Below are 72,089 nucleotides of genomic sequence, written 5' to 3' on the forward strand. Positions count from 1 at the left end.
ACTGGCACACACGTTTGCTTACGCTCGAATATCTCTTGAACGGAGCGATGGTGTGTAAGTACCTTGGGGAGCAAATTATAGTTACGTCTCAACTTAATGCGCATTTAATTAAATAAAAATAATAAAAAATGTTCCAAAAACGTGGTGGGTGGCAGCCTGCACTTAGGTAGGCACCTAACCTACTTACCGCCCGACGCGTCGGGGTCATGGGTTAAAAATGGGTCCTCTTACTTCTTCGACTTTCATCATCACCATTATATTATACTCTGCACTGGGGTTACTTGAAGTGTTTTGGCTTTCCTTAATAAAGGCTGTTACAATAAGAAACATTAAAAAATATTTGTCTACCCGATAGTTTCGTTGTCTATTTTCAAACAACTAGCGCTATCTATGACGTTTGCATAAAAGTTGTTCAGACGGTGAGCGACATCTAGTGCACGGCTTTGAAATTATTTTCCGTACCAAAATAACGTTCCATTCCGGTTACAAGATGTTTATGAAAATGCACACAAAATCATGTCATTGGTATATTTGTGCAAACATGCGTGAAAAATTGGGCTTATTCCACTATTCCCCATTGACAATCCCCGTGAACGGGGATTAGTGAACTTTTTGTTAGGGTTTTCGCGTATGAGAAATCCGCCAGATGGCAATACGTAGACGCGAGGTCCAAATGCTGCATGATTGGTTATTTTTGATATGACATTGACAGATACAGACACGTCCCGCCATCTAGCGGATCTTTCATACGCGAAAACTCTCATTAATGTTAAAAACAAAATCCTAATATAACGGTGAATAGTGAACAAAAAGTTCACTAATCCCCGTTGACGGGGATTGTCGTTGTAGTGGAATAAGCCAAAAATTGTATAAGCTTTCTGTAGCGTAGCGATACGTATTGATGAACTACACTGAACTGTCCCACCAAACTCATTTACAGAGAGGCGCCACCATTGTTCAACTATAAAGTTTCCAACATGGCAAAAATCGGAACCAGCGATCCGGTATTGACGGTGGCGCCCCCTGTCAATGTCACTGGATGGGACGGTTCGTTGTAGTTGAACAATAAAAGAAAATGCGTCTTGTTTTTAAAATTTATTCTCATTACGCAAACATGCAACATTACAATACTCTTGGTATCATAAAATAATCCATATAAATAAATACGCCTAGCACTAAACCTCAGGTTTCAAGAAACATTTACATATACGTTTTATCTTTATACATACATCACGGGTAACATTACTAGATCTCGTTGGATATCACTTGCCCTTGCGCTAATACTCAATAAAAATATGTTTAATTTCGTTAATAGCTTGCTTGTGAAGCGCTGGTTTACTCCACGTGGCTGAAAAAAGAAAAATTCAAAATTAGGTACAATTTTAGTAATAAAAACATTTTTAAGTAATTTAATTACTAAACTTCGCCAGAAGGAGAGTTATTTCTAATCATATAACAAGATGCAATAAATAAATATGGATAAGTATCGCAAAGTACTTGTATTGGTCGTGCAAAGAGAGTTGAGGCCATAAACACAAGCAAAGATTAGCATCAATGTATACGCTGTCTGCGCTGACGTCTTGCGTAGTCGCACTGACATTTGCTTTCTGTTTCGTTTGCAGAATATTTAGTAAGAGCGAGCTACTATATTTTATATTTCGAAGGCCTCTCCCTCTAGGATTTCGACAACGACCGGTCCTACGTAGCCCGTATCCAGGTGCTTCCCACGACCTTACAGCTAGAAGCAAGTAAAGTGTATGGAACTATTTCCATCGTTGCAACTCCTGTGTAGCCAGGATCCACAGCTTGACCCCCAACCAGTGAAGGTCAAGTTTGTCCCGGGGGAAGTTAAACTGTATTGGATCTGCTATGAAATTGGAGAGAGAAGGAGGAAGAACACAGGAGTTCGAAGTTAAGGGTCGACTTAAGGGACCTATCATGGGACCTGCCAATAATATTTTTCGCGAAATCACTAAAAGCAAGGGGCTGGAAGACGTAGCGTGGGCAGGCCTCCTACTAGGTGGACCGACGATCTGGTACAGGTCGCGGGAAGAGCCTGGATGCGGGCAGCGCAGGACCGTTCATTGTGGAAAACCTTGGGGGAGGCCTTTGTCCAGCCGTGGACGTCATTTGGCTGAAACGAACGAACGAACTAAAAGCAAGGCAGGGGTAACGGGACTATTCCCACCTCTCGTTCCCACCACTGCAACTCCTGTGTAGCCAGGATCTACAGCTTGACCGCCACAAAAACCCAACCAATGAAGGTCAAGTTTGTCCCGGGGGAAAGTTAAACTGTCATTGGACCCGCAACGAAATTAATCAGAAGAACATAGGAGGAGTTCGAAATTAAGGTTCGACTTCCCTCCATTGCAAAGCGGATGACAGATGACAAACAAAGGTTTAAAACCTTTAAGAAAAAGATTATGCACCACGGACAATAAATTAAATTAAGGGGGCNAGGAGTTCGAAATTAAGGTTCGACTTCCCTCCATTGCAAAGCGGATGACAGGTGACAAACAAAGGTTTAAAACCTTTAAGAAAAAGATTATGCACCACGGACAATAAATTAAATTAAGGGGGCCTATCTTATGAGCAATTAGCAACTACCTGCCAATAATATTTTTCACAAAATCGCTTAAAAGCACGGAAATTTTTCCTTGTCGCGACAAGATCGGTGTAATAAATTGCGGAAACAGATGTATGTTGTATTGAATTAAGCATTATATCACGTTCATGTTTCCAAAGATCACACTCCCACAAGATATGATGGGCAGACTGCTCATGACTGACATCATCAGTGGAACACTCGCAAAAAGGAGACGGAACTAGTTTGAATTCGTGAAGGCAGGGGTACTGACATGACACGCATAGTGTTGGTGAAGCCGGAGCCCTGCCGCCAGCCGGTGACGACGACGACGGAGTCGCCGGTGTTGATGAACCCGCGCGCGCGACCGAACTTTAGCCCGTACTGTACGCGGTTGTCCACGTCCTTCAGCCAGTCGCCCGCCGCAGACTCTGTGGGACAAATATTGGTTGATTAGAAACTGTTTAAAACTAACCCGCCGGGACTTTGCACGGGTGCTAAGTATACATATAAAACTTCCTCGTGAATCATTCTATCTATTAAAAAAACCGCATCAAAATCTGCTTCGTAGTTTTCAAGATCTAAGCATACATAACCGCCTCTGTGGTCTAGTGGTAAGACCACCTGCTTCAGATGCAGAGGTCCCGAGTTGGTGGTAGGGCTTGTTCTAAGTCCGCCTGGGCCTGGGACCGCGACAGACTTAGGTAAAATGGTGGTAGCTAGACCACCATTTTACCTAAGTCTGTCGCCATAACAACAATGTTAACAGAATTGTTGTGTTCCGGCAGTTAGAGGTAAGATATCTAGTTCCTCCGTGGTTGAGGATTCCGGGTAAAGCTCGCTTCCACCTTCGGCCTGATCATCACTTACCATCAGGTGAGATACAGGCCAAGAGCTTCCTCGTTGTGGATAAAAAAAACAAAATTAAATCCGCCCGATGTGTTCATTATATTGCAGAAATATCGTGAAGTAACAAACATGACTCTGATTAACAACTGAACTGAAGACTGTCGGAAAAAGCTAGTTTTTTTTACAGATTACCCTAAATTACTAGGGATGAATGGGAAAGGGAATGACATGAGACAGTTTTTTTTCATCCTGGTACACAATAGGCAGTAAGAGGTTTGCAACATTTGCAGCTTAGGGTTCGGTGGGCGTTTGTTTGTCTTTGTATATCTCCTGAACAAAACGCTGGATCATGCCCATTTTTGGCATCGATATAGCTAGAAGTCTGGGGAGAGACATGAGACTAGTTTCCTCTCTCACCTTGGTAGACAATAGGCAGCACGCCACGGTACAGATGCGCCTGGCGCGCGGTCTGGTCGTGACGCGTGACGGCGATGATGGAGCATGGTATATCTCCTGAACGGAGAAACGGATCGAACTGGTTCTTCGTACAGATGACCCTAGAAGCCTTGGGAATAACACAGGCAAATGTCTCACCCTGGTACACAATAGGCAGCACGCCGCGGTACAGATGCGCCTGGCGCGCGGTCTGGTCTTGGCGCGTGACGGCGATGACTTTTGTGCGTTTCTTTGTTTTTGAATAAATCCTGAACGAAACGCCGGATTGAGTTGATTTTTGGCAAGGATGTACCTTAAAACGTATGAAGTGACATGATTATCTTACCCTGGTAGACAATAGGCAGCACGCCGCGGTACAGATGCGTCTGGCGCGCGGTCTGGTCGTGGCGCGTGGCGGCGATGACTTAAGTGTGTTTGTTTTTGAATATCTCCTGAACCAATCGCTGGATTGAGTTGATTTTTGGCAAGGATGTACCTTAAAATAGGTTTTAAGGTACATCCTTGCCAAAAGTGAAGTGACATAATTATCTTACCCTGGTACACAATAGGCAGCACGCCACGGTACAGATGCGCCTGGCGCGCGGTCTGGTCGTGGCGCGTGACGGCGATGATGGGGCAGCGTGGGCGGTACTTCGAGAGCAGATGGGCGGAGCGGCCCGAGGTCGTGATGACGACGAAAGATGAAGATAATGTTTGTTTGTCCTGGAATATCTCCTGAAGGGAGCGACAGATCAAGCTGGTTCTTCGTACAGATGTCCCTAGAAGCCTTGGGAATAACACAAGCAAGTATCCAATCTCACTTTGGTACATGATAGGCAGCACGCCGCGATATAGGTGGACGTGGCTGGTGACGTCGATGACTTTTGTGTGTTTGTTTTTGAATATCTCCTGAACGAAGCGCTGGATCGTGCCCATTTTTGGCATCGATATAGCTAGAAGTCTGGGGAAAGACATAAGACTAGTTTCCACTCTCACCTTGGTAGACAATAGGCAGCACGCCGCGGTACAGATGCGCCTGGCGCGCGGTCTGGTCGTGGCGCGTGACGGCGATGATGGGGCAGCGTGGGCGGTACTTCGAGAGCAGATGGGCGGAGCGGCCCGAGGTCGTGATGACGACGAAAGATGAAGATAATGTTTGTTTGTCCTGGAATATCTCCCGAAGGGAGCGACAGATCAAGCTGGTTCTTCGTACAGATGACCCTAGAAGCCTTGGGAATAACACAAGCAAGTATCCAGTCTCAACTTGGTACACGATAAGTAGCACGCCGCGATATAAGTGCACATGGCGGGAGACATCGATGACTTTTGTGTGTTTGTTTTTGAATATCTCCTGAACGAAACGCCGGATTGAGTTGATTTTTGGCAAGGATGTTCCTTATAAGCTAGAAAATGACATGATTATCTTACCCTGGTACACAATATACAGCACGCCATAGTACAAATGCGGCTGGCGCGCGGTGGTGATGACGAAGAAAGATGAAGATAATGTTTCTTTGTTCTTGAATATCTCCTGAACGGAGCGACGGGTCGGGCTGATTCTTCGAACAGATGACCCTAAAAGCCCGAGAAGTAACATTGAACAGTTTTCACCCTCACCCTGGTATACAATAGGCAGCACGCCACGGTACAGATGCGCCTGGCGCGCGGTCTGGTCGTGGCGCGTGACGGCGATGATGGGGCAGCGTGGGCGGTACTTGGACAGCAGATGGGCGGAGCGGCCCGAGGTCGTGATGACGACGATAGAATGAACAACGAAGTAATATGAAAATAATGTTTGTTTGTCCTTGAATATCTCCTGAAGGGAGCGACGGATCGAGCTGGTTCTTCGTACAGATGTCCTTAAAAGCCTTGGGAATAACACAAGCAAGTATCCAGTCTCACTTTGGTACATGATGTGCGGCGTTCTGCCTCGCCGCGATATAAGTGCACGTGGCGGGTGACGTCGATGACTTTTGTGTGTTTGTTTTTGAATATCTCCTGAACAAAACGCTGGATCATGCCCATTTTTGGCATCGATATAGCTAGAAGTCTGGGGAGAGACATGAGACTAGTTTCCACTCTCACCTTGATAGACAATAGGCAGCACGAAGCGGTACAGATGCGCCTGTCGCGCGGTCTGGTCTTGGCGCGTGACGTCGATGACTTTTGTGTGTTTCTTTGTTTTTGAATATCTCCTGAACGAAACGCCGGATTGAGTTGATTTTTGGCAAGGATGTAGCTTAAAACCCAGGAAATGACATGCTTATCTTAACCTGGTACACAATATACAGCACGCCATAGTACAAATGCGCCTGGTGCGCGGTGGTGATGACGAAGAAAGATGAACATAATGTTTCTTTGTTCTTGAATATCTCCTGAACGGAGCGACGGGTCGGGCTGATTCTTCGAACAGATGACCTTAAAAGCCTAAGAAGTAACATAGAACCTTACCCTGGTAGACAATAGGCAGCACGCCACGGTACAGATGCGCTTGACGCGCGGTCTGGTCGTGGCGCGTGACGGCGATGATGGGGCAGCGTGGGCGGTACTTGGACAGCAGATGGGCGGAGCGGCCCGAGGTCGTGATGACGATGATAGAATGAACAACGAAGTAATATGAAAATAATGTTTGTTTGTCCTTGAATATCTCCTGAAGGGAGCGACGGACCGAGCTGGTTCTTCGTACAGATGACCCTAGAAGCCTTGGGAATAACACAAGCAAGTATCCAGTCTCACCTTGGTACACGATAAGTAGCACGCCGCGATATAAGTGGACGTGGCGGGTGACGTCGATGACTTTTGTGTGTTTGTTTTTGAATATCTCCTGAACAAAACGCTGGATCGTACCCATTTTTGGCATCAATATAGCTAGAAGCCTGGGGAAAGACGTAAGACTAGTTTCCACTCTCACCTTGGTAGACAATAGGCAGCACGCCACGGTACAGATGCGCCTGGCGCGCGGTCTGGTCGTGTCGCGTGACGGCGATGATGGAGCATGGTATATCTCCTGAACGGAGAAACGGATCGAGCTGGTTCTTCGTACAGATGACCCTAGAAGCCTTGGGAATAACACAGGCAAATGTCTCACCCTGGTACACGATAGGCAGCACGCCACGGTACAGATGCGCCTGGCGCGCGGTCTGGTCTTGGCGCGTGACGTCGATGACTTTTGTGTGTTTCTTTGTTTTTGAATATCTCCTGAACGAACCGCCGGATTGAGTTGATTTTTGGCAAGGATGTAGCTTAAAACCTATGAAGTGACATGATTATCGTACCCTGGTACACAATATACAGCACGCCATAGTACAAATGCGCCTGGCGCGCGGTGGTGATGACGAAGAAAGATGAAGATAATGTTTCTTTGTTCTTGAATATCTCCTTAACGGAGCGACGGGTCGGGCTGATTCTTCGAACAGATGACCCTAAAAGCCCGAGAAGTAACATAGAACAGTTTTCACCCTCACCCTGGTAGACAATAGGCAGTACCCCGCGGTACAGATGCGCTTGACGCGCGGTCTGGTCGTGGCGCGTGACGACGATGATGGAGCATGGTATATCTCCTGAACGGAGAAACGAATCGAGCTGGTTCTTCGTACAGATGACCCTAGAAGCCTTGGGAATAACACAGGCAAATGTCTCACCCTGGTACACGATAGGCAGCACGCCACGGTACAGATGCGCCTGGCGCGCGGTCTGGTCTTGGCGCGTGACGTCGATGACTTTTGTGTGTTTCTTTGTTTTTGAATATCTCCTGAACGAAACGCCGGATTGAGTTGATTTTTGGCAAGGATGTAGCTTAAAACCTATGAAGTGACATGATTATCGTACCCTGGTATACAATAGGCAGCACGCCACGGTACAGATGCGCCTGGCGCGCGGTCTGGTCGTGGCGCGTGACGGCGATGATGGGGCAGCGTGGGCGGTACTTCGAGAGCAGATGGGCGGAGCGGCCCGAGGTGGTGAATAACGAAGAAAGATGGAGATAATGTTTGTTTGTCCTTGATTATCTCCTGAACGAAACGCTGGATCGTGCAAATTTTTGGCATCGATATAGCTAGAAGCCTAGGGAAAGACATGAGACTAGTTTCCACTCTCACCCTGGTATACAATAGGCAGCACGCCGCGGTACAGATGCGCCTGGCGCGCGGTCTGGTCGTGACGCGTGACGGCGATGATGGGGCATGGTATATCTCCTGAACGGAGAAACGGATCGAGCTGGTTCTTCGTACAGATGTCCCTAAAAGCCTGAGAAGTAACATAGAACAGTTTTCACCCTCACCCTGGTAGACAATAGGCAGTACCCCGCGGTACAGATGCGCTTGGCGCGCGGTCTGGTCGTGGCGCGTGACGGCGATGATGGGGCAGCGCGGGCGGTACTTGGACAGCAGATGGGCGGAGCGGCCCGAGGTCGTGATGACGACGATGGCGGATGCCAAGCAAATGTTGGATGCTGAGACTGCCGCGATGGCAACTGAGTGGTCCTGCTTGATGGGCGGCTTCACCTGGAATTGGAAGATTTTGGTGATGGTCACTGATAACAGATGCGTATTGGACACGGACAAAATGGAATGTCTATTTCTCAAACAAATAAATATGAATACTCGTAAAACTAACACTGAATGGCCTATGTATAAGTTCCAAAATACTGAACTGTCCTATCCATGACATTGACAGCAGGGCGCCACCGTCAATACCGGATCGCTGGTTCCGATTTTTGCCATGTTGGAAGCCATATAGTTGAACGATGGTAGCGCCCCCCTGTCATTGAGTTTGGTGGGACAGTTCAGCGTGGGTCATCTATATGCAGTTGTTTACAAGGCAGGTATTTGACAGCAATCACACTGATGTTAAGTGAGATGTAGTCTAGGATGGTGCACTCTGACCTTGAAGATATTTAAGTAAACCTATTATTAAACCTAATATTTGACCCTAAAGTAAAATTGTTCGTATCATATTTATTAGGTACGCCTATAAACTCACATACACGTTAAGGATACGATAGATCATTTGCTAGAAGTTAAAACAGGGGCACCATCTTGTCGCCACTGTCGACTTAAAAAATGATATTTCCTTTCACTCGCCAGTGGTGCCACCTAGCAAGAACAAACACCTGCACTTACCTCATTAACAAGGTCTACGAACAGCTGCTTATGCCAGATAGCAGCCTCGGCCTCTTTGCAGATATTGGCCATGGTCAGCACACATTCCAATGGATAGTCTCCCTTGGGCGTCTCTCCGGAGAGCATGACGCAATCAGCTCCGTCCAAGATGGCATTCGCTATGTCTGAGACGGCTAAATTTCTCTAAATGTTTGTCCTTGAATACCTCCTGAACGGAAGCGCAGATTGAGCTGGTTTTTTCGTACAGATAACTAAAAAATACGGTTAATTTACTTACCTCATTAACAAGGTCGACGAACAGCTGCTTATGCCAGATAGCAGCCTCGGCCTCCTTGCAGATATTGGCCATGGTCAGCACACATTCCAACGGGTAGTCTCCCTTGGCCGTTTCTCCGGAGAGCATGACGCAATCAGCTCCGTCCAAGATGGCATTCGCTACGTCTAAGGCAGCTAGATCTCTCTAAATGTTTGTCCTTGAATACCTCCTGAACGGAACGACGGATTGCGCTGGTTTTTCGTACAGATAACCACAAAATACGGTTGATTTACTTACCTCATTAACAAGGTCAACAAACAGCTGCTTATGCCAGATAGCAGCCTCGGCCTCCTTGCAGATATTGGCCATGGTCAGCACACATTCCAATGGATAGTCTCCCTTGGCCGTTTCTCCGGAGAGCATGACGCAGTCGGCTCCGTCCAAGATGGCGTTGGCTACGTCAGAGGTTTCGGCGCGAGTGGGGCGGGGCTTCTTAACCATAGACTCGAGCATTTGAGTGGCACAGATTACTGGTTTGCCGACCTGGGGACATATTTTTTTAATAAATAAGTGTTTGAATGGTCAATTCGACCAGGGTTTTCATTTATTAATAGACTGTTTAGCAGATTATCAATTCTATTTTTAATGCACCCTTGCTTGTTACTATGCCGTGAATAACTTTAATTTCAATTGTTTGTGTAGGTGAAAATATAAAATTATTTTTTACTTATTTTTTGCTCTTTTTCCTAGCTTTTGGGATGAATTCAAGGATTTTATTAAGCTAATATCTTGTGTAACACATGAAAAAAATATTTTTCCAAAAAAAAAATAGTACAGTCATGATTAGAATAAATAAGAAATTGATATGTTAATTATAAATTAAAACGCTAAAATTTCTATTATCTATACAGTACAATACCCTCAAACTATGTTAATTACATCGTTTGCCCAAGTCATAAATATGTAAGTGCTTAGAAGACGGGTTCCCGATGCAAATAAGTGGATAAAGAGCATGAAATGTTTAATAATATGAAGTGTAGTGAGGGTACAATAGCTGAATGCTATATCTGGCACTACTCGAATAGGTTTCACAATTCTGCACTAGATTGGACGGCATTAAAAACCGAAATTCGTAGTTTTTAAGGTTATGCGTCCAGATAACTATGCAAATTTATATGAATATAGTGTATCTATCGTAATATATTGTTTATACTTACGCTATTGCAGCGGGAGATCATGGTCTTCTGGGCCAAGAACACCTTTTCTGGCGGGATCTCGATACCCAGGTCACCTCGGGCGACCATAATACCGTCAGATTCCTGTGAATAAAACATTCTTAGATCAAATAAATAAAAATAAAAATAAAAAAGCCTTTTATTTCCTACAAATTAACTTTACAATTACTTTAGGTTTCTTAGTATATTAAGATACGACTAATTTTATTTAATTTAATAACTAAGTATTCATTAACCGTTGGTTTAGCTAACATTATTTGGTTATGAAGAAAGATCAAATACGATTTTATAAAAAAAAACATGTTATAAGGAATTCAAAAGAGTTTTTATTTATTAGCTTTTAACCTTAATGCCTTGGTATAGTGTTCAAAATATAATGATTAAATTCAGCCACAATAGGGGTTTACAAAGCAGCTAGAGACGAGCTTCTGATCGAAGGAAAAACTATCTTAATAATTGCGCAATAAGAAAAATTAATCTATGTTTCGTGGGTCAATAGAATCATTGTTATCAGATTAAAATAGATGTAACTAGAACTATTTGGCAATCCGGACTGTTTGTGCTATGAAGGCAGGAAACGGTAGCAAATGAAGATTGGCCTCATCCGTTCAAAGATTAGAAAATTGCACGCGACTTTTGACTTGACATATCCAGAAAATGGCGCACTATTTTGGCAAGCAAGAGAAGTATTTTTATTTTGATAAAATCTTCAGTTGTCAGAAATCTAAATTCAACATTTTGCTATAGGTTTTTTAATTAGTTAGGCTAATTTAGAATCCGAGACTAAATACATATTGTACAAAAGAAGTTATTTCCCACCACTCTGCCAGGATCTAACAGTTAAGCCTTCAATGAGACCCAACCAATGAAGGTTGAGTAGACCAACATTGTGATTGATATAGGATATCACGAGTTCGAAATACCTTGACCTTACAACTTTGTCCTTTAAAGGTTTCCACAGACCAAACGCAGGTCAGAAGTAGTACGGGTCAGTTGCAGCGCGGCTGAGGCACACTGAAAGCAGCGCAGTTTCAAAGCAATGAGGGTTTTCGCGAATGAAAAATCCGCCAGATGGCAATACGTAGACGCGAGGTCCAAATGCTGCATGATTGGTTATTTTTGACATGACATTGACAGATATGTCAAAATCCACCAATCACGCAGCAGTCAGACCCCACATCCACGTCCCGCCATCTAGCGGATCTTTCATTCGCGAAAACCCACATTGCAACGCGGGCGGTTGTCAAAAATTTCAATATTCGAAAACCGCTTTCAACGCGCTGCTAACGCCCTGCCTCCGGTGTGTCATGCTAATACGGCCGCCTTAGTAATACAACAGCGCCGGCCCGCGTTCAAATTTGGTGTGACACACTTCAAAGAGTTTCTTGTATTACAACTTGCGCGGGCCCGCATTCAAACTGCGCTGCTACTGCCCCGCGTTTGGTCTGCCCAAGCCTTAAGGATCCGTCCAACTACTGACATGAATAAAGTCGTGTAAACGTCACACTTACCGCAATAATCTCGTCCAGGTTGACCATGCCCTGGTGGTTCTCGATCTTGGAGATGATCTTGATGTTCTTTCCCTTGTCGCCAAGGATGCCGCGGATTTCTTGCAGCGCCGCGCCGTTGCGGATGAACGAAGCAAAGATCATGTCCACCTGTAAACGTATGCTGGTCAGTATTTTGTTGATTTAATGATCATTTACAACAGTGCAATAGGGTTTTATTTTTCAAAATCTTTATTTATTTGGGGACTTTTGCATTTGCCCAATCGACCCCCATAAACTTAATTAAAATAAATAATAAGGGATTTCACCACGACCAGCGGTACAAGGGCTAGTTACTACGGCCTATCGATGAGTATTTGTGCTTTGTACCACCTGGCGAGTAAGTTCCTTGTCACTTCTTAGTGGTAAGATAAAATAAAAAATATAGACAGTAGTGCCAACTGATGAGCGCTGAAGCGGCAGAAAAAAGCCAGTGTGCATCAAATACGCACCATTGAAGCCAGATAGAATAGTAATATAATAGAACTATCGCAATGGTATCAGGTTGACGCCACTATCGAGTAAGATGATCCTCTCATCAAAATACAATACAGATGCATTTTCATGTGCACCTGGATAATTATGTGTACTTCCAGTGTAGCACTAGACATCACTTTGTTCAATAATCTTGCACGCCAATACAGTACTTGACAACATCAGTCGCACAAACAACGTGACGTTATGCATTTTTGATGACGTAGGTGTCTGGTAATTCCTAACTAAACCTGGTTGGCTAGAAGCCCAAACTGTCTTGTTGATAACGGAAGCTTCATACGAAGTCTTCAATATGAATGGTCAAGCCACGATGTTATGTGTGTACAGTCAACCGAACAGCATCTCAGACTTCACATTTTTGTTGCAATATCACCCTTATTACAACCATATAAGGCCTGGTTCAGATGATGGAGCGCTCTACGCGTATAGCATATCGCTTCATGTGTACTCTGAGAATAAAATACATGTTGTAAACGTGCGTTACCAAAACGCGCTTTGAGTTCCCATCATCTGAACGTGGCCTAAGACGCCACAGTATGCTTAACATGTTGTGACGTCTGTTCATAAATTAGTGAACAACTCAGCGCGTATGATTCAGTTGTCAAACCGTTATTGTTTACCGCTGTTACGCAACAATTATATTTGGACGACCCACAAGGTCATTGAATTCGCCAACTTTACCGTCTGGTCGCACCCAGAAGTAACGTCATGCCTGTGTCAATTGCCATTTGTGATACAGATACATTCAGTAGCACCACTTTCACAAATTAGGTCCGGATTCAACAAAGGTGAAGCGGGGCGGAGAAACGTTCTGATTAACCAATCAGATTTCATTAATATTGAATGAAATCAAAACATTTCTTTTTTTATTCATAACGAGGAAGCTCTTGGCCTGTATCTCACATGATGGTAAGTGATGATCAGGCCGAAGGTGGAAGCGAGCTTCACCCGGAATCCTCAACCACGGAGGAACTGGCTATCTTACCTCTAACTGTCGGAACACAACAATGCTGTTAACATTGTTGTTATGGCGACAGACTTAGGTAAGATGGTGGTAGCTAGCCAGGCGGACTTAGAACAAGCCCCAATACCAACCAAACCAAATAGAAAAATCTGCCCCCACTGGGAATCGAACCCGGGACCTCTGCGTCTGAAGCAGGTGGTCTTACCATTAGATCACAGAGGCGGTTATTAGTATTTCTCCGCTCCGACTTGGTGGTTTGGCCTTAATTTTTGAGGTATTTGCAGCAAAGAGAATGCTGATGAGGAAACGAAAGAGAGGGTGATACGAGATGAAAGAGAGGGATGGTAACGGTTGAGGAACTTCCTCATTATAAGTGGAGGACGACTCTTCATCAATCTTGATGATCATCGTTGAACAGAAATATTTTTTCCAACATTAAAAAAAATCACGAACTTGATTGACCTCTTTCTATACCATTATTGAATAGGAACAACAAAACAGCGGGCATTGCTGCTATTTAACGTGAATGTCGGAACAAAATATTTATCATCTCAGTACCGAATGAAGCCCACTGAGTTCAACTCCACTACCGAACCCACAGCGATAAAGTTGATTATTATTTTGGTGATCAAATTGTCACTTTATTATTTGCGAGATAAAGATTGTTATATAATAATCGCGATAACAAATGCACGAGTTTCCGTGACGCATGGCAGTGAACATCACACCACAATAATGTGCATCTGGCTGACATAGTAATGTAGGTATATCTTCATGTTTACGGTGTGATTTTCGCCTAGCTTAAGAGATTTGCAGGATAAGCCTATAAGACGATAAAGAAAACAACATGGTACTTGTACACATTGAATCATGCGTTATCAAATGATAAATGTAGGGGTTTGGCGACTAAATATCATTTTTTTTATTATTTGCCTAAAACTGATCTGATTTATTTGGGATGTTGGGAATTATTGAGGTAAGTTACTGGGAATAGGACATGTCTCTTCGCGTCCAAATGACGGATCGCCTTTCATAAGCAGTAGAATAGGAGTCACCTCTTCACACACTTTTCTGTCACAGGCACTTTTGTTTTAGTATATCCGTATGATGAATAGTTCGCTCCACTACCTCGGAAACTTGTTCAGTTATGATGGCTGTAGTAAATAATAAATTACACCAAGAAAGGATAATAAATACTCACGCCCTGTTCAACACCAAAGAGTAAATCTGACTTGTCCTTTTCAGAGACGGCTGGCAGGTCCACAGGCAGACCAGGGAGGTTCACGCCCTTCCTTGAGCCCAGCATACCTTTGGAAAGAAATATTTGCTTTAAGTATAGACTTATAGAACTCCCATGGTTAATAATGCCTTCTACATACCTGAATTCCACATTTACCTATGTTTTACAAATGAGTTGATTTGATACATCATCTCCATAAACTATTTTCTAATAAAACAGACATAAACATCGTTTCAGCTAAAAAACGTTTACTATTGGACAAAGGATATCCTCCCCTAGGGTTTCCACAAATACTTGTTCTGCGCTGACCGCATTCAAGTGTCTCCCGCGACCTGTAATGAGTGGGAGGGAGGCTTCCTGCCTACACTTCATTTTCTGGTCCGTGGTAAATTGAGAATGTTACTAGGTATGCAAAATCACTTGAAACCTATGTTACAGTTAAGCTTTTACATTTACAAATACATTAGTTTTTATTTCATTCAAAAATACCCAGTAGTTATGATTTTATAGGCATTCAAAGTTCGCTTAAATATTGAGTCCCGCGCGTCCGCTCACTAGAAAACGGATATAAACATACTTAAATAATTTTTTTTTTGTAAATACAAACTTATTATACATATTAACACCCAGATCCATCACAGAAATTAAAATTGAACCAAACCCAAACTTGATGCGATTGTGTCGTTTTATTGCGAATTACCTTCCAGCTCCATCATTAGACCCCGATTACTATATAGAATTAAAATACTCATCAATACAAAACGAACGAGCCCAAACTCGATGCATTTAAGTCGTTTTATTATAGAGTTCCTATGGCCACCTTCCAGCTCCATCATCAGATCAGCTCCATGTCATCATAATATTGCATGGTCATCCAAATCACATGTGTTTGCGAAATTTCAGCTTAATCGGTTGCCTGGAAGTGGGTCTTAATTCAGTTTGCAAGATTCCACCCATACAAATATGAGCCAGTCGTTGTAATATGACGTCACGCGCATAAAATGGCGGGCCGGCCGCCGCCCGCACTTTTAAAATTCAATATCTTGGAAACTAATTGACGTATCGAAATAATTCTTTCACGTGTATTTTTTATTTTTAACAGAGAATACAGAAAGCTAAAAAACAAAATTAGTGAACATTCTTCATTCTAATAGTCTGGCCTGTGAGCACGTAGAATTTTGTCCAATGACCCCAAGCTACCCATCCTTATCGCTCGCGCGTAATTATGTTGTTGTCGCGCTCGCACACTCACTGCGGGCGCCCGTCGCACAGTCGCGACAGCAATATAATTACGACAGCAAGATAAGGATAAGCTTTGGGTCATTGGACAAAATTCTAAGTGCTCACAGACCGGGCTTTAGAACGTTTCTGCTCCAACGGCCATCAGGTCTAAGTCCCACCCCGCCCAGTTTGGCAATTTAGCTATGTCAGTTACTTTGGTTCACCTTGGTCCAGATCGCTGTAAAGATTGTTACCCTCAACTTACCTCCATTCTCAATAGTGCAGGTAAGCATATCAGCGCTGGCAGACTGGCAGATGATGGAAATTAAGCCATCATCGATGAAGATCCTGTTGCCTGGCTTCACGACGTTGGTGATGTTCTTGTAGTCAACGTATATTACTGAGGCGTTGCCCTTCTCTTGCATGGAGGGATCTGTGGTGAGTTTGATGGTCTCGCCTTTCTTTAATTCCACTTCAGCTGAGCCGCCCTGAGGAATTCAGTTCAAATTAATTCCTGGAAATTGATCCTTATTGAATAGGTAGTTAAAGATCTTTTTTAATGTTAAATCTACATAACGAGATGTTGCTTTTGAGCACCAAGAATCCACGTCTTTCGGTTCAGACAGATGCTATTGAAAAATATATGTATTCTGAAGGACTTTTTCAGAGCACTTGTAGGTACATATATTATCCCAAAAATAGTTTGTTCTACGACCATTAGGGGCTACTCATATAGACTAATATTGATCGAAAAATTTACGAATATTGCGGCGGAAAAAAAATTACAGCTGTGATACTGCGAAACCTTCCAGCAAAGGCAGAAAAGTTTAAGATATTTTTTTTATTTATTTAGGAAAACAAACAACTGAACAAAACATATTTTTCTTAAGATAGTTCAATAATATAAAGACTAAGTAACTAATAGATAAGATATTATCTAGATATCAATGGATACTCACGCCTTCCAAAAGTCCAGTTCTGATTTCGGGTCCCTTGGTATCCAAAGCGATGGCCAACGAGAAGGGCATGCCGAGTTTGGCGCTGTAGTTCTTCTCAGCCTGGCGGCAGTTGGCGATGGTTTCCGCATGGTACTCATGAGAACCATGGGAGAAGTTCATGCGAGCCACGTTCATGCCTGTCTCCATCATTTTCTCCAGCATGGCCACATCGCGGGAAGCCGGTCCTGTGAGGATAGTAGGTGAATAAACGATCGGATTTTCCGTAACAAGACCTCCATAATTAACCAAGACTTGCACTCAAGCCAGTTTGAGCTGGACCTTACTGGCCCCTTTTATTTTGTAACTTTAAATATAAATTGTGGGAAAACAATAAATGTTTTTATAATTACAACGAAGTCCATTTGGCTATGCTTGTGTTTAGACAAACTTCATTTCTCTTTCTACACGTCTGAGATATTCGGAGCGTATGCTAAACGGCTTAGTGAGATGGAATGGAATGGATGGATGATTATGAATCTATCAATAGCGCTTTTAACAAATCTTGTTGTGATACTAAAATTATGGAATCTGTGTAAGCTTAATAGATACCTACATAAAGTAGAAGTTATGAATATGTATAAAAGGTTTAATAACCTAACCGAAGAGCAATAAAAACTTTGGCACGACACTTACGCAATTTTCCAGAACCTTAAATTTTCCTTTTCACGAAATGGCGAAAGAATTTTAAAATTTGCATGAAACAACAGGAAACCATACAGAAAATTTTTAAACAAACAATTTTTAAATTATTTAAGGTTTGTGTTGCGCAGTGGTCAAATAGTTTTGGTATTTCATTATAATGTGAAACCGACGTGCCTTTAGCGTTAGTGATTATATCGATCATGCATTCGTCAGAAAGTTCAACTGCGGTCATAGGTAGGTCAAACCTATTGTGGGCTAAATATTCAGGATGCTAATATGAAATACTGGTTTAGTGCATTGTCATAGTCGTGAATACTCGGAATTTGTCCCCTAGACAGAGTGACAATCGTATCGTCACTGTGAGAGACTCGATTCAGCGAGCGAAGGTAAAGGTAGTAGCGAAGCGATCACGAAATTAAGTTTTGTCTTGGCTGCCTACCTATACACAATGTAACATTCGATTTCGAGTTGAGATCGTATTCTTTTTTTTATGCATAACAAGGCAGGTATTTGATCACAATGGTACATATCTGCCCTGTAAGTGCCTATTCACTCTCGCCTTGAAAAGGCCCGGATTATAGTCTTCGGGAAAGACAGCAGCAGGCAACGAATTCCAGTCCCTAGCTGTTCGCATTATAAAAGAGTCATCGAAACGCTTAGTGCGAGCTGGTGGAACGTCAACAATACATATAGGGATGGTACGCTAACCTGCGTCTGGTTCCCCGATGATGGAAGGGGGCTGGTGGCATCCTAGGTTCGTAGTAGGTATGTAGTCGTAGATGTAGGATAAGAAATTTGCAGCCTAGTATAATTAGATAAGTAAGTTTGATTGATTTGTTTTTAACTAACAAAATAGATACGATTAAATACGATGCAATAAAGTAGGTATGGGATTTTATCGACTCTTTTAATGAATGTCACATTGCCTAGTGGCAGAGGTTATTTCATGGTTGACTTATTGATACCTACTTACATTCGCGATAACAATTTGATGCGATATTTAATTCCTACGCTCAAGTAAGTTTCCGTATAGGAGTTTATAGCCCAGGCTAGTAGGTAAGCGCCTAATGTGGGCTGCAAACAGGACATTAAACAACGCAGTTGACGTCTGTGCGACATTAGAAGTTCGCGAAGTTATCATCATCATCATTTCAACTTAGGACGTCCACTGCTGAACATAGGCCTCCCCCAATGATTTCCACAATGGTCGGTTGGCGGCGGCCTGCATCCAGCGCCTTCCCGCTACCCTTTTTAAAGTTGGTCCATTTTGTGGGTGGACGTCCTACGCTGCGCTTTCCCGTACGTGGCGTCCACTCCAGAACCTTGCTGCCCCATCGGCCGTCAGTTCTGCGTACTATATTATGCCCTAGTTCGCGAAATCAATCTAACTTATTTTAAAGCTACCTACATACAACCCGGTCGAGTTAACGTCTCGTCGACGCTCTGGTACGAACGGGACAACGCTGGGAGATGTGCGGATGAGTGCGAGGGAGTTGCATTCCAGTGAAGTGCGCAGTTAGCTCGACCGGTTTGTAAAATCTTATTTGATTAGAGTAGAAAATAGAAATAGAGTATGATTTGAAGAGACAGTGCCCGAATCGGTAACGAACTGCCGATTCGAGAACTGATGGTTCGATCCCATCGCGTAGGGTAGTTGACACAAGATTATAAAAACAAAGCCTTACCGCAAATAGTTAAACGCGCGTTGAATACTACTTTAATTTCAAATTTTAAACTTTCGCGTTCCATTTCAACTAAATTAGAAAGAAACAGATGGTCTGCTTATGACCACGGCTGCAGCATAGCAGTCGAAACGTCAAGCCGAGAGTACATAATATAACTAAAGGTTCAGCCAAACTAACGCGATCAGCCGGCGTGCAGCTATGGCGATTAATGCTTTTCAGTCTGATCGCCATCGCTGCACACCGGCTGATCGCGTTGGTTTGGCTGAACCTATAGTCATAAATGTCGCGTTAAGACCCGTGCGTGTCTTTCTCTTTTACTTTAAATTAACATTTAGCATGGAAAAGTAATTTAAACCAGTTTTTAACGCGCTTTTAACTTTGTTTGTGGTAGGTAAGTGTAAGAACCTTACCGATAGTACAGATGATGCCGGACAGTCTCACGTAGGAAGCCTTGGAGTCGATGTCCAGGGCGTTGATGTGTTGCAGGTGCGTGCCCGCGTTGGCCGCCGCGGCCTGCATGGCGGGCTTATCAGCGGAGCCGGCCTAGAAGACCAGTCTTCATTAGATATGCTAATTTTTCAACCTGAGCGCTCCTGCACACGACGCCGCCACCGCGCCGCCGCCGCGCCCCTATAAGTACTGTTTGTTATACGCGCCGCGTAAAGCCCGCCGCCGCGCCGCCACCACGTTGTCAAAGCGGCGGCGGCGCGGCAGCGGGCTTCACGCGGCGCGTATAAACAGTGCAAAGGCGCGGGGACGGCGCGGCGGCGGCGTCGTGTGCAGGAGCGCTTATGCTAATTGAATAAGGTTCAAATGTTGAACCCTATGAAGCAGTGGCGGCGTAGCATAGGTTGGCACCCGGGGCGGCACCCCCCCTGTCATGACATCACGACCGTCCTTGCCATGCAGATGCGTCAGTGAGTACTAATCTGCGCGACTTTGTCACCCCCTGATGCTTGGCACCCGGGGCGGACCGCCCCCACCGCCCCCCCCTTACGCCGCTACTGCTATGAAGTCTGTCAGCTCACTAGTTAACGCCACTGGCGAGAGAGATCCTGTCTGTTTATTGACAAAAGCTATGTTGGTCCCAACGTCACTCGTAAGGACTGGATATACAAAATATTGGCACCAACCTTGGGACAAATTATTTTCTAGATAAATTCTTTAGAGAAGAGGCGTTGGGGCCAACACTCAGATCATAGAATCCTATGATCTGAGGGCCAACACGTGTGGAGCCGGCCTAAGACAGTGGCGCCAACTGGTGAGCGCAATAAGGAAATCTTTATTAAACGAACCGGCCACTTATTTATTAGGTACGTTCTTTCGTTTCAGTTACAAATTATTTACTTTATTGCTTATGTGCAGAATACAAAAGGAACTTAACTAATACCATAATGGCATTCTCTTTCAGTCAATTCATGGCAGATGGTTAGGTTTATTTAGAAGAGCTATGAATCTCTGGAGCCTGCTGGCGCCAGGAAAACTGAAGGCTAGATGATTTAAATATTGGGACCAGGTAATTACAAATCTATGAAATTACAATAATATTAATTCTATGAAAATATCCATACACCCACCAAGGAAATAGTATTTATGTTTCCTATTAGATAGTAAGCCAGTGACGCACTGATTGATGACCACAAGTGCAACGGAGTAAGCAACACGGCTAATCGACTTGGCATTGAGGTGCAGTTAGACCATTTTACGATACAATAGTTCATATTTGAATTTTGCTATTGATTTTTGTGATAAAGGAAAAATAAATAGGCGTTGTACTTTCTAAAACCTACAATATCTATTATAGCCTGACCAGGAACATAAAAACCCTGGCATAGAGGCGCGTCAATTGCATTTGATAGTGCAACACTGAGTACAGTCGTACCTGTGTTAAATTAATAGGCTAACTTTATGAATCAGGATTCAGGATTACGGGCTAATTTGATATTTTCATAAATTAACGAAAAAATATTACTATAGGTAACCTGATTTAAATAAATTAAATGAAACCATCAATCAAGCTAGTAGATTTATTTTATTATTCATCAATAATCAAATTCAGAACTTGAATATTCAACTGCAATGTCTGCTCATGACCGCTTCAAACTCGGTACTTCTTTCCCAATCCCATAAAATTCAAAACTTAGAAAGTGACAAATTTTTAAAAATAGGTAGTTGAAACAAACCACAGCTAATTTTCATAGTGGACTGTACTATACGATAAACATGTCAGTCAATTTGACAACCTTTGTCGGAAACATTATTCAATGAAAATATTGTCCGAACCCTTAGTATTTCTCTTCGACAAATACTTTAACACATTGTGAACCACTTTTCTTTCACGACTATAAAAATATTTTAGCAATTTAATTCATAAAACCAATTGCGCACATTTAAAATAAAGTTTGTTTACACTTTGACAGCAATAGACTGACATGCAAGGTGACATGTCAATGAAGTTTTCAGTTACTGTTGCCATTAAAAGAAATTAGTACCATTAGTTTTCCGCAACATGGCGAGGGTTTTTATGTTCCTGGTCAGGCTATACATAGGTATTTTAAACATAATGTCAGTGTAATTATCTCAGTAGCTGAGGATATGTCAAAATAAAATTTAAAAAACTTATTTGGTGGTTGTATAAAATTATGTACCTAGCAGACGTCTTATTAACAAATCTATAGGTAAAGACTAATACATATAAAACTTTAAAACACAGAATGAGCTCTAAAAAAAAAAATTATAGTTATACACAGCTCCACAACCGTGACGATGAGCATTTAGAAACAAATAAATAAATTAAATGTGTTTCCATTTGAACGCATCTGCATACATCAGTTTCTATTTACAAGAATTTTAGGTATCGTCAAATGAGCATACTGAAGCATTTTATCATGTGACTGAACGTAAAGGTTTTACATTTCAGAAGGTAGTAGGTACATTTAGAACTTTAGTATTTGCATGGTGTACAGATTATGTAGTAATAAACAAAAAAATAGTTACGCATAAAAATAAAAAAAATAAAAAATATAAGCAAAATATAAATAATTAATTATTCTATGTTTTAGTGAAATAGATAATCTACATAGCATTAGAAAGACGAGGTAAGTTTATGCAAATAACAGTACTTTAATCATTACCTACAGTGCATTACTTCCGTATTGAATACATTTTGTTCTGATAAGATAGTAGGAAAGTGCCTATCACAGCTGCTATGTTCCTAGCTACCTTAATAAAAACATTGAAGTAACTAACAAATCAATAGACCGAAAATTTGGAGAACTTATCATCAAATGTTACGTCGCAATCGTTAAGCCTACGACAAAAACCGGCGTAAAGTTTTCAAGGCGTCGCACCAACAAAATAGTTCACGTAAGATCTAATTTCAGACAGCTAAATTATTTACCTCGGTCTTCCCATCGTAAACTGTCGACCAAACCATGTTCGCTGCGATATGGTGTAACAATCTTTTACGGAACTCCGCGGTAGGTAAAACAGGCGGCGATTGTGATCTTGAACTGCCCTTTAGCCGTGGAAAACTGTACCCCACAGCGTCGGCACTTGCGTAGTAGACGGGGACGGGGAGTAGCGAGCGGCGCGCGCAACGCAGCGTTGCGACGGGGTAAGTGTCTCCACAGAAACCAAATTCCACGCGGATTTATCCACCGATATCAACTTCACCAAACCACAAATACTCGATATGTGCAGTTACACATGCATAAATTGCAACCCGTATGCCCATTTCACAGGAACACTGCTAGTTCGATGGCTTCTAAATTTAAACTTTTGAAAACTTGCCAATAGGTCTGAATGGTAATAGTTTTAGCATCAGTAAGCGGTGCACTACTATCTAGTAAAAATTTTCTGTATTGATTGAATTGAATTGTTTTGATTGATGATAACGGTCATTGATCCCACTTTCGCGGATTTTTTGACAGTTCATAAGGTCATCGTTCACCGGACGTTAAAAGAAAGTCAACTGAATGAAGTAACGAACTATAAATTGCACTTCCTTCCGGAATTTCAATTTCCGGAAAAAATGTAGTAATTCGGCAGGGGTAAGAAACATTTTGTCATATATATTACCTTGTAAAAGTAAAAATTATTTATTTGCCAACAAAGGGCTGTTTGCAAACAGCTGTTCTTCTAGCGGCTGCTGCATTAAGCATTAATTTTTATTTTTTCTGTGAGTAGGATTTCAAAGAGCTCTTCTGCTATTAAATTGGGAATCTGTTTTAAGTTAGTGGGACTTTATTAATTTGTGAAAAACAAATTAATATTATTTAAAAAAATATGTATATTGTAAAGCTAAAGCTAATTTTAATTCCATCTTGTCTTTTACAACTTCATAAGTTTTGTTAAAATTATGCCTAAGTACCTACTAAGAAAAATAACACCAATGTGACAATTAAACAAAGTGAAACATAGTTTACAGAGCTACTTGCGCGCTGGTTCCGTACAATGCAATAAGTGCGCATTGAATTTTTTTACAAATAAATTGGGCTTTTTTGCAAGGTTTCTTTCTCCCAGGATAAATTAATCGAAAATACCGGCCATGCAGGTAAAGCTATATGAAATATTTATACATTTATTTGCATTAACATATTTAATAAAATAGAAGGTATTATAATATGACCTATATTCATCAATTGTCATAACATTATAAAAAGAAAATCTAACCAGAATTTGTTTGATTATTCAGAATTTGAACATTTCACACATTTTATAGTAGGTAATTTATCACACCTATTACAGCTGCTTATAGTGGCAGTTATTGTACTTTAATTCCTCACCTATTTATTCTTTTTCCACTTTTTTCTACTCATAGATTGAAACCATGCAGCTTTATTATTTTAAAATATGAGAGATAGTAATCAAAATATCATTAAAAAAATGTCTCTTTAAAAGTCATTTTGCTTGTGAATATTTTATTTACCTATTTACTTTTATTTACATTACATTTTCCTTGATTATTTGTAGGTTAGGTTATGATAATATATCACAAACATTAAGATCATCATTCATATACGAACAAGTCAAAGCCAATACTCTAAATCATAGAGTTAAATAACATAATTATATTTTGTAAAAATAACTTTTCATAATGATAAAACAATCAACAAGTTGCTGCTATACTTTACAACCGGCCTTAACACTACCTAGTATCTTTAATAGAACAATAGAAGTCAGAATAAAAATGCACAATGACCAATAATTCGTGTGTGTCAAGTGTTAATTGTAATGCAATTGTGGTCATCGTTCATTTCAATTTAGCAGTTTGACGTCAGTCTAAAAGCCTAATCTAGTTTTTAAAACATTGTTTTGTCAAATTACATTAATTTGCCAAATTATTATTTAAAAGCACTTAAACCAATTTAAATGAAATAATGTATACTCACACCAGACATTTTAGTTCAAATATAACTTAATTTAAAAGTTAAATAATAGTTCACAAGCACGGCAGTAGCGATAGGTGTGTAGAATGACAGCAATTCCCACTAAAGACTTTAGAGGTCAACGCAATGTCATGGACAGGTAGGTGGCCATTTTTATATGTAGCCAGTTTTCAGAAAAGGATCCTACCATTTTTTTTATAAAATTGTATAATAATAATTGGAAAACCACTTTATTTGTGGGCAGTCATTGTAGTAAAATAAAATATGAAAATGTTTGTGACTTCTTTCTAAATGGCTATTTTTTAGTCAAAACAGCAACTATTTCATTGTATGAATGAAAGATTCACAACTTATTCATCATAATTAAATATTATCACAAATTAATCTCCCTGTTTATGTCATCTGAAAGTAGGTCATAAATAAATAAAACTTAAATCCTAAAGTAAGAGGTACTATTTAGTTAAGTGTACTTACAAAATGTCTATTCCTTGTTTCTACAGCTTTCATTGTTCTGTTCAATTAATAAATTAAACATAAAAAATTACACACTACACACACGACCCTACCGCGTTAAAGTTAAGACGAGACTTGTGCCCGGTCATCGATTTTATCTCTTGATGTTAAACCCAGCTTACCCCCTTATCACTATTATCGGTCGACCACATGAACACGCCAGACCAGGCAGGCTAGGTCGCGAGTTTTCTTCCACTATGTCGCGATAGAGAAACACGTTTTGCATTTTAAATTGACTATATTGGCCTCTCAAGGTCCTCCGAAGTTAAGTGCGTATGATTGATGAATTGAGCAAATTGTTTGATTTTTATGTGTTGCTGGCGTGGGTAACTTTTGTAGTTTTACTTATACCCAATAGGTAATAATTTTCTAAAATTAAGCAGAACCTGCAAGCAATTTCATAATTTTATTCTAAATAACTAATTCCATTTATTTCTGTTACAAATTCGCGTAGTATCTTCTACCATACGGATCAGTTTCTTAGAGTTCATCATACGAGATCATACGCCTGTAATAACGCGAAATAAAACAAGTACATATTGAACTTACTTTTATTATCCAAATCCAATTTACAATGAAAATGAATGATAATAACATTTTGTCCGATAAAACTAAACATAAAACTCATATAACTACTGACAAGAATTGTACCTTTTTCAAAGGTTTTTGGAATGGCATCTGCAATAAAATTTACAGTAGTTTACACAGTATCGCCGCGTTTTACTCATAAGGAAATTTATATCGTGCACATTCGATCTCCTCGGTGGCTACTGCCAATAACTACATGTATAATTCATACTAGAACACTTCTTTATATCTATGAAAAATCAACTATAATATGACGGATTTCAAGCCACAAGTTGAACATTTATTTATGGGGCTAAATTGTAAGTATTTAGAACTGGTGTCATTTAGTATCAAATATCAATACATAGTTCCTCTGAAAAGAACCACTGAAAATATTCAAATTCATGCAATCATTAATTTTGTATATTATTTTTGTTGGTGTTTTTTTTTAATAGTTATCACAATACAAAATGAAAGTTAACATCTTCGTACTTCAAAACCATTGGTCATTTTAATATTACCGAATGTGCACGATTTGTGTGTATGCTACACCTAGATGCACCTAAAATAAAAAATTACAATTTCAACTTTTTAATTTATTAACCCTCTATTAGCGATAGAGTTTAGATTTCAGCAGGCAATATTGAGAGTTGATTTGAAGACACGCATAGAAAAGTTAGTATTTATAAATACAATTTGAGATGATTGGTTATTTACAATTTTATAAAATAGTTGCACATTTTTGTTTATTGCCTGCGAAAATCAGGGGCTATTGTATAAAATTAAAAAAAAGTATCAATAAATAATTTACACAGTAATTTAGCTGCCATGTACAAAAATAGTATTGAGGTTGTTTAGAACAAAAGTTTTCATAGATGCACAATAATAATAAATTCTTATTCGCAGAGTATTAAAAATTTTAAAGAAAGCAGTCGTATCTCGTAGCAAGCACTGTATCGTTGTAGTCTCATTGAATTCTAAACTAAGTAAAGTAACTACATGTGCGTTTTGTCACATAAAGGTCGAACATTAACATATCGCAAAAAAGGGTTAACATTAAATAAATTACTGGTAATAAAATTCGATAGTGTAATCTAACGTTGAGGAAAAATATTGTTTTCTATATTCATTGGTCGATAACATCGTATTTAGATTGGAACTATGCGACAAACAGACAACGGGCTCGATCCTAAGATTTTATATCTAAAACTATAATACCTCTTTGTTCTTTAGAATCTTAGCAGGGTAAATTATCCAACTTATCTTAATGATTTGTCATTCGAGTGTAAATTCTATCTAAAATTATCTATAATTAGACTGAAATATATTCACAATTATATTGCACAAATAACACATAAAACTGTAAAAAATAGTTGACAGCTTTGTTTTACAGTCATCTTGTATATTTTGTGTACTAAGACTAAAAAGAGACAAATACTTATATTTAGTTATAGTCTGGTCTGCGAGCACGTAGAATTTTGTCCAATGACCCCAAGCTACCCATTATTATTGCTCGCGCGTAATTATGTTGCTGTTGCGCTTGCACACTCACTGCGGGCGCCCGTCGCACAGTCGCGACAGCAATATTATTACGCGCGAGCGATAAGGATGGGTAGCTTGGGGTCATTGGATAAATATTCTACGTGCTCACAGACCGGGCTTTAGTAATAGATAATTGAAATCTCAGAATCGAGCCATATAGTTTAGGCCAGAATATAATATTTTATGCTTCACGCCGCAATATACATCTCATATAATATTTCACGCAGTAACAGGCTAAACGTCAAATATACAATCAGTATACATCAGAAGATATATCCAAACTATTTAAGAGTCCATATTGTCAGATCGTAACGAGTGAAAATATCTCGAACGCTTGTTATACTTTACAATATATTTGATCGATATCTAAATACTATTTTTCATATACATATAATATACTTTAGCTACGTTCATAATATCACGTCAGGCTGACACACATTATTAGTTTGTGCCTACATCTAGGTTTGTCTTTTAAGCGTCTAAATGAAAGAACGAAAGAGCTAAGTTACAATCTAATAGATTAGACGGTGTGAAATAATACTCCATGTTCACTGGGAACCGCCTTAGAACATTCTAGGAACAATTTCGACATTTTAAAAGGTGTTAAAGCCTGGTCCGTGAGCACGTAGAATCCCGTCCAATGACCCCAAGCTACCCATCCCTATCGCTCGCTCGTAATTATGTTGCTGTCGCGACTGTGCGACGGTCGCCCGCAGTGAGTGTGGGATGGGTAGCTTGGGGTCATTGGACGGGATTCTACGTGCTCACGGACCAGGCTTTAGAAGAAACCAAGAAGCTACTGAAGATAGGTTAGTTGATTTTATAATGCGAGCAGTTTCATAATTGCAGATTATTGAGATATTGGTGCAGAAGTGTAACAGTGAGTCTATTGACCAATGGCATTCGTCACAACGAAATTTCATGGTAAGATGTCCTTAGTGGGTCGTATTTTCGTGTCTATTTAGTGAGAGTACTGCAATAATCTGCGATTCTGATCAACTCGAATTATAAATCTCTAGATTAGAATCGATGTTAAATCGAATGTATTTAAGTTACGTTGACGTAGTACAAAGGGACCGTATAGCTTCAATATCGAGCACCTTAATCGTACGACGTATAACGATCTTTGTCATAAGACCTGTATGGTTTGAACAACACTGGTAGATATTCACTTGGACCTGCTAGCCGTTCTGTTTATACAAGGCAATACGGACGTTAAACCGTAGTTTAGTTACTACAGCAATTTTATTTTACACAGCAATACAATCGTTTGTTCCACGTGACACCAAACGCGCGATACCCGCTGCCAATGTAATATCACTTATGCCAGCGAGTCGATTTTTGAATTTCATATAATTACAATAAACATGAAAACTTGTGACCAATAGACAATGATAAATCAATTGTCAATTACATACACCAGACTAAAACAATCATTACACATTTTGTTAGCGATCTTTTAAAAATATATTTCTAATCGATTCATTTTGTACGTGTCTCCAAAACCAAAAACAGGCAAATGTTTTACCATAAAATACAAAATCCAAGTCACTGGTGACATCAAAAATCGACTTCGCTACACCAATCAATAGTCAAATGAATACATGAAGACGCCAAAGTACCGTTTGCTGAAGTAGCGAGCGTTTCGCGGCCGCAACGCGTGCGGCGGTCACTAGCCGACTTCGCTTTTGACGTAGAAGAGTAGGTATGGTGTTGCCGCGGACCTCATTTTGGGTTCCGCGGAGAGTAAATCCTCGAACTCCTCGTTGGAGATGGGTTTGACTAGTTCGTCGTCGCAGGCCAGCCAGCACGCTTCGCTCCGAGGTCTAGGCACGCAGCATTCTTTAGCCGCGCAACCGGCCGGCGGCGGGCGAGGCCGGTTGAACAGCGTTCGCATGAATCTGGAATTTGAATGGCTAAGGTTAGAGATGAATTTGAATGTCTTGATCTACGCATATTATACTGAAAACTCTGAGTTGCACCACCTTATTTCAACCGTGACTATGACCAGAACTGGAGTTATTTGTATTGAGTTTGAGACTATTGACGTTTGTTAGAGTTAAAATAAAATGGTGCAACCCAGCCTTAAATGTCAGTTTCCCTGTTCACAAAGATTCAGTGAGTTATCCTAACAAGTGAAGGTTGGCTATCTGACGAGTTTCTAACAAATATTCATGCAACCGGATCAGAGAAAAAAAAGTTAGGTAAGAATATATCTGTTGGAGATGTTTATTAAAAAGTATGGTGTGGTCTAACACAGGCAGATATCATTCACGATTAAAATGCAACACTGCCATAAAAAATAAAGGTTAAACAATCACGTACGATCTGATAAAAACTGCGTGATCTAGCATAGGTACCTATTACGTATCATGTTTTGCGTCGTGATGAACTAATTTTATTAAATTTTATACTCATGATAAGATATTGTAATCGGACAAATGATTAAAAAACTGGCAAGGAAACCAGTTCGCACCTACTTTATGGTCTGTCAAATAAATAAGAATGTATTAGATTATTTTTATCAATGACAAGTCTATCAATCAGGATAAGACTAGACCGAGCTGTCAAAAGGTAAAAAGTACAGTCGCCAGCACATTAAACAGTTTTATTGAAAAATAGCACCTATTTACAATATTTTATGACACAACTTTGCACATGCTCTGTACGTGACATCTAGATACGTAAGGGGACTTTGGGTTTTCTCAGTAAGTGAAAAATGAGACTAAAACCTGTATTCACAAACGATGCTTGCTTAAGTGAAGCAGCATCGAACGCACAGCGTTGAATAGAGCTCTGTGATTGGTTCGTGTAAACACGGGCGTGAATTTGATTATAAGCATTGTTTTTTTTACTTTAACATAAGGAGTATAGAGCTGTTGTGTCAGTAACATTATCTATTTGGTGATAATCGAATCTGACTAACGGACGGCCGATACTGTGCTTCTTGGTAACGCGACAAGTGAAGGTACGATAAGCGTGGTATCGTGGAAGTAGGGTTGCCAACTATACTGTTTTGAACAGTATTATACTGTTTTTCACTAAATTATACTTTTTACTGTTGAACAAAAATAAAGTATACAAAATACTGTTTTCAGCTAGCATCACTAGTATTCATAGATATTTTTAAAAGTAAATGCCCAACACCACATTTAAGTACGCGTTGTAGAGCTATACTGTTTGTTTTTTTTTTAATACTGTCTGTTTTCCTTCTCCGACCTCTGATATACTTTATATTTTGAAAGAAAAGTTGGCAACCCTACGTGGAAGCCCCTGACGTCTAGTCTATCGTAAAAATAAATGAGGATTCACGATGTCGCGTTGTTGTCTTGACGGATTATTTTGATTACAAGGGGTTTTGATGTGATGAACGAGGTTGCAAGCTAATTGACAAAAGCTTTTACTGTGGTTGACTCTCATTTTGAACCTTACACAGCTGAAAATAAGGTATCCCAACTAATATTATAAATGCGAAAGTAACTCTGTCTGTCTGTCTGTCTGTCTGTTACGCTTTCCCGCTTAAACCTCGCAACCGATTTTGATGAAATTTGGCATAGAGATAGTTTGAGTCCCGGGAAAGAACATAGGATAGTTTTTATCCCGGTTTTTGAAACAGGGACGCGCGCGATAAAGTTTTTCTGTGACAGACAAAATTCCACGCGGGCGAAGCCGCGGGCGGAAAGCTAGTAAATTATAAACGTTGATGGGCACTGTGAACCTTACTCAAAAGGTAATGTACAGCGCGACATATTTGTCTGATACTTTGTACCTTACTATTCTATACATGAAGGTTTCTTCGCTATATTCGACCTTATGAACAGCCTCGTATGTCTGTCTGCTATTTTGAACTTAACATCGCTTTACATTCTCCTTACCCCGACGTGGCAAGTCACACTACATAGTGATCACCGGTCAGCGTCTGCCACTTTAACCCTACCCTCGCTTTACATACAAGTGCAATCCCCTTACCTGGAGGTAGCGGCCATCTTAGCGGTGACTAAAGCCTGGTTCGTGAGCACGTAGAATCTCGTCCAATGACCCCAAGCTGCCCATCCTTGTCGCTCGCACGTAATTATGTTGCTGTTGCGCTCGCACACTCACTACGGGCGCGCGTCGCACAGTCGCGACAGCAATATAATTACGCGGGAGCGATAAGGATGGGTAGCTTGAGGTCATTGGACGGGATTCTACGTGCTCACGGACCAAGCTTTAGCTGTCATCATCATCATCATTTCAGCCACAGGACGTCCACTGCTGAACATAGGCCTTCCCCAATGACTTCCACATCGCACGGTTTGGTAGCGGCCTGCGTCCAGCGTCCTTCTGCTACCTTAATCAGGTCGGCGGTCCACCTTGTGGGTTGACTAGCTGTCACTTTAAACCAGTGTTTTTCAACCTATGGGTCGCGCCTCTATAGGGGGGTCGCGAGAGGTCGTAAAAACTACTTCAGTAAAAAAAAATATATTTTCAAGACAGATTAATCCCAAATCTAATTATGCAAATGTTCTATGGATTGAAGTATTCGGTCCCTACAAACATCTTTGCAACATTATAAAATGCATGAAAAAAAAGCGAACGGTCGGGGGGTCGCCAAAAATTTTTTCATACTAGGGGGGGTCGTGTTATGAAAAAGGTTGAAAAACACTGCTTTAAACCTTATCCCACTATACATAAAGTTGCAATCTTCTTACCCAGACGTAGTGGGCGGCGCAGCGTGATCCGGCGGCGCTTGGCGGCGACAAGCTGGTTCGGCGGGCGAGTCTCGTGCGTATGCTACATAATGGCCGCCGGTTAGCGTCTGCCCCAGGTGCATTATCACGCCCCATAGGATGTATCTGGAAGGTGTATAGTGGTTGATTAATATCTGGAGCACTTGGGTTAGATTATGAACTAAATTAATTGAAAAATCAGTTTTATTTTATCAGTCAAATCAGTCTTACACTCACTGCGGCCGCCCGTCGCACAGTCGCGACAGCAATATAATTACGCGCGAGCGATAATGATGGGTAGTTTGGGATCATTGGACGAAATTTTACGTGCTCGACGACCGGAATTTAGCCCTGTCTATATGTACCTGTGTTGCGGCTGCTGCTCCGGCAGCCGGCGAGCGCAGGGCTCGCAGAAGCAAGGCATGAGCAGCGGCGTGGGCGCGTGACGCGTGATCTTCTCCATGCCGCCGCTGAACCGCTTCAGATATTGTGACCTGTCTTTATGTAGGTACCTGTGTTGCGACTAGCCCTATCTGTACCTATGATGCGACCAGTCATGTTTATCTGTACCTATGATGCGACTAACCCTGTCTAAAGCCTGGTCCGTGAGCACGTAGAATTTTGTCCAATGACCCCAATCTACCCATCCTTATCGCTCGCGCGTAATTATATTGCTGTCGCGACTGTGCGACTGGCGGCCGCAGTGAGTGTGCGAGCGCGACAGCAACATAATTACGCGCGAGCGAGCTTGGGGTCATTGGACGAAATTCTACGTGCTCGGCGACCGGACTTTAGACCAGTTTATCTGTACCTGTGTTGCGGCTGTTGCTCCGGCAGCCGGCGAGCACAGGGCTCGCAGAAGCAAGGCATGAGCAGCGGCGTGGGCGCGTGACGCGTGATCTTCTCCATGCCGCCGCTGAACCGCTTCAGATATTGTGACCCGTCTTTATGTAACTGTGTTGCGACTAAAGCCCGGTCACCGAGCACGTAGAATTTCATCTAATGACCCCAAACTACCCATCCTTATCGCTCGCGCGTAATTGCTGTCGCGACTGTGCGACGGGCGGCCGCAGTGAGTGTGCGAGCGCGACAGCAACATAATTACGCGCGAGCGATAAGAATATAGCTTGGGGTCATTGGATGAAATTCTACGTGCTCGGCGACCGGACTTTAGACCTGTTTATCTGTACCTGTGTTGCGGCTGCTGCTCCGGCAGCCGGCGAGCGCAGGGCTCGCAGAAGCAAGGCATGAGCAGCGGCGTGGGCGCGTGACGCGTGATCCTCTCCATGCCGCCGCTGAACCGCTTCAGATATTGTGACCTGTCTTTATGTAACTATGTTGCGACTAAAGCCTGGTACGACGAAGTTCTACGTGCTCGGCGACTGGACTTTAGACCTGTCTGTATATACCTGTGTTGCGGCTGCTGCTCGGGCAGCCGGCGAGCACAAGGCTCGCAGAAGCAAGGCATGAGCAGCGGCGTGGGCGCGTGACGCGTGATCTTCTCCATGCCGCCGCTGAACCGCTTCAGTTGCAGCACTAGTAGTCGCGGGAGACGCGAGTAGGCGACGCTCCGTCTCGCCTCGTTGTAGCGGAGGCATCGTTCGCACCAGTACTGTAAAAAAGAAAACGTTTATAAGTTACTCAGATAGTATTCTATCTGAACTGAACGCTGCAACACCTGATTTGTTAACTAAAATCACAAAAAAAAAGAATTATACGACCTGGTGGAATTCCACCAGCCCCTTTTTTTCACCGGGGAATTAGACGCAGGCTAGCGTACCATTCCTATATTGTCGACATTCCACCAGCTCGCACTAAGCGATTCGATAACTCTTTTACAATGCAAACAGCTAGGGACTAGAATTCGTTGTTTGCTGCTGTATTTCCCGAACACTATAAAGGACCTAGCGCACTTATCAACCCGGAAAGGGATCGTAACCGTATCACCTCGAGGCAGTCAGTATTCTTATGAAACTCCATACCGCAACGCACGCACACTTATCCGCTCCGTAAACGTCTCGCCTTGCAGTTGACAGCGCGCGAAAGATGATAATCTAAAACCGATCGGCGGGTACACCGCGCGTGTTTTGTTTTTGATGCCTACTCGGGGCGATGCACAATCCTTCCAGTCCAATCAGTTACCTTGTTCTGGTCGCCAGGGTGGATAAGAATCACAATTTTTTTATTTTAATCAAAAAATCAATCATTTTTTTATTTTTATTAGGTTCTGCGATCATTTCTTTAGTTTTTCTTACGGAATACATTTTTATTAACGTAGAATTGATGTATGGAGAAGGCAACACCGCCAAAAAAAATTAATTATGTGGTTATCTGAAAGATCGCAAATGTGATTGTATGGAAAAATTAAATTTTTCAGATTCTCCATACAAAACAACAATTTCATACATTAACACCTAATATTAACATTGTTTTCGAACATTACAGTTGATTAATATTAAGAGCCATTTTACATTTTCGTGCGAATTCCTAAGATTTTGGAAGCATGAATTACTATCTTAAGCAACACCCAGAGATTATTTAATAACTGCAAAAGATAGGTCAATCCTTGTTGTTGACCACTAATGAAACGGATTTACTAAAACTCTTTTGCTTAATTCACAGTGCCCTATCTACCACAACCATTTTACGAAAAAATTGCCGCAGACTCATTTTCAAAGTCCTGTATCCAGGGTCCGATGATGGAGCTGTAAGGGGGCAGATTTATTTTTCACTATGTGACTGTCTTTATTTTGTACTTAATATATATTTTACATATTATACCTATTCGTGTTTCATTATGAATCGAAATATAAGACTTAATAAACTCTATTAAAAATTTAAATTAATTAATCAAGTTTGAATACCTCATTCTACCTTACAATTAATAACTTAAATCAAGTTTGAATACCTCATTCTACCTTAAAATTAATAACTTAAATCAAGTCTTAATACGGTCACGGCTCAAGATTTTTTTGTCCATTTCAGCGTTCTTTTTACTCTTTTGACGTTGCGTTGACAGCTTTTACCTAAATTCGCGCGGAATATTTTTGTGAAATGGCTCTTAACTCCCAGCTTTTCATTAATTCCATTTTCGGTCATTGATTTAAATCAATGATTTTTATTAAAAAAATCATGTAATAAAAATCGTGATTTAAATCATGATTTAAATCAACTTGATTTAAATCATGCAACCCTGCTGGTCGCACAGGCACTCTGTAGTTATACCTACGAGAAAAGTAAGTATTGTGAGCGTCTCCCTATCATCATAACAGCCTTACTGTCTACTCACGGACATTGCCCGCGGGCGGCGTGACCGGAGGGAGCGGCGAGCGTTCGGCGAACGAACGAGCAATGTTCGGTTCGCGAGCGAACATAGAAGAAGACGATCCTGACGCACTCTCTTCAACGACTTTGCACTAAACAGTCTCAACATCATTGTAAATTTATACCGAATAGACAACTAATTTTATACAGTCCACTCTTTTCATTTAATAACTTCCACTACACTCACTATCGAAGTAACACTTACCTTGTTCTGGTCGCACAGATGCAATGTGCCTATGAGAGCATTAAGAATACTCCCTATCATCATAGTCATAGTAACATTATCACCTTGTTCTGGTCGCGCAGGTACTAGCTGGAGAGGCAAGCGACGCGTCACTCACTACTCGCTCGTGAATCTCTTGTGGATGGTACCCCGCGCGTGTTTTGTTTTCGATGCCCACTCGGGGAGATGAACAGGCCTGGTTATTTTATTTTGTACTTGCATTGAATAAATTCCTTTTCTTTTTAAAGCCCGGTCTGTGAGCACGTAGAATTTTGTCCAATGACCCCAAGCTACCCATCCTTATCGCTCGCGCGTAATTATATTGCTGACGCGACTGTGCGACGGGCGCCCGCAGTGAGTGTGCGAGAGCGACAGCAACATAATTACGCGCGAGCGATAAGGATGGGTAGCTTGGGGTCATTGGAAAAAATTCTACGTGCTCACGGACCGGGCTTTAGAAGTCTGTGTTACCTTGTTCTGGTCGCGCAGGTACTCGCTGGACAGGCAGGCGGCGCGGAAGGGCTCGTCGTCGGCGTCGTCGTCGCCTACCGGCACGCATAACTCGCACACGGCTTGAGACTTCTCCGTGACTGTCTCGCATTCCAGGCACATCGTGCGGACCACCATCATGCCTGCGACAACATAATAACCATGATAAAGTGGACCGACGACATCATAAAGGTAGCAGGGAAGCGCTGGGCGCAGGCCGCTACCAATCGATCAATGTGGAAAGCATTGGGGGAAGCCTATTAGTCAATAGTCAATATCTTAATTGCATTCCATTCATGTTGTACATAGGGTCTTTATTCTATGTTCAGCAGTGGACGTCCTATGGCTGAAATGATGATGAAGATCAGTTAGGCCCGGTTTCCACTAAGGCGAAGCGGAACGGACATGTGGATTGAATAACCAATCAGATTTCATTAATTATTGGAGAATGAAATCCGATTGGTTGTTCGAGTCACGTCTCCGCTGCGCCTTGGTGGAAAACGGGCCTTAGTACCATCATGCTTGGAAAAAATATATTTGAGTGTAGGTAAGACTAGATTTCCACTTCATTGCGAGTCACTTAGGCCCTAGGGCCTCCGCTTAAACTCGCGCGGGTCCTCGGTCCGTTTTGGAATCAGTTCAGACTGTAGACCCCAGCCATCAATGTCAGATCATCATAGGTGGGATTGAAGAATAAGATAAAAAAAAGTTAGTTTACTCTGTAAATGTGAACAATGTAAACTTAATGGCCGTGGTATTCGGAGTTCAGTCGCTTGTATAGTCTGCATTAAAAATAGCAATTACATACCTTCAAAGTCGTCAGCCACGAACTCTCAGGGTCGGCAGGCGCTACGCTCTTCTCTTCTGAGAGAGTACTGCGTTTTCTTAACGACTAGCTAAATTCCGGTCGCCGAGCAGATAGGATTTCGTCCAATGACCCCAAGCTACCCATCCTTATAGCTCGCGCATAAATTGCTGTCGCGCTCGCACACTCACTGCGGCCGCCCATTGCACAGTCGCGACAGCAATATAATCACGCGCGAGCGATAAGGATGGGTAGCTTGGGGTCATTGGACGAAATCTGCTCGGCAACCGGACTTTAGTGAAAGTAGCTTATGTGGCGCCAACTAGTAAGGCGAGTGACAGGACCTTTGGTCACCAGTGGCGTCAACTAGTGAACGCAAATATGGTGATAAAGCCCGGTCTGTGAGCACGTAGAATTTCGTCCAATGACCCCAAGCTACCCATCCTTATCGCTCGCGTGTAATTATGTTGCTGTCGCGCTCGCACGTCGCATAGTCGTGACATCGCGAAAATTCTACGTGCTCACAGACCAGACTATAGTTCATACTACGTACGTACCTTCAAAGTCATCAGCCACGAAGTCCCAGCCAGGCCTCGATCTCTCGTCCCTCTCAGGGTTGGCAGACGCTGCGCTCTTCTCTTCTGAGAGAGCACTGCGTTTTCTTAACCACTAGCTAAATTCCAGTCGCTGAGCAGATAGGATTTCGTCCAATGACCCCAAGCTACCCATTCTTATCGCTCGCGCATAAAATTGCTATAGCGCTCGCACACTCACTGCGGCCGCCCATCGCAGTCGCAACAGCAATATAATCACGCGCGAGCGATAAGGATGGGTAGCTTGGGGTCATTGGACGAAATCTGCTCGGCGACCGGACTTTAGTGAAAGTAGCTTATGTGGCGCCAACTAGTAACAGGACCTTTGGTCACCAGTGGCGTCCACTAGTGAACGCAAATATGGTGATAAAGCCCGGTCTGTGAGCACGTAGAATTTTGTCCAATGACCCCAAGCTACCCATCCTTATAGCTCGCGTGTAATTATGTTGCTGTCGCGCTCGCACACCCACTGCGGGCGCCCGTCGCATAGTCGCGACATCGCGAAAATTCTACGTGCTCACAGACCAGACTATAGTTCTTACTACGTACCTTCAAAGTCATCAGCCACGAAGTCCCAGCCAGGCCTCGACCTCTCGTCCCTCTCAGGGTCGGCAGGCGCTGCGCTCTTCTCTTCTGAGAGAGCACTGCGTTTTCTTAACCACTAGCTAAATTCCGGTCGCCGAGCAGATAGGATTTCGTCCAATGACCCCAAGCTACCCATCCTTATCGCTCGTGCATAAATTGCTGTCGCGCTCGCACACTCACTGCGGCCGCCCACCGCAGTCGCAACAGCAATATAATCACGCGCGAGCGATAAGGATGGGTAGCTTGGGGTCATTGGATGAAATTCTGTGCTCGCCGACCGGACTTTAGTGAAAGTAGCTTATGTGGCGTCAACTGACAGGACCTTTGGTCACCAGTAGCGTCAACTAGTAAACGCAAATATAGTGATAAAGCCCGGTCTGTGAGCACGTAGAATTTTGTCCAATGACCCCAAGCTACCCATCCTTATAGCTCGCGTGTAATTATGTTGCTGTCGCGCTCGCACACTCACTGCGGGCGCCCGTCGCATAGTCGCGACATCGCGAAAATTCTACGTGCTCACAGACCAGACTATAGTTCTTACTACGTACCTTCAAAGTCATCAGCCACGAAGTCCCAGCCAGGCCTCGACCTCTCATCCCTCTCAGGGTCGGCAGGCGCTGCGCTCTTCTCTTCCGTAGGGGAGTTTTTCTTCTCACTAGCGAGCACTTCTTTGCGTTTCTTCCAGGACTTGCGAAGGTTGCCGAGGGTTGGCTTCCCGCCGTCGCCGTCTAAGCTAGGCTGGCGGCCGATGCCGTTGCTGGAAGATGAATATTACTTAGTTTCAATATGCAAAACTTTGCCATAACAATTTCATAAGTGCCACTTGTGGTCTAAACTGAATAAATATTTTTTGATTTTGATTTTGATTTTTACTCTGCAATAACTAAGTTCTGTGAAGTAGCTGTGAAATTGAATGATCTAGAACAGGGGTCTCCAAACTACGGCCCGCCACTGTCATCAATCCGGCCCGCGACAGCTTAAGACTAAGCCTATGTTTGCATAGGAGGCAGAAAAATTAAAAAAATGTTATGGCCCTAGCAACAAACCGAAAAAAAAATTATGGCCCCAAGTTTGGAGACCCCTGGTCTAGAATGGTACAAAGGACAGCAAACACATCAGACTATACAGTTTTGTTGCAAAATTGACCCAATGAGGGCTATCGTTTTAGCGCTCACCAGTTAGCGCCACTGTAGAGTAAGGTCCTGTCACTTGCTAGTAGCGAAGACAGTGGCGGCACCAACTTGTGAGCGCTAAAATGGTAGGAGGACTATCGCATTTGCACTCATCAAGATGGCGCCACTGTAGAGTAAGGTCCTGTCAATCGCCAGGGGTGCCAACTGTTAAGTATAAAAACGATAGCCCTCATTATAACTGAATAAGATGTCACAGAACTTGATGTACTGTCATCTGTACATCGTCTAAGGGGGCGGACCATAGTATTACCGTGGCTGAACTAAGAAAATGAATAAATAATGCTAACCTGTCGCCATTTTCGTGTAGCTGCAATCGTGCGGCGCGTGTGCTAAGCGCTCGACACGTCTCGCGGATGTTGTCTAGTATGCACACTAGCAGCTCGTGCGCGTCTTGTTGGCGGTTGCCTGCGCAATGAAACAATAATAGGTATATTAGTACATAGAATACAATAAATTAAAAGAGATATACCAGAAATTCAAAGTTTTTAGTCATTTTGAAACAAAGGTTTCTAAGAAGTAAAATCTACCCACTAAAAACATTCTGTAAAAAACTAGCCAAGTCTCGATGGCGCTGCTTGTTTATCTCTAAAAAGTAATGAAATCTAGACAAAGTCGTGCCAAGTCTTTGGTTCCTTACTGCGATTTCTTTATTATTATAGTTAATGTTTACCAAATTCTCTGTACCAAATTTCAGCTCTCTGAGTCGATGGGAAGTACTAGTTCTATTTTGATGATCATCAGTGAGTGAGTGAGTGTCGTAAATGCGAAACTTTGCTTTCGCATAACTTCGGAACTAAATGACCTACAGACTTGAAATTTTGGATTTTAAGTATGTGATTACAGCTTACTATAGTCTATCCAATATAGCTTGATTAGAATGACGGCTGTCAAACGAATGTGATTAGTGCTGAGTATGTTTCGTACGGTTCACATAGATGTATCGATAAGTTTTCGAAAAAATGATATAAAAAAAATGCACCCAATTTTTCTTCATAAAAACGACAATTATGATTTAAATTTAAAGACAGTAAAATTTAAAATTCATGTCAAGGGTGTACAACCTAAGTCGTAGTCATTATCATCAGTGTTCTTCAGTGGTTTTTTCCTCTCGCTAGAGGGCGGTGGGCATCTCTTCTAGAGCAACAATGCTATGAATACCCAAAAAATTACCGGTGATTGAATTCCGATGTTTGATTATTTAAGAATGAAATGTTTTTTGGTTTTTAATAGTGAAAATTTAGAAAAACGTATAACTTGACTTAAATATGTTAAAAAATTAGTTAGAAAAAAAATTTGTTAAATATGTTTAATATGACATTTGTCGATATGTCCCAACACTAACATTTTTGTAACTCGAGATAACCTTGTAGAGACGTCGTTAATACTCTAGCTTGATTTTTATAATTTCGAATTACTACTTATTGGTGTAATTTAACGCTGCATATACACAAAATTAACAATTTTATTGGAAGCACTGTCGTCGAAAATATTGTTTGTAGGTCAGACGTGAATTATTTCTTGTCCGCCAATATTTAGCTCTCATTGATCGCTACTACAAAGTTATGTCGTTACTTTTGATGGCAGCTGTCATTCTAATCAAGCTATACAGTGTGAGTCACGTTAAAGTGTACATATGAAAATAGATGAAACTAGACCTATTTTTATCGACAAAAAAGAGGTCAAAATTTTTTTGAGATTTTTTTAAAAATTTTTATAGAATTTTTTTTTTTGCAATTACTTATTGTAAAGAAAACGTAATAACTTTTAAACTAAGCGGTATATCCTGATAAAATAAAAACAGTAATAATGCTAAATAACAGGCAATACTAAAAAAATACATAAAATACATAAAAAAAGGCCAACAAATAATAAAAAATTAAACTTTTTGAAAAAAATCTGTTTTAAATTCGTGTTTTTTTGGTTATTTGATAAATTTCTCCAAAAAATGCCCCTATAACCGGTGGTTTTTATTGCTTTGTATTATTCTCTATCGTATTACCTTCGTAAAACCAAAAATCGCATGTCTCTATCCCTATCACAACGTTTGCAATGATCGTTTGAACTAAGCCTCTCCGGGCGCGCCATTCAACGCTTCGTTAACAACGAAACTGAAAATGGCTCTAGATTTGTTATTTTGATAAAGACAAGTTAGATTTCAAATAAAAACAAAAGATTTCAAAGTAAAATAAGCATTTTAGTTAAAATTAAAATTGTCTCTAACTGTAGCGGAGAAAAATGTTGTGGCAGGCCTTTGTTCAAACGATCATAGCAAATGTTGTAATAGGGATAGAGACATGCGATTTTTGGTTTTACGAAGGTAATACGATAGAGAATAATACAAAGTAATAAAAACCACCGGTTATAGGGGCATTTTTTGGAGAAATTTATCAAATAACCAAAAAAACACGAATTTTAAAGCAGATTTTTTTCAAAAAGTATCATTTTTTATTATTTGTTGGCCTTTTTTGTGTATTTTATGTATTTTTTAAGTATCGCCTATTATTTAGCATTATTACTGTTTTTATTTTATCAGGATCTACCACTTATTTTAAAAGTTATTACGTTTTCTTTACAATAAGTAATTGGAAGAAAAAAAATTGTATAAAAAATTAAAAAAAAATCTCAAAAATTTTTTGACCTCTTTTTTGTCGATAAAAACAGGTCTAGTTTCATCTATTTTCATATGTACACTTTAACGTGACTCACACTGTATTGGATAGACTATAGATGACGAAAATTTCTGTGTTCTGGTCTTATCTAGAGGTTCTCAAATAGGGGCCTGAAAATGCGGCGAAATGGTTCCAGTAAAGGATGGTACGGCAGTGTTTGCTTCGCGCTCGACTTGGCGGGGGCACTACCGTGCCCCCAGATTTAGAATAAACAGCTTAGGCAGAAACTTTGCCACAGGCCACATCAAAAGAACATAGGTACATACATGAAGTGGCAATAGATGAACGGTGAAGGTCGGACTGGCCGACTCGAGAACTAGAACCGCGGGTTCAAACCCCGCCGCTGAACTATTGTGGCAATCCCACTCGTAACACAAGTATATTTACCATGAGTAATTTTAGAAAAAATAAATTTATTACCATTATTAAAAAAAAATAACTTTAAACCTCAACTTTCTGCTTGTGCGAGTACAGTGGGTCTAGTAGACAAATTGAAAAGACAATAATTTTGTATGGAGTTTAGACGGATTCGATTTTCGATTCGATCAAAATGTGCATTTTGTCTAGGGGGGGCAGTTTGTTCTTGTGGTTGGTAAAAGAAGTATAATTGCAGCAGGTATTGATGAACGAGGTGTTGATTGCAGTTAATTATGTACCTTCAAAGGTGGAGTTGACGTCCCTCAACGCAGCAAGGAAGGCGTCAGCCGCGAAGGGTTCCGGGCTGGCGTCGGCCGAACTACTGCTGAGGCACTTGCTCTCCGCCGCTCGCATGCTGAAGTATGTCTCGTGAAGCTTCTCCGTTGCTATCTGTGGAACATTGTGTATTGTTAAAATAGAATATTGTCCACGAGCCGGAAGACGTAGCGTGGGCATTCCTCCCACTAGGTGGACCGACGATTTGGTGAAGGTCGCGGGAGGCGCCTGGATGCGAGCGGCGCAGGACCGGTCTTTGTGGAAATCCTTGGTGGAGTCCTTTGTCCAGCAGTGGATTCGCCTGAAACGAACTAACGAATGGGCCAGGCAAAACTCAATAAAACTCATTTATTTCTGTAAGTAGGCTTTAAAAAAAGCACTTTTACACGTCCCAGTATTAACCCTACCACTGCTTCAGGACAATAATTAGGCCAGTGCTGAGAAGAAGCAGCGCAAGAAACTCAGACACTATTGTCAGCCTCTTTTTCAAAGGTTTACAGGTTTTCAAAATACATAGTTATAAATATTTATGCGAGCTAGGCAGTTATGAAGAAAATTGTGGAATAAAAAATTCCAGAGGTACAGCAGTGTTAGAGATTTCCCTACTCATGGACAGTTTGTAATCTTTCAAGTTATGAATGCCTAATAAAATAAAATAAAAACAGTTCATCAAAACTAGATTTGCTAATCCAAATCAGTGGTTGTTACAATAATATTATAATATGCCATTTTTGCATACAGTAAAAAGATTCTAATTTAAATATCTCACACTTAAGATAATATTTGTTAAAAAATATGAGATCATATCAAACTAGGTAACCAGGAATTAAAATGTCAGCTTATCGTAAACATCAGACACCCCAATCTGTTATCAGTGTTATAGTTAGATAAGGCCCACCTGTATTTTACTCTTTCCGGAGCTGTTGTCTGCTTGGCCGAGAGAGAGCAGATCTTTGCTGCTCCATGACCGAGCTCCAGAAGACGCTAGGCCTGCCGCACTCCGGCCTAGAGAGGAACTCTTCATGCGGATGCTTCCTAGCTTCTGTTCTAGACTGGCCAAGTCCGATACGAGGTGGTGTAAGTTGTGTAGGAATCGAGGTGCATATCTAAATGAAAAACAAAAGTATGTTGATGTTAAACTATGCAGAATAGCAGTAAGTTATGCGTAATTGAGATGCAATGAATCCGATTACAGAAGTGACTTAATTTAACATTATTTAAAAAAAATGTTGCATTTCAAAAATACAGTTTGTCTAAGTTTACAATTAATTGAAAATAAATTGAGTTTTTAAGACTAAATTAACACATCTCAATCTGTAATAATCAAATTGTAGAAAAGTTGTGTACAATCAATACATTATCAAAAGAGAGCACAAGTTTAACTTTTCAAGGCCAGCAAATTGAGACATTGAATAATCAATTGTTACACAGTCATATGTGTCTGCTTGGGGATCGATGGGTTATAGCAGACATAAGATTATTGTCTAAACACTTGATTGATGATTCTTATAATAAACTGAGTCAGTTGATCTTACTATGGACTCAACTTTGAGTGACTCATCATACAAGTCACTACCAACATTACAGGTGGATTTAATTCTGTAGCCTATCTATCTTCTAAATATATAAAAGGAGAAACTGACTGACTGACAGACCAACACACAGCCTAAACAGCTAAACGTAGGCACTTGTAATTTGGAAGGGACGTAGCTTAGGTACCGTAGAGGTGCACTAAGAAAGGAATTCCCGAAATTCCCACGGGAATATACATGGGGATACCACAGGAAATAGCGGGAAAATCCTTTTGTATGAAAAATCTAAACCACTTAAGTTAGACACTTGAAATTTGGTATGCAGGTACCTTAGTAAACTTAAAGCTCAGTTACAACAGGATATTGCAAAATTCCCACAGGAACGGGAGTTAGCAGGAAAAAACATTTGTATGAAAAAATCTAAACCGCATAAGATAGATGAAGGGGGTAAAACGGGATCCACATGTACGAAGTCGCGTTTTATACATATTCCTCACCGTAATGTATAAAGCACACTGTTGAGAAAGCAAGTGTTTCCTAGGTTGGAGAGAGTGGCGATGGGAGTCTTCCGCGGCGCCGCTCCATACTGGTTCTCCGTCTGGTGGTGGCCATTCAACATGGCAGTGCTGGCAGGCTTGGGCTCTAGTATTATTAGATCAGGGACGTGTTTATCTGAAAGTTGACAATGAAAAATATTATATCATTTGTATGTTCCTGATATTATTTGTACGTTAATTATTGAGAAGTTACAAAGCGTACTTTAATTCAATATGACGTACTGATTTATTTCGAGAACATTTAATTTCATAAACTATTATTTTCTCTACATTTTTAGATTTCATAAGCTGTAAATACTCTAGCAAACTATGAAACATGATTTGCTATTCATAATAAACTAATGAGGCTTGTAATTTAACAATTCGGTTGCTAATTACAAGAACTACCAAAGTATGTGGATCATTCCTATTGGAAACTAACCTATTGACTTTGATGTTTCAATCAGAGGTTTGAGTCTTTTAGCTGCGCTTAGAGTATTGAAGTAGGTGTTCCTGAACGGCCGTTTCACTGGCTTATTCTCCTTATTGTCACCAGCAGCTAGTTTGTTCACAGCAATGTTCTCTTTAGAATCTCCAAGTTTTCTGTTCTCGTTAGTCACACATACAGCATTATTTCTGTTTAACGATAGCGAAAATTTAGATTTTTCGATTCCTTTTTTCGTTTCAGACACAGGGTTAACTGGCATCTTCAGAATACCTGTAAATAAAGTCGTAATAACGTGAATAGAGGCCACTGGTAACTTTCCCAAAAACGTTATGTCAAGGATTCCTGTGTTAATAACACACTTATCGATGTTATACTTACGCAAACGTCTTCATTAGGTGCATTGACTTACATAATATAGTAAGACAATCGTATCTCAATAAAAATATACTAAAATAACTAAAATTTGGGGAGGAATAAGCCGCGAACAACCCCTTTCGAAGCACTCGGCCATATTGGATTGTTTGATTGATGTCGCGTTTCGTTTCATTCCTTTCTGACATCTTGTCACATCCGTGTTTCTAAATGTAAGCAATGCAATGAATATAGCTACGACTTAAAAAAAAAACGAAGATTGACACCGGTACCGATTATTACCGGTAACATTACAACATTGTTTCTATCTCTGAGCAAGTCTGTACTCTATCGACTAGATGGCACTGATTTGGATTTTACAGTAAGAGGGAAAATTAAGATTTTGCTAACAGCTTAAGTAATGAGAATAAAATCAGGTGCCAGTAATCCGAATTCTGTATTCATTTTACACAAAAGCTTTAGCTTTTACCTAAATGTGTACCGACTTATTTACTTTAACTAAATATTTTACTGTTTCTAACTACGTTAGGTACCTACTTAACTTTATGTACAGGTGGAAACGTATCTACTCTGCTTGGCAAAACGAATAAGGTTCAGCCAGATTGCTATTCATGATGTTAGTAGTCTCAGCCAGCAGGCAGGCGTGGGGGTTCAATGTTTTATGCAAGCAGCTGCGTCCTATCTGCTTAGAACCTACTTCTACTTACCTATTGCTTACATACAGGGTCGGACTGGGCCGGAAGGGCCCGGGTGGCTGATCGCAATCACGAGGCCCGAGACAATACTAAAATAAAGTAAAATAATAATTAGGTATTTACTAATAACAAATAATAATAAAAAGCTAGCCAATCAACATTTTTTTTAAAACAGGAGAACTTTCAGCTAAGCAGTTAATGACTCGATCGTAAAAGCTTCTGTTTTCGTCATCCTTGATTAGATCCAATTATGTATTTAATACAGTGTGAGTCACGATAAAGTGCACATATGAAATTAGGTGAAACTACACTCGCGAGCAAAACTATGGAATCACTTACATGAAGTTGTTTCCACGCGATCTTCTGTGCTAACGATTTTGTTAGTAACGAAAAAAGTGGCACCATTTTAAAGATTGGACTTTTAACTTTAAATTGATACCAAATTCATTTAAATCACACCAGTATTTAAAAAGATATCCCGGCTGATGTAAAGAAGTAAGGAAAAAGACATGTATGAACTGTTTGATACGTCGCGAGTTGCGGCCTATTTACTCCCTGTAAAAGCACGTGTTTTCGGATTTTTGCTTTCACATGTTAATCCAAACACATCTCCGCTTCTTTTGACACTTTACCTGGGATTCTACACCTTCAGAAGCAGCACAAATCGTTGCACTATTGCAAGAAGGGCTCTGCCAGCGGGCTGTCACACAGCTCCACATAAACCAGTCCTGGGTTTGGAAAGTTTTAAGACGCTTTCGAGAGACTGGTGGCTTTATCCCGAGACCATGTTCTGAACAGCGCCGGTGCACATCGCAGCGGGATGACCGTTTTTTTATGTGCACCTCTCTATGAAATCGTCATCTGACTGGTATCGACGTCCAGCAAGAGCTCAGAAATGTTCGTAGGATAGCTGTTAGCAAGTGGACAGTTCGTCTAAGATATAAGCAATATAATTTGACTCCAAAAAGGCCTGCCACAGACTCGAAATTGACGGCAGGTCACCGATAAGCACGCTTTCAATTAGCTCGCACTTATGTCGATGGGAAGGCGAGTAATGGAGGCGAGTTTTGTTAAAAAGTGTCAAAAGAAGCGGAGATGTAAACACGTACTTTTACAGGGAGTAAATAGGCCGCAACTCGCGACATATCAAACAGTTCATACATGTCTTTTTCCTTACTTCTTCACATCAGCCGGGATATCTTTTAAAATACTGGTGTAATTTAAATGAATTTGGTATTAATTTAAAGTAATTATGTATCATGATTCATAAGCAATTGTTGTGCGCAGTAGTGCTCTCCCTGTTTGGGTGTCCACGGAAGACCAGCGTCGTGGCATTATCTACTGAGATGCTACGACATCATGCTGAGTGGATACCTTTTCAGTATCATTGTAATTACCTTCTCATTAAATAATGTTAAGTATTGCAAGTGTATTGTCGATGATACTGAATAAACATTTTTTCTTTCTTTCTTTCTTTCTTAAAGTTAAAAGTCCAATCTTTAAAATGGTGCCACTTTTTTTGTTACTAACAAATTCGTTAGTACAGAAGATCGCGTGGAAACAACTTCATGTAAGTGATTCCATACTTTTGCTCGCGAGTGTAGATCTATTTTTATCAACAAAAAAGAGGCCAAAATTTTTTTGAGATTTTTTAATTTTTTATAGATTTTTTTTCTTCCAATTACTTTTTGTAAAGAAAACGTAATAACTTTATAACTAAGAGGTATAACCTGTAAAAACAGTAATAATGCTAAATACCAGACGATACAAAAAAAAATACTCAGAAAATGCCAACAAATAATAATAAATTATATTTAATTGGAAAAAATCTGCTTTTAAATCCTTTTTATTTGGTTATTTGATAAATTTCTCCAAAAAATGCCCCTAAACCAGGTGGTTTTTATTACTTTGTATTATTCTCTATCGTATTCGTATTGAAATCTAAATTGTCTTTATCAAAATTACAAATCTAGAGCCATTTTCAGTTTAGTTGTTAACGAAGCGTTGAATGGCGGGCCCGGAGAGGCTTAGTTCAAACGATCATATTAAATATTGTGATAGGGATAGAGACATGCGATTTTTGGTTTGACAAAGGTAATAGGTACGATAGAGAATAATACAAAGCAATAAAAACCACCTGTTATATTGGAAAACATTATCAAATAACCAAAAAACGCGAATTTATAAGTAGATTTATTTCAAAAAGTACTACTTTTTATTATTTGTTGGCATTTTCTGAGTATTTTTTTTTTGTATCGTCTGTTATTTAGCATTATTCATGTTTTTATTTTATCAGGATGTACTTCTTAATTTTTTTTAAAAAAAATTATTTATATTTTTTTAAAAAAATCTCATATAAATGACCTCTTTTTTGTCGATAAAAATAGGTCTAGTTTCACCTAATTTCATATGTACACTTTATCGTGACTCACACTGTATCTATAATTTGCCCCAGTAGAGAACGAAGTCTCGTTTTAATGCGCTTTAATGCTGAAAATCGTCTCTCACAAGTCACTTGCGTGAATGAAACTTTGAGAATTGAACACTGTAATTCATAAAAAAAAGCAAAATAAATCTCCCGTCCTTTCCCGGCAATTTTCCCAGTATTGCATTTATTAGAGGACGCAATTTTATTTTTGGAACATGTGTGGGTCAATGTGGTCAATAGAAGCTTAACCTCAAGTTTTTGGGGTCGCCACCCTTGTCCCCCAACCGCCATCTTGAAAAAAGGGCTGAAAACACTTTTTAAGCGTCTTACAAAAATTCACTATGTCATAATTTGTAGCAAATTGTTTTGCCTACAAATAATATTATGTTTACATAACTTTTTGTCCTAAAATAAAAATTAGAGAAGTAATACATAAGAAAAAAGGATTTTTTATTTTTTGCTTATAACTTCTTTAATCTTTATTTTACAGCAAATAGTTATATTTACATATTTGTAGGCAAAGCAATTTTCTACAAATTATGACTGTACAATTTTTTTGTACGACGCATAGTTTCCGAGACATGCACGCGGGCAACCCAGGCCGTGGGGGGCCCGCGCAGGCTGGGGCCCGGCTGGCAAATGCCACCCCGACTGTATGGCCAGTCCGACGCTGCTTACATAAGTAAGTACCAATATCAAGTAAGATTTTTTTGTATCCCCAAGCTATTGACCATCTCACCTGATAGTAAGTGATGTGACGATTTCAATGTAATGATTACAATATTATGTATTAATCATGGTAATATGTAAGACAGCAGCAGCTTATCAGATTAATACCTATTATCTACAAAACAAAACCTGATAAAGTAAGTGACGTACTATAGGTACTGGTTTTGCTTAAGTAAGAATGGCCATAAAAGTCGGCTTCATAGTTAATAAGATCTATTTAATCACCTTAAAGTTGTGGATCTTGTCCAATTAATTTAATCCATTTCAAGGGATCATCATTATAATTTGTAACTTGCAACGTTGGATCGTAGTATTCAAATTTATGGCGGGTTTAAGATGAGCGCAATTAAAAAGAGATTTTCTTCGCCAAATTGTAAGACGCCTTATTATTGGTCTCGCAAGAATAAATCTTTGAGGCAGGAGATTCATCTCAACGCTAATAATGGATTGAAAGAGATGAAAATTGAAGAAGACATTTAAGAAGAAAAATAAATTAGTCTAGTCAGGTTGTTATCGCAGTTAGTCCTTCGGTACCCTATTATGTAAGTAGGTCCTATAATTATATAGTACCTACTTAGCTTCAGTCCTATAACTTTTGTTGTTTTTCAATTTCATAAGTTACGTTCAGACAATTTTTCTTGGTGGCTAATACGAGTAGGTATCTACTTCTACCTACTTTATTTAAATCAAATTTCTCGTTGTACACTATAATATTAGAAGAAATGGTACACCTACGGTCTAATTAAGTTTTAAGTTCTTCTATTTACTGTTCCTAGCTGTGTAAGGACACAAAAACTTCCCAACGCTAAAATAATAATGTCTCTACTCGTAGAATCTCTTTTTATTTAGTACTGAATCCTAATTGAAGTGTATTGGTAGCTAAGTGTATTGTTAACTAACTAGTTACCTTAAGATTTGTTAGAAATAGAAAACAATTCAATAAATCATTACGCTGAAAGAGCAAGATCTAAAAAGAACAAAAGTAATGTTTTACTTTTCGAGACGAAGAAAAATGGAAAGGCTTTTAATTATCCGTCCAATTTAGTTAATTGGAAGTAGAGTCGCTGCTCTCAGCTACAATTTGAAGTCTATGTTATAGCTATATGGACGATGGCAGTTGGCACACCAAGCTAATCACAGTTGTATTAGTTGCTATTTAAAAAAAAATACATTTCTTGACGGTCAAGCTGTAGATACTGGCTACACAGAAGTTGCAGCGGTTGGAACGAGAGGTGGGAATAGTCCCGTAAGAAAAATGCACCTACGAGTAAGTGTTATCTGTTGGTGTCTGTTCTAATGCAAGCGTGTGTAGAATCAGAAAGCATGGAGCCAATATTACCTTACATCATCATACCTAGTTGTTGGTAGAGTCGAAAACACATCAGACTTATTTGCTGCAAAAAGATGCCAAAATGTTGCTACTATAGTGCTTTCGTCAGGTACGTAAATATTTACGTAAACATAAATTAAATTAGCTACTTAAGTACCTAAATACTTTAATAATTTGCATGTCTTAGGTAAATAAAGCAAGCGCTCTACATTATCGAGAAAGTCCAGTCAAGTCGGTGCAGTACATCTTTCTCTATATGTAACATATTATGGATATTACAGTTTTCCCTTCATTTGTACCAAACTGTGCCAATAACTCAAAGTCACCGAATTAGTACGGATATGCAAATTGAATACTTGTTCATCCCAGATTTGCAGCGAACCGACAGAATATAAATTGTCGCTCTGATCCGAATAAATCCGAATGTAATTTGACATACCCTGCTTGTACCTAATAAAGAGGCGAGCAGTTTGTCTCGTGCCATTTGGGGATATGTTGAAACCTTCTACTTTGTCTTTGTGGGTTAGATAGGTACCTACTTATTATGTAAGACCTTAATTGAAATTTTCAATATTAAGGCCTATTCAGACCTAAGCGGTATTCGCTACCGTCTGCGGCAGAGAAAACCCAGTGGGTATGCGTTAATAATACTGTTCAGACCTAAGCGGTATTTGCTACCGTCTACTTACTTATGTAGCGGCAGCGAATATCGCTCAGGTCGCTCTAGCCGCGATACTTGATACTAAATACCTGAGCGAAACCCGCACGGTATGTACCTCTACCCACAGCGGCAGCGAATATCGCTCAGGTTTGAATAGGCCTTTATGTTGTCGAGAGCAGGCGATATTAAAGTACTTCGAACTCTTCATTAATTCTTCTGATTAAATTCGTTTTAACTTCAAAGACAGCCCACGAGATTATTACTAGCCTTCACTGGTTGGGTCTCATTGGTGAACTAGCTAGATAGGAGTTAAAAGGTGGTATTAATCACTTTAATATTTCGTAGAAAAAGGTTAGTAGTACCCTTTATTTGCTCGAATAATGTATGATACTTAGGCTGCGTTGCACCATCTTACTTTAACTTTGATAAACGTCAAAAATCTGTTAAATTCCTTATAAAAACACCGGTTATCGTTATAGTTACGGTCAAAGTTTGGTGGTGCAACTCAGCCTTAGTTGTGCCCATGTTTTCGTTAGGATTGCGGTAAATCTGTGGAGGCTGACTTTCCAGGGTATGTATACCTAATGTAAGGTAAGTAAAATACGTTTTATTATAATGTTTAGTTCGCCCACATTTATCTTAATTGGGTCTCTGAGTAGGGTTAATTCCGAGAACACATGGACTAATGAAAGTGAAAGTCATTTAATGGCACATTTTGTCACCAGGTGGAGCCGGACGTGACGGGCGACCGTAGGAAATTGACGACTCGGCCTAATCCAGTGTGGGGAATACATCTAAGTAAATTATGGCAACATCACGCAAGTTATTTTTGTAAAAGAAATAAAATGCATACTCTAAATATTATACAATTATTATACCCCTTAATAAAAAGTTACACCCTAGTTGAACACTGTTTTAAAGGGACATTTCCAAACCAAATGACAATTTTATACAAGTGTTCAAACCTCGTTTAACTTTTTTTAGTAAGCCGCAATGTATGCTTTAATATTATAGATGTAAAAGTTTCTTCCATCTGTCTGTCTACTACTATCTTTTACCTTTTCACACTTTTCGCGCTTAAATAAATAAATTCAGAAACCCAATAATAAGACATTACTAGAACGAGATAATTTGAGAGTAAAGGAAAAACTGGGATTGTATTTGTCCCGGTTATGAAAAGAGGGACACACGTGCGATCCTCATTCTGTGAGCGACTGAAATTCAGGAGGGCCAGGTCACGGGCAAAGGCTAGTATTCAATAAAGGATTGCACGGTATTTTGGGGGCGAGCCAACCGTCAAATCGCCTCTCCCTAGCTTTTTCATTTTTATCTCACCTTTTTCCTTGTCTATAAACAAATGGTGCGTGAGTTTTCATCATCTTTATTGTAGAGCCTTTAGGAATAAGGAAAACAGTGTAGTACCTACGATTATTTGTAGCATTTTGTAAGAAAACATATAGAGCAGAAGTTTACAAACTTTTACATGCCAGTTGGTATTGGGTGATGTATAAATGCTACATGTTTATCTATGACAAAGATTACTACTTACATTTAATTTTGCACTTACAAAAAGAGGTATACCTTGTAAGTTTTTTTGTAGGAAGTATTCTGTAGAACTAAGGAATTGAGTCCAGTACAAAATTACATTATTCCTGAGTAACGAGACATAATTATATAAGTTTTTCCGTGACACAGAAATTAAAGCAGCGAAAGTCGAGGGTAAAACTTACTTAGTCTATTTGTAATTCAAGAGTACCTAAACTTAGAATTAGTATCTAATTACTAGCTACTAAAGAAATATTTTAGGTACTCCCCTAAAGTTCAAGAAGGCCGAAAACTTATTTACCTTATACATTTCGTTGATTACCGTTCAAACAACTTCTAAACAACTTCTACTTTCAGTTAGGTAGGTAGGTACGTCCAATATCTCGGAATAAAATCATTAATTCAGTCTCAGCCCTCGAACAAAGGGCGAAATGAATATATCAACTGCCATTATGTGCCGGGCAATTTATTGTCCATTATATTCCTGCGGTCTTGTAGCTTATCAAAAGAATGGCATCCCATGGTTCCTTTCAGAAATTTCGCAGATGAAGTGTAAAAATACCTAATAATGATCGCAAACAGCGTAGAAATAAAATATGCCTTTGAAAGATGTTCAATATGTTCATGGACGAAAAAGCCGTCCTTAGAAGCCTAGAAATAATATGAATGTCATGTCCTTTTACCGAAAAAGCGTTTTTAGAGACTGATATAGGGGATGACTAGCGATATTTTTTGCTTGAATAGGTTACTTAACCGGCACAAAAACTTGCTTGTTATCTCGTTTAGACTTATCAAAGAGAAAACTTATCAATAATGTGACGAGAACAGAAGCATTGTTTTGTACTCTTCAGTATACTATCCTATAAAGATAGGAGCAACTAATGCGGAAATGGAGAACAAACATAAGACATGAAATTAATTAATTCTGTCGAATTAGTCTAAATCAGTCGTGGTGTTTAGTATTAATTAATCTGTGAATAATTAAGGAAATTAATTAATACCTAGGTACTAATAGGTGCTAGGTAAAGGGTGTCGTGCAAATGTTATCGTTTAAAATCGATAAACTGATACTATTAACATATTTTCATCGTGGCGCATATATCCTAGGCCTGCTCGGGGTACAACTCGCCACATTTTTTTAGATTTCTGGAAAATATATCTTAAACATTTCTGAAATAACTCAAAATATGTCGCAGGTCAAGAAAATGGGTAAAATGTAGTTTTAATGTAAGAACAAAATTCTGGTTTTCTTATTCCCAGCAACAGTGATACTTAGGCCCAGAACGACGGTGAAACGCAACTCCAACGAAACTGCAACTTTCTGATGATTCTGATGAATGAAACTGTAACTGAAAGTTTCAAACTGGTCGCGTCATGTGTGGTCTCTCAACGGACGCTATGGCAGAAACTTAGATGCAACTCAAAAGTAACTAGCAGTTGCAGTTTCGTTGCAGTTGCGTTTCACCGTCTGTTCTGGGACTTAATTAAACGATATTCTATGAAAAAACTCGCCGCGTCACTTCAAAGCCTATCGCTTCCCTTGTACAGCGAGTAATAAACGTCAAATAAAACACTTCCGCACAGTATTTTATTCCGCTAAAAAGAAAAGAGTGAGGGAATGGATTTAAGGATCTCCATCAATTTTCGTAAAAGTCAGGCATTAATTGCGGCCAGATTTGATTTGGTACAGTCAGTGCAAAATATCGCTCTCTAGAGAGTATTTGATCATTAAAATTTTGATAACAATCGCTTTACACAAATGTTAAGTTCTTTGGAAACATTATTCTGTAATAAAAGAACTGTAGAGTTTAGAAAGTTTCGTGTAATAATTTTAAAGGAAGTAATGGGATCTGAAGATGTTCCAGCCAGCAGAAAAAAATAAGTAAAAGAAAATCGGTAAAATAATATCTTTGATTCTTTCAATACTAACCGAGAGGAAAAATACCGATCTAAAGACTGATTAAAAGTTTGTTCACTATCGGTGCCAAGAAAATATTGTCTAATACTTTATTCATAATTGATAAATTAAAGTCTTTATCGAAGAAATAAATGTGAATTTAATAACACCAAATAATTACATGTACGGATCGTAGATCAGAGAGTAGAAAGGTGACAGAGTTGTCATAGACAAAATAAAAAAAAATGCGGTCAAGCGTGAGCCGCATGTAAAAGGCGATAAATTTCAAAAAGGTTTAACACTCCCTCTACATTTAAGCCTTTTACAAAACAAAGATAACAAAAATCTATGTTAGTTACATATGCATTACCATATTGTATGTATTGAAAATTGTTGCTTGTGACTGTACCATATCACAGCCGCTCCGTTTTTCACTTTCTTGTGTCGACGTCGTTTCCAGTAACTCTCATTGTAGTAATTTAGAAATCGACTTACCAGACTGACAGCATACATTATGTCTGGTCGACTCACTATAGCCAGGTGCATGAGGGAGCCCACCGCTTCTCTGAAGGGTATGTTCTTTTCAGGCTCAACATCTTCCTTCTGCAACTTCACGTGCGGATCGACTGGTACGCTGTTGGGGTTGGCATTATACATATTAAATCTGTGCAGCAGTTGGTCTACATATTTAGTCTGATGTATAAATATGCCTTTGTCTGATTTCTCAATTTGCATTCCTACATAGTTACTTGGTTTATCTAATATTTTCATTTCAAATATGGTCTGCAAATCATTTGTTATTGTTTTCAGTGTATTTTTATCTTTACAGAACAATAATCCATCGTCTACATACAGACAAAGATAACACTTATTATTATTGACTTTAGCAACATATACATGACGGCGGCGTCATCGCACGCCGAACTTGTTACAAACTCGTAAACAACAGCTGCACCGTACAACGTCAGAGCAAGCGCCTTTCACTTTTCCCCCACCTCCACTACGGTTGTTTTGCAACGGGTATAAATCGAGCGCGCAGCGACGGAGCAGGCAGTCTTGGCTCTGGCGCGGCACGGTGCACACCTTGTACTATTGCTAAGCTGTTCCTAGACCTATTGGATAATTAATTTAAATGTTAAGTTAATTATTATCATTAATTATTAAAATGCCCATAGGCGCTTTATAATTAATTAAAATAAAGTCACTTGTGGTTAAAGCCTGAGCATTGGCCACAATTGAAGTGTTAGCTGTACGCTACTTAATTAAGACTAATTACTGAATCACTACCATTGATTAAATTGCTGTTCTTATAATTAATAAAAATAGCTATATCTTGATATCTCTGCCTTATTAATTCATCCTGTCCGACTCACTTCCTACATATACATTGATCAGCTGTGCATTGAGTAAAACCAAATTTCTTTAAAACAGAGTCAAATTTCTTATTCCAGCAACGTGGAGACTGTTTAAGACCATACAATGACTTGTTAAGTTTACATACCATCTTTTTATCACAAGACAGACCTTCGGGTGGACTCATGAATATGGTTTCTTCTAGCTCACCATACAGGAAGGCAGTCTTCACATCAAGCTGGATGATTTCAAGATTGTCTTGAGCAGCCACTGACAACAATAAACGGATTGAGTCGTACCTCACGGTAGGAGCAAAAGTTTCTTTGAAATCAATCCCAGGGGTTTGTGAAAATCCTTTTGCACAAAGCCTTGCCTTGAAACGTGGACCAGTTGGTTCATCTTTTGCATCCAACAACTTTTGCATTTGGTTCCTTCTCTACCAATGTCCATGTTTCATTTTTCTGATGTGCATCTAACTCTTCATTTATAGCTTTTATCCAATTTTCTTTTTCTGTTGAACTAATAGCTTCTTTGTATGTTTCAGGAATGTATGCTGTAGAATCGACTGGAGTCTCTTCGTGTCTAGACAAGTAAGTNGAAGACGAAAATTTGAAAAACAAAAGATACCCGCCGTGTTGTAGATTGTCACATTCACTTTGTAATGTTCGCTGTATGTATTTCCACAAAAGTTTTTACACTGCTTCACTTTTAGGGCTTACTGGGCCCATAACCTGATAAATTAAAGTCTTTATCGAAGAAATAAATGTGAATTTAATAACACCAAATAATTACATGTACGGATCGTAGATCAGAGAGTAGAAAGGTGACAGAGTTGTCATAGACAAAATAAAAAAAAATGCGGTCAAGCGTGAGCCGCATGTAAAAGGCGATAAATTTCAAAAAGGTTTAACAATAATGATAAATATTAAAATATAATAATATTATAGTCTTGGAGGCGACATTCTATTGAATTTTGAAGCATTTCTAGATGATAAGGGTTCCTTTGTACCTGAAGACTATTTTGGGTCGGGTTTCCTTCTTTATTTTTAATTAAACAAGGATTTCATTACAAAGATCTCATTTATAAAAGGAAGATTCATCAGTAATTTAAATACTTGACTACTATTAAAAAGCTTTAGTGTTCTTGCAACTCACGAAAGCGAGTGAGCTTTACTTGTGTGTGTACGTACATGCACAAAACTTTTTGACAACTAACAGTAGCCAGCCACCACACATGTAATGCTCGCTTGCCTTCGTGAATTACTTGTAGCACAGATCTTGCAGCTATCTAACCACCCCCAGCCAGTTGATATTAATACATTTTCAGGATATTAGGTATTTTTGAAGCCGACTATGACTAAAGCCGCCGGTTTAATAAAACTGTCCATCAAATACGTTGCTATAGCAATTTAGTTTTTGGTATCAACTATCTAAAGATATTAATAATGAAAGGATTTTGTTGGGCTGCTCTTAGCTTATTAGCAGATGAGACCTATCTAAACTGCGATATTGATTCTACGTTGTCTATTGTAAAATTGACCATTATGTTTCGTTACTGCTTCATTGGTATGTTACCTATACGTTCTTATTATTTTATCGTGTCTACATTAGTTCAGATTTTTCGACTAGGTATCATTTCAGCTTCAATAGTAAACACAATGCTAAAGTGCTAACTCTGCCTATCTCTCTGTCCCCTGCCTGACTTTTCAGTGCCAAAAACTATCAATGACATGAAATTGTTTACCTATGATAGTTTTTATCCCGGTTTTTAAAACGATAGGCACGAGCAGGATAAACTTTTTATGATAGAGCAAAACCTACGCGGGCTGTTTGCGTTACTTTGTCTTTAGCACTATTTGAATCAAATCGATCATTCGATTTTGGAACGCTTAAATAACGCCGTAGTTCGAATTTCGAATTACGCGTCCAACTCGGTGTCGATGACGTGCGATCCTGCCATAGGCTTTTTATCCCGTTGAGATCTCAATCTGTGTAATTTCGTGCTGCTTATAAATTGATTTAAAGTGATAAATAAAATATGTGTGGTGATTTTTGGCTGTGATCGGATTCCTAAATTCAGTATTATTGGAAAAGTGAGGAAAAGGCAGGCCCATCAGTAAACTGACTTTTTTCACCTGCACATGGATCCATGGAAAGACCATTGAAGTAATATTACTACGTTAGTAACATTATAACTCAATGGGAAAGACTCCTGGTGCTCCAAGTAAGTGTCTCTATCTTTTGTTTGTGTTGATTGGGTATCTTTCGACACGAAGTGACCGCTGTATTAATCACTTGTCCATTTTCTTGATTTTCTCAATTTGTCACTGCAATTTATTACATTTTGCTTTTAAAATAGCTATTTTGTGCAGATTTACGGCACTATTTAGCCCCCACACGGGCAACACCGCGGGAAAAAACTAGTCTATAATATTTGGTTGTAAGTTAAACACGATATTTCGTGATTAATGTCAAATAATACAATAACAAGCGCTCTCATTTATGTAATGAAATCAATTAATTTAATGATTTTGGAATTCAGTAAAAGCGCCTCTCGCCACAAACCTATTAGTTGCTCATTAGGGCAGCTCGAGCTTGGCATCATGAATATTAACGACTTGAATTAATAATAGCTGTAAAACGAATCTATTTCAATATTTGGCAATCTATACGAGCCTTAGTGGAAGCAATAGTCGAGGAAACTAATTGATTTATTGGATTATGCAATGAATCCGACGGAATTATTAAGGGAGCTTAAAATAGGTAAGCTTACCCCTTTCCTTGATTGGGGTAAAGGAAATAAATATGGACACTCATATATTATTCTATTAATTGGTTAATATTCTCGAAGAAAACCCAAGCATTTGGCTATCTCAACATCTATAAATTATTTAAATATGAAACAAATCTCTGTAAGAATTATCACCGAGGAAGTACAGAAGCAGAGAAAGTAGAAAAAAGGTAGGTTTAGCAAGATTAATCACTTCAAAAGGAAAATTTCGTAGAATCGTAGCGCCGATTTAAATATTTTTTATAGAGTAGCTACGGTTACTACGGCGACTACGAGACTACGAAATATTACTGGTCTTTACATTTAATTAAATTATTAAGATCTAATTGTAATATGTAGAAAAAAAAACACCTTTGTGTTTAAAATTTAAATGGCAGGATCAAAAAATACTAGATCTTTTTTAGCCTTGTTTTCCAAACAATATGAACTTAGTACTTAACAGGCGCCCCGAGATAATATGGCGAAATTAAAAAAGCAATTGTCTTTGACCTTTTCCATTACGCGTAAATTATCGTCGTTATCACTCTCAAGTTAATTTATAAAAGGGGTGAAATGGTCAAACTTCAGCGATTAACGTGGGATTATTCGCTTACTTTGTAACACAAATACATTTTCAAAGCTTTAGCCAAATAAATAAAAATCAATAGCCTGTACACGGCCGTTCGCAATTCAATCTGCCGGGAATTAATCGGATTAACAGAATCGAGGCAATCAATCGGATCTCACATTTCCATGATTCGAATTAACACTTCCTGAGTTTGCGGCTGGGAATCTATAAGTTCAGAAAAGAAAAGTATTGAAGGGGCTTAATTTTGAACTTTATGAAAAGGGTTATCCGTAAAAATTATCATAGATCTAATGTTTTCTTCATCAGAAATGAGAATCATCGAATCAGAAATGAGGAGATCCGTAAACGAACTAAAGTCACTGACATAGCCCAACGAATTAGCAATATTTAGGGCATATAATAGTACGCAGAACTGACGGGGCAGCAAGAAGTGAAGTTGGAGTGGAAAGCTCAGCGTAGGACGTCCACCCACAAGGTGGACCGATGACCTCATAAAGGTAGCGGGAAGGCGCTGGATGCAGGCCGCCACCAACCGGCATTTGTGGAAATAATTGGGGGAGGCCTATGTTTAGCAGTGGACGTCTTATGGCTGATATGATGATGATGATGAATGTGTTCTTTAAAATATACAATTAATTTGTACCTTTAATTATGTAATATTGCTACAAAAATTTGTAATTCTTACGTAACGACGTTCCAAGAAAAATAACCAACTACAATCACAGGAAACCGTTTACGTAAACAATAATATCTTGGTAACCAATGTTTTCTTAATTGATTTAAGAGTACTTTTCTCGTGGTTTTAAGTGCTCAAATAACAACACGTCTATATCAGGCTCTGGATTTATAGATAACTAGCGGCCGCCGGCGACTTCGTACGCGTGGATCCCGTTTTACCCCCTTAGGGATGGAGTTTCGTAAAATCCTTTCTTAGTGGATGCCTACGTCATAACATCTACCTGCATGCCAAATTTCAGCCCGATCCGTCCAGTGGATTGGGCTGTGCGTTGATAGATCACTATGTCAGTCAGTCAGTCAGTCACCTTTAAGTTATATTTAGATAATGATATTCTCCAAATTATGCGTCATTGAATAGACCAGTAGATGCCTTAAACACATTTCAATTTCCGTCATTCAGTTAAAGAGGCGTTTCGACCAGTTTAATTTCCTCAAGTTTTCTCAATTCCACCGATTAATTTAACGAACACCATTACTATCATTAAATTCGCCAGTCAATAATACACAATTAGCCCATTGAGTTTTAATGATTCCATTACTGGTCTGGAAACGGGAAGGTAATTGAACGCTGTCAGCCACATTAAATCGTTCACGGTAAAGGAGGCCACCGAAATTCACTTATAGATTAATAATTCAGGGAATATGGATCTTTAATTTTGTAGTGGGAAGTAATAGGTGTTATATAAAACATTATTTACGCATAAATCTGTACCCCCAGTGAAAAGGGAGTTAAGTCGAAAATGGTGATTTTTGGGAAATCGCATTTGAAGTTAAAAAAAATCCTGCTTCATCGCTATTAGAGATAACTTGGTGAAATATTTTTTAGGTGAAAGGTAATGTTAGATATAATTAGGCAGTGTGCCAGTTTGGGAAATATAGCATGTGGTTTTTTCGTAATTAAATAAAAACACAGTTATATCACCATGCACGACAACTTTACATTCGTGTAAAGTGATGTAATGGGACATAAATCATTTTACACCACACTGAATTGACCACACGCTAACAAGTGTAAAGTGATACATTTTCCGCCATTTCTGTTGATAATTTTTTATTTCTTCAATTTTAGAAAAAGTTGTAAAACAAACATAAGTAATTACACTATGAGGAATCATTATTTCAGGTTATTTAGGGTAAATCTTCCAAAAATTTTTACTTATATCAATATACACCAATTTTGTGGTGAGAAAAAAAATGTGTAAACTGATCTAACTAACATAACAGCGATCTAAGTATCCAAATAACTATGTGTAAAGTGATATAAGTGGCGATTGTAAAGGAATAAGGCTAGAATTTGAGACTGAATTCTAATTATTTACTCCTTAAATGTTTATTTTGATCTGAAACTACTATTTTATTAATTATTACACCATATACCATGAATTATATCGGCCTAAATCACATACATTATCTCCTATTTTAAAGTAAGTATAGCTGAAGCAATTGTGTAATAAAGACCAGAAACAACAATGGTTTCACATCAACTAATTAGACAGAAGACAGAGAAAAGTTTGTTTTCTACAATTACCCTATTAGGAATCAATCTCTGGACCAGAGATGATGATGTCAAGCTATATTGATTGCCTTTTGGCTACAGAAGGATAATATAAAAGTAAAGTCATAAAATGCATTTGTTTTCAACAAAGAGGCTTTTAAAAAGCCCTTTAACACGTCCTAGTATTACTTGAACCCTACTTTTATTTTGGGACATAAATGGGCCAGTGCTAAGAAGAAGCAGCGCAAGAAATTTAGCCACCCTTGTCAGCCTCTTCTTAAATCATAAATAACTTGAAAAAATCGAACTGCCTAAGGCGGGAATCTTCTTAAATCAATAGAGACATGAATTAACAAGACATGTTATACTTGCGAGCTAAGCAGATAAAGTCCAGCCACACATGCCATTTACATAATTATTTACTTTATACATAGTATCCATTATAAGGCCTTTCGTAGTTTTGCAGGGCAATCGAATATTGCACTTAGCCTTTTGATTAAACCATTGTGCGCTATTTGTAGTTTATCTTCCTATTTCAACCACTCCAGATCCCCCAGGTAGCAGCAGCCTACCTAGGTCGCTACAGGCCTTCTGCAGCGACCCTGGTGATTGGAGAATTTGAGCCTGTTTATCTGCTACGCTTGTGCACTCCTTGTGCACGTGCTGCGATTTTTCTTCTGCCTCCATGCATCTTCTGCACAGTAGACTATCCATCCATAGGGGCCGTCCATATATTACGTCATTCTAAATTAGGGGGGGGGGGTTGGTCTGCGGATGACGGTAAATGATAGATAGGGGGGAGGGGGTGTTTCGAAATTGACGTCATTCTTATTTATTTATTTATAGTTTATTGTTCACGTACAAAAAGATTATTTCTAAAAAGAAATTTCTTCCAGCACACCTAGTAAGTGAGACTGCAAATGTGAGAGGCGGCTAAGGCGCGTACAATACTAAAATAACTCATAATAAACATACATAATGCAGCATAGATGTACACAAATACAGTAATAACTACAGATAAAATCTATCTATCTATGTCAGCCTTTGGGTTCGCCTTCGAACATAGGCCTCCTCTTCAACCCTCCACCGTTTTCTGTCCCTGGCCACACGCATCCAGTTCACTCCAGCCTGCTGCCGGATATCATCTGTCCATCGTTTAGGCGGTCTTCCCCTGCCGCGGGTGTTGTTGCGGGGTCTCCACTCCAGGGTCTTTCTGGCCCAGCGATCCTGGTTCATCCGTGCAATGTGTCCTGCCCATCTCCATTTACGGCTCTCTATCTCTTCCACCACGTCGCTGATCCTCGTCTTTTCTCTGATCCACTCGTTCGTTTTGTGATCTTGTAGGGAGACGCCAAGCATCTGTCTTTCCATTGCTCGTATAGAATCAGGTTGCGGAAGTAGGAAGGCGCATCGGACAAGCTTGGGCGGCATTCGGGGTAAACAGCCATGTTCTACGCTCCAAGAAAATTGCTCAACACCTAAAGACCAAGGTGTTCAACCAGTGTGTACTGCCGGTCTTCGTGTATGGGATGGAGACCACGACGCTGACAGAAAAGTCTGCTGAGAGACTCCGAGTCGCACAGATAAAATACTCTAACAATAATATTACATATAATACTAGCTGCCCGCCCCGGCTTCGCCGCTTTATACATATAAACCTTCCTTAAGAATCACTCTATCTATTAAAAAATAAAATAAAAGGTGATTCTATAACCAAGTGTTTTAATTTTGTCAAATTGGTCATCCATAAAGTACGTCACACGTAAAGAGGGGGGGAGGGGGTCGACAAAGTGTGACATGGTGTGACAAGGGGTGGGAGGGGTCCTAAGTTTCGTGACATCACATTTCTATAGGTACTTACTAATCGCGTAATTTGAAATATAAATTAAACTAAAAAATACCCCCACCACTTAAGCACAACTCCGTCGAAGTCGAAAACCTAGGAGAGTTTTAATGGGCAACCAATGAAGCCATTAAATCAATAAAATCTTTTGTAGGACTTATTTGAGATTTAAATTCTAATTCTACTGGCCTATAATGCCGCCAAATGCACCGTACCTCGCGCGTGATTTTATTGTTTCTATTTGTTGCTATTTTTTTTGTTGATTTAATAATTTTTCGATGTGAAATTGCAAAACATGTGACGTCACACTAGGGAGGGGGGGGTCTCAGAAATGTGACCACCTGTGACAAGGACGGGGGAGGGGTCAAAAAATCATGAAATTCGTGTGACGTACTTTATGGATGGCCCCTAATGACGTCAATTTTGGGAGAAGGGGGGGGGGGGTCATTAAGAAATGACGATAGGATGATTGTAGGGGGGGGGGGTCTAAAATTTGAAAAAATCGATGACGTAATTTATGGACGGCCCCATATCCGGCTGTCTGTAACAGCTATATTGTGTAGGTGTTTGTTTAACATACCTGTTATTACACTTAGGACCTTGCGGATGTTGTCCCTGTTTATCCACAACTGCATCTTTTGATTGCCTGCATCTTTCACAATCTTTCCATTCTGTGTGGTGTTATTTTTCTATTTTGGAGCGCAGCCAGGTCTTGATCTGTGCTTATGGTATCGGCATTATAATTGTTCCGGACCAAATACCGTCGTGTACGAACCCCTTCTGGCCAGTTCATCTGCTGCGTCGTTGCTCAAGGAGTTACTGTGCCCTTTGATCCACAGGAGTGCAGGATAACGCCATTTGCGTCTGCAATGACTTAAGGGTGCGTCATGGCATTCCAATATAAGTATTATAATGTAGTATATTAAGTTTCTTTGTATTGCTTGCACTATCTGAGATTATTTTTATACAGGGTGGAAACGATAAGTGATCTCACTCGATTATTTCTAAACTATACAAGATATTTAAAAACTGATTACTGATCCTGAAAGTGCTTCACGAGCTCTTTCAAACGGTACCAATAATAGGTTACAGAATAAACTGGAAATATCCGAAAATTCAATGTTTCTAGCTTTCATACTAAATGTATGCCAACCACACAATATTAGAAGTGTAATTTATTTTTTGTTAAATAATAAACTTAAAAAATCGGTTAAATAAACTCGTAACTTGCATTTTGTTTAAAATTTTTTATGGAAAACATTAGTTTTAGGCTTTACTTTGCTATAATATTATCAAGATGAGTTCCATAACTCTGATAGCTAAATGTATGGAAAATGGAAACATTGAATTTTCGGATAGATCCAATTTATTCTGTAAGATATTGTTGATACCGTTTGATAGAGCTCGTGAAGCACTTTTAAGATCAGTAACAAGTTTTTCGATATCTTGTGTAGTTTTTAATATTTAGTAACTTTACCAAATATATGGAAGCTGGAAACATTGAATTTTCGGATAGTTCCAGTTTATTCTGTAACCGATTATTGGTACCGTTTGAAAGAGCTCATCAAGCACTTTCAGGATCAGTAACCAGTTTTTCAATATCTTGTATAGTTTAGAAATAATCGAGTGAGATCACTTATCGTTTCCACCCTGTATTCAGACCTCGGATGTCTATGGTTGCAACCGCCTGTGCTGCTCTGATTGCATTCTGCTTGGAAAATTGTATTGTGTTTATCTAGTGATGTTGATATTCTTAGTATATTTAGGTAATTCGAGAAGACACCAGCTCCCGAACCTTTTTGGGTTTTGGAGCCGTCAGTGTATATCCTAACTTCATTGATTCCAGAGCAATCTTGCGTTTCCGCTGTAAGCTGGATATTATATCTCCAGTCGAAGATGTGAACACAGGGAATTCTGTAGATGGGTGCCTCGGTGAGAGGTATTACTTTTATTAGGATTTTGTGCAGGATCGTGGAATGTCCTGTCTCCTTGTTTTGCTTCTATATGCTGTTCTTACCTTTAAGTCTTAGAGCGGCTGCTTGCACTTCCTCCTGAATGAAGAGGTCTAAAGATCTAAGATTCAGAAGGTACTCAAGTGATGTCGATGGAGTGGTTCTCATACAACTAGTGGCCGCTATGCTTACTAGGCGTTGCAGGCTTTGGAGTTTTGATCTTGCTGTTGATAGTTGTGTTCTGTGCGACCACACAAGTGATCCATAATAATATGTGTAAGAGGGCTATATTATTATAGACAACGTTTAGAGCCAAAGTGTTATTTTTGGGTTGAGACCTCATCTACTACTAATGAGTCTCTTGCACTGATGGAATGCTATACAGGTCATTTTTATTTTGTTCTCGAAATGACTCGCCCAGGTCAATTTGTTGTCAAAGGTGATTTTGTTTATAAACAGTTCTGGTAGTTGGAGCTCTTGTAAATTCGATAATGCACTTATTAAGTACTTTTATTGACAACGTTAGGCACTATGAATTCAATTATATGTTTTACTAGTAGATGTTCACCATTATTTATTAAAACTATTAACTAAAATTCTTTGATTTATAAACTAGGACATTATTTTTTCCTTTAATCTGACGTTTGGGCTAATATATATCATTTTACACCAAATAATTAACCAAATTATTAGTTGCGATTTTCAAATGTTTTTGATCTAAATAACTTATAACATTTTACACATGCACGAAAGTTTTGTGGTTAATGGTATTAGTCTAATTGAATCATTATACACAAAATAAATAATCTTTTGTCTTTTACTTTTTGTGCTATAAATTAAGTTACATTCTTTTTCACCAACCAACAATACATAGTTTTTTTTGTGTATATTAATATGAGTCATCTTATATTGTTAATCACAAACTCAATCTGAACAACTTCAATCGTGTAAAAAGTAGTAACACGAGTCATACCTCTTGACACAATAAAAAAGTGAAAGGAGCCTCCGGTACACTTTGTTAAAAGTAGACATGTATCAATTTACACGAAAGAAAACTCAAAATTGGTTCACAAAGCCTTACTTGTATCATTTGGCACAAACTTATTTTCTTTTCTATACGTCGTAGAAACATACCGATTAGATACAAAAATAGCTAATTTTTCAGAGATTCACATTATGTTATAAAGTCAATTTTGATCTAAGTCGAGTTAGATCCCTTTTCACTGGGGGTACAGAAATATGAGGATTTTACACGTAATGCAGTCTTAAAATGAAGGGTATTCACACTCTTTTGTTTGAGTGTCTTGTTTTTTGTTTATTAGTACCTAAGAACTATATTATGCTGTTTGTTTTCCTAACAATAAAATAAACAAGGGCTGATTTTTCTATCGTCAGATAACTTTTAACCGAAGAATAAACGTGTCATTTTGACATATTTCCCATACAGAAACTGTCAATGTGTCAAACTTATTCTTCAGTTAAAAGTTATCCAACGATTGAAAAATCAGCCCTAAAATAAATAAACTGTTTCATTAGTGTATTTTGTACCTACATTGACTTATCCCTTTCTCCAGATAATGTTTCCCGCTTTCCTTGAAGAGTAAACATGTAACGTATTAAGTTTCAAATATTGCCATTTCCATCATCATTTCATTATAATTTTCCGTATTTGCTGTCTAAATGAATCTACTAAAATATAGGTAAATGCCTAGTCATGTTTTAAATAATGCTTTCGTTAAACTAAATATGCCTTGACAATATTCTTTCCACCCGATTTGTTACGGCACAATTTAGCTCTATTCTTTTCTTAGAATCGGTCTTAATAAGTGGGTCCGACAACTATTGTTGTTTCATGACAATGAAATTTGATTTCAAGATTCCACGGATTTTCGTTTTGAAAGCAAAATCTTTGGCAACTCAAATTATTGGCAACTGGTTCTGAATTTTTATGATCCGAACAAATGACTGCGTGGAAGCGAAAAAAATCTCTAAATTACTCTCTAAAAATCTATTAAATGTTTTTTTGTTCAAGGATTTTAATTTTTTCTGATAACAGTTCCACTGTAAAACAAAAAGGGTTTTTCTTTTAGCATGAATTTATTGATTTGAATAAATTGCTTGGGTTTTTGTTAATGTTTAGCAAATGAAAATTTGGTCCTTTTAATATTTACTTCTTGAATTTTAGGGTTACGTCATGTCACAAGTTAAAACGGAACCATTAGGTTTAAGTTCATTCGCGTAATCTGGAATTTCATCGTCGTTGTCTCTAGGGTCAAATTAACATATTTAATTTCATTTACGAATAATTTAAATGATAGAAAAAATGTGATCTACAGATTTTATGTTAACATCTTGTGGTTCTTGATACGAAATTAAACGAAGTTTAAAAAATATTTCCTTAACTCACACCTATTTACCACTGCGAAGCTGAAGCAAAAAGCAATTAACGACTGTAATAACAAACCTTTAAAAACGGGTTTCCTTCATAATTACTACATTGTTTATTCGCGAATGCATTTCCGAGCTTTCGCACTAAAGCTTTGACGGGTTTTTTACCTTTAATTTAAGGTGTACCCTTTTTTGCGTCTGTTGTGGTTCTCACTCTTTGAACTTGATATCGCGTTTTCTTCCTCGATAATAATAGCGATTTTTTAACTGCAATATTATTTATTATGTTTGATGTACCTACCTCGGGTGGAGTTGTGAGTACCTTCAAAAACATAGTGGTGAAGAAAATAGCTATTAATTGGTATGAAAGAACGGTGAAAATGCGGAGATTTCTTAGGCGCTCTTTGGCGTCCAGCAATAGACTGCCTTTACAGTGAATCTGTATAATAACAGTTGGTATAGAGCCCAGTACTTATGTTGATAGCCCGAGTGGCAGCGACTCAATTTGCGTTCATATTATTGAATCGCCTCCGCCGAAGCTGGCGTGAGCGCGCAGCAAACATAACGATGGGTCTGAACTGCAGCGCGTTTGACTCTTGTGGCTTTAGATTACACGCTTATGCAGCTTTGAGCTTTAATCCTAGCTATACAGGGGCAACAGTGGTGGGAACGAGAGGTGGGATTAGTTTCGTTTATGCAGCTGTGAGTGGTCAGAATATTTTTTCATAAATTCCAATTCCATATTACCAACCTAAAATGTCCTCGATTTTCGAAATTTGGTTAAGTCTTGGCAACTCTTTTTAGCTCTATTTGACTTCTGGTAAAGGTCGCAGGAAGAGCCTGGATGCGGACAGCGCAGGACCGTTCATTGTGGAAAATCTTGGGGGAGGCCTTTGTCCAGCAGTGGACGTCATTTGGCTGAAACGAACGAACGACAACAGGAGCAGAGTGCACGACAAAAGTTGGTCCCCTTCGACCTCACCTAATAGCATGATAGAAAATGGTTTCAAAATTGTCATCAAAAGTTGTTCTAAGTCTGCGCATTATCTACGATACTAACCATGGATTTAGCGCTGAGCAAACATAGACTACAGGGAGGGTTTGAATTCGTTTTAAATTTAACTGTATAGCAAGCTCTCGTAGCCTTTGGAAGTTAGAAATAATTGAACCTATTTTCATAACAGGCCTAAAAGTTCGTTCGTTCGTTCGTTTCAGCCGAAAGACGTCCACTGCTGGACAAAGGCCTCCCCCAAGGATTTCCACAAAGACCGGTCCTGTGCCGCTCGCATCCAGGCACCTCCCGCGACCTTCACCAGATCATCGGTCCACCTAGTGGGAAGCCTGCCCACGCTACGTCTTCCGGCTCGTGGTCGAAGAACTTTCCTGCCCCAGCGGCCTAAAAGCATTTTAAGCTTATTATCTCTATTCTAGTGTTAAAAGTAAACACTGTGGGAACTTATGCATTTAATATAGCCTGGTTGAGTTTGCAACAATATGCTGCCTATTGTCTATGTTTGTTAGTATTTATGCTGTCCTCTGTACTGAAATTAATTAATGAAATACTTATATCTAAAAGAGAAGAAATAACTGTATTGTCAGAGGTGTAGCCGAAGTTTACTACGCCGCAGGCTATAGACGAAATTCTACGACACACTTAATTGTGTCTTTTAATTTAGCCCTTTCAGACCGGATTTTATGTCCTTAATTAGAACTAATTAGGACAAAGATTAATTAAATTATTTGTCCTATATGTACTTGCTGGTTTATCAGAAGTCTGAGTAGGTACATATAAGCTTAACAAGTCAACATAGTTGAACCAAAACTTGACTTGTTTCTAAAATATAAACTAACATTTAGTTTGGCTAAGGCAATTAGTTTATACTGCCGAATATCCATGAGATAAACTTTAACGGTAATTTCATTGGAAACCCGATAAGCCGAATAGCGATGCTCCCAAACACATGCTATGTACCACGTACAACGTTATGTGGCCTTATCTAAAACTATACACGTCAACAATTAAAAAGTCGCTCGCTCCAAGGTTTTTAGATTCATAAAGCAGCTCATAAAGTGGTTAGGAGAGTCTTTAGAACAATATTATTATTATTTTTGATAATTTACAATGTAAAAAAATATTTGAAATTAAAAATAAAGTTGAATAAAGAGATAATAATATCCCGAGCAATCTGATCTACAGCCTTCAAAAAGCCACAATTCTGAACACCTGTCGCATCACGCATAAATTTTTATCCACAGGTTCCACAGCTCTTCACCCTATGACCTATGACGCTTGGCTGAGGCCCGCGCCATAGGGCACAACACCCGTCTTTAAGATGGAGAAAGAATCTTTGAAATAAAATAATAATAATAGAACTCTATTGCACACCACAACAAGAATAAGAACAAAAAAAAAAGAAATACACGGACAAGTACAATTTGGCGGTTTTATCGCTATGAAGCTTTTTTTTATCAAAGTAAATAGTCTAATTAAAACAGGAAATTCAAGGCCTCGCCCAAAGTTGAGCCTTAATCTCAGGATCGCATAACCCATTGAGCGTTTTACTGCTTTTCTTACGATTCCCCTAAGTAAGGCCTTCATTACTTCCCAGTTTGAGTCGTCCCTTTTAATAATGTCGGATGAAGCGCATTCGGCTGAGCTCAAGCAAACTGACAACTTTACAATGGATAATAAGGTTCAGATCTGTTTAATGACCTTTTATTTGATGTTATTATTATGACAGTTTGACAAAATAAAATGATTAAAATTATACTTAGATGTTATTAAAATTTAATAAAAAAATATACAGAGGTATATTTACAAAAATAAATACGTAAAATAAATATTTTAGCCAGACTACGAGGTTATCGTAGCAACGATGTCGTAGTAGCGTCGTAGTCGCATGACTACGATGGACTTCGTAGTCACTTTAGAGCAATTTTTATGACTTTCTGCTACAATTATTCTCACCTATTGATAGTAACTATTTATTATTTATATTATAGTTTGTCACTGTATACTTTGATTAAGTATAGCAATTTAAATGAATATTTTTACACCAGGAATATATCGTTTCTTATACTTAATAGGAAGTTTAAAACCATTTCAAAATCCAAAATTTTTATCACCCGTTCCAAAGTAAAAGCTTCATAGTACAAAACTAAATGTTGCAGCATGTAAAATTGTGGTAGGTTGAGCACTTGAGTGCCGTGGACCGCGTAATTTCTCGCAGCACACGCGACAGAAACTACACGGAATATCGGAAATGTCGTTACCAATGAGGGCAGGCTGATTGGGCGACCCTTTCGGGCGTTGGGATCCAGTGCCCGTGTTGCACTTGATTGCCTTCAGAAATGTGCTGGCATTTGCCCGTGGTTCCGTTCGCGTGAAATACAGTTGGTCACAGGACCAGCTAGAAAGAGTTTGTGACTTACTTGGCACTTATCGTTGTAATTTGGCCAAATGATGTTATAAATTATAACTTATATCTAAAACAACAATACTATAAAGTTTCAACAAATTGCACCCATTTTATTCGCGAGTACTCACTCGAAGGACTATACGTACTCATCCTCACAAACATTTACATTTATAATGTTATAATTCTGCTTAATTAGAGTAAAGATGCTACCGATGCAGCAGTAAGCATCAAATTGAATTAGCATCTTTAAAAACGATAACTTTGGTAACTGTTATGTACTTTCTTTAAAGTAATGAAAGACCGTATTCTAGTTTAATAGTGGTTAAAAACTTTTTTAAGAACTTACTTTATTTATTATAACTATTCAGTGTCGAGTTCGACGCTTTTAACTTCATAAGCTCGGCTGTAGACTAAACAAAAACAACCAAAGCTGCTAAGTTTAGCCACTAACTAAATTTGGTCTAAATATTGTAAAATAAACTCGGCATAGTCGGCTTACCACTTTATCCTCAAGTAAACCTAAAGGTAAAGACTTAAGAACTAAATCTGATGTTATTTTTCGGTTTTGGCATAACTTTATAGAAACAAAATAACCATTACATCCAAATTGTCGTCAGAAATCAGTCATTTAGGTTGTTTTCTTACATTACATTAAAATAATACTTGTATGAAAAGGTCACTTCTTGCCCGCGTTCATGATGAAATCGGCAAAATACTTAAAGACACCTAAGTTCTTGAAATGAATTTCTATATTGGATCTGAACTAAAATAGTTGTATTTGAGCGAAAGAAACAATCCTATTT

General features: G+C 39.4%; 2 protein-coding genes and 1 long non-coding RNA gene across 5 annotated transcripts; 1 reads left to right on the forward strand and 2 right to left on the reverse strand.

Annotated features, from left to right (window-relative positions):
* Positions 1 to 1,080: 1,080 nt before the first annotated feature.
* On the reverse strand, positions 1,081 to 25,368 carry LOC114352241 (pyruvate kinase). 3 transcript variants are annotated; one of them, XM_028303760.1, is made up of 11 exons: positions 25,136 to 25,368; positions 19,682 to 19,814; positions 16,906 to 17,129; positions 16,212 to 16,434; positions 14,687 to 14,793; positions 11,991 to 12,137; positions 10,462 to 10,563; positions 9,542 to 9,787; positions 8,148 to 8,370; positions 2,859 to 3,015; positions 1,081 to 1,348 (listed from the first exon to the last, which is right to left on the reverse strand). In XM_028303760.1, exons 1-11 carry the CDS (start codon positions 25,166 to 25,168, stop codon positions 1,336 to 1,338), a joined length of 1,608 nt encoding a protein of 535 aa, XP_028159561.1. In that variant the 5' UTR covers positions 25,169 to 25,368; the 3' UTR covers positions 1,081 to 1,335. The 3 variants fall into 3 exon arrangements, with proteins under 3 accessions (XP_028159561.1, XP_028159562.1, XP_028159560.1); XM_028303761.1 differs by lacking the exon at positions 25,136 to 25,368 and adding an exon at positions 24,665 to 24,789; XM_028303759.1 differs by lacking the exon at positions 25,136 to 25,368 and adding an exon at positions 22,672 to 23,008.
* On the forward strand, positions 6,325 to 8,372 carry LOC114352242 (uncharacterized). The gene is made up of 2 exons (XR_003655845.1): positions 6,325 to 6,447; positions 8,276 to 8,372. It is a non-coding gene; the product is annotated as an uncharacterized LOC114352242 (long non-coding RNA).
* A 2,105-nt stretch (positions 25,369 to 27,473) lies between the features above and the next one.
* Positions 27,474 to 45,608, reverse strand: Usp1 (ubiquitin specific protease 1). The gene is made up of 12 exons (XM_028303763.1): positions 45,461 to 45,608; positions 45,077 to 45,352; positions 44,596 to 44,770; positions 43,465 to 43,672; positions 42,530 to 42,680; positions 39,492 to 39,609; positions 38,560 to 38,768; positions 36,011 to 36,171; positions 33,402 to 33,604; positions 31,975 to 32,118; positions 28,062 to 29,184; positions 27,474 to 27,886 (listed from the first exon to the last, which is right to left on the reverse strand). The coding sequence occupies exons 2-11, from the start codon at positions 45,339 to 45,341 to the stop codon at positions 28,956 to 28,958; spliced, it is 1,863 nt and encodes a 620-aa protein (XP_028159564.1). The 5' UTR covers positions 45,342 to 45,352; positions 45,461 to 45,608; the 3' UTR covers positions 27,474 to 27,886; positions 28,062 to 28,955.
* Positions 45,609 to 72,089: the final 26,481 nt, after the last annotated feature.

The sequence above is a fragment of the Ostrinia furnacalis genome, unplaced genomic scaffold (genome assembly GCF_004193835.3).
Source record: "Ostrinia furnacalis isolate ACB-3 unplaced genomic scaffold, ASM419383v2 OfSCF1286, whole genome shotgun sequence".
Classification (NCBI taxonomy): domain Eukaryota; kingdom Metazoa; phylum Arthropoda; class Insecta; order Lepidoptera; family Crambidae; genus Ostrinia; species Ostrinia furnacalis.

Coding starts and splice junctions, on each gene's coding strand:
- LOC114352241 (XM_028303759.1), bottom strand. CDS start 22,707: ATGGTTTGGTCGACAGTTTACGATGGGAAGACCGAG. Junction 9,788..10,461: donor TGATCTCCCGCTGCAATAGC/GTAAGTATAAAC, acceptor ATATGTCCCCAG/GTCGGCAAACCAGTAATCTG. Junction 3,016..8,147: donor ACTGCCTATTGTCTACCAGG/GTGAGGGTGAAA, acceptor TTTGTCCCACAG/AGTCTGCGGCGGGCGACTGG.
- Usp1 (XM_028303763.1), bottom strand. CDS start 45,341: ATGCCAGTTAACCCTGTGTCTGAAACGAAAAAAGGAATCGAAAAATCT. Junction 43,673..44,595: donor AGTGTGCTTTATACATTACG/GTGAGGAATATG, acceptor TTTTTCATTTAG/ATATGCACCTCGATTCCTAC. Junction 42,681..43,464: donor CCGGAAAGAGTAAAATACAG/GTGGGCCTTATC, acceptor AATGTTCCACAG/ATAGCAACGGAGAAGCTTCA.